Source organism: Syngnathus leptorhynchus, chromosome 1, assembly GCF_054491065.1.
Source record: "Syngnathus leptorhynchus isolate UIUO chromosome 1, UIUO_Slep, whole genome shotgun sequence".
In the NCBI taxonomy this organism is placed as follows: Eukaryota; Metazoa; Chordata; class Actinopteri; order Syngnathiformes; family Syngnathidae; genus Syngnathus; species Syngnathus leptorhynchus.
Window position 1 is genome coordinate 16,498,534 of NC_141195.1, and position 60,948 is coordinate 16,559,481.

The 60,948-nt window shown below is 41.1% G+C and overlaps 1 protein-coding gene across 1 annotated transcript; it reads left to right on the top strand.

The window, feature by feature from the left end:
* The first annotated feature begins 968 nt into the window (after positions 1 to 968).
* On the top strand, positions 969 to 51,901 carry cpne5a (copine Va). Its single transcript, XM_085908023.1, has 21 exons — positions 969 to 1,081; positions 10,671 to 10,711; positions 10,996 to 11,042; positions 14,556 to 14,659; positions 16,485 to 16,524; positions 17,433 to 17,447; positions 17,602 to 17,678; positions 26,739 to 26,802; positions 31,805 to 31,908; positions 32,021 to 32,125; positions 34,330 to 34,371; positions 34,487 to 34,559; positions 35,947 to 36,000; positions 36,317 to 36,378; positions 40,412 to 40,458; positions 41,480 to 41,661; positions 43,132 to 43,259; positions 44,853 to 44,955; positions 48,154 to 48,211; positions 48,393 to 48,466; positions 48,554 to 51,901. Exons 1-21 carry the CDS (start codon positions 969 to 971, stop codon positions 48,743 to 48,745), a joined length of 1,725 nt encoding a protein of 574 aa, XP_085764149.1. The 3' UTR covers positions 48,746 to 51,901.
* The last annotated feature ends 9,047 nt before the right edge of the window (positions 51,902 to 60,948 follow it).

Below are 60,948 nucleotides of genomic sequence, written 5' to 3' on the forward strand. Positions count from 1 at the left end.
CTCCAACTTGTGTCAACAAGTGTTGACTAACAAAGATAAAGTTTTGTGCCCAGAGTTGTCAAAGTTGCAGTGTGGCTTATGTCTTGCTGTCTCTTGGACTTTTATGGGTAATATGGTTCCAAGTGGCAGCTATTTTTGTTAGATTTCAAGAAAGAACTCAACTCGGTGAAGTTTGAAAATGGCTGGTCCCTTACGCCTCCCTGTTGGGTTCAATATAGCATAAAGAGTCCTCATAAAGTTAAAAGTGACATTCATTTAAAAAAATAAATAATAATAATAGTTTTGTCAACACTGGGTGTCTGGAACGAATTGACTGAATTTGAATGATTTCCTCTGCCAATACTGCTTTGATTTCTCGATCATTTAGTTTTTTTAGACAGACTTTCTAGACCCTAATGAGCCTGTTTTATTGCTCAAAATCCATCTCATGCATAATATGGAGTGTACATAAAATATTATTGAAAAACTTCCCCTTATACTTTCCATATTTAGTGAGATAAATTCACATATGCAAAATCACCTTAGAATTTACTTACTGTCTGTAGAATATTTCCTATTTAATCCATGGACAGACAAACATGATCAAGATTGCCCAATTAATTCCCTTGGCACATTTCATTCCATCCTTTCATATTTATGTTATGTTGATCTGAAGCGTGGATCGATTGCGTGCATGAACGTTTGCATGCGTGAAAGGGAATGCACGTAGAAGATTGGGAGGAGGAGGAGGAGGAGACGACGGTGGCAGAGAAGAAGGAGGGAGGGTGGAGTTCGCAGCTTGCGCTCCTCCACCGGCGCACCTCAGCGCGCATTCATCGCCTCCTGAGCGTTCCCATGCAGAGCTTGATGTGAGCCCGCCACAGCAGTCAACTTTCCAAGCGCTTTTTCTTCACTTCCACAAAGCTTAGCCGCCCCGGATTCCAACGCTCGATCCCGGGCAGCCTGGGCTGGCACTCCCTGCCAGCAGCATGGAGGGTGACGTGATGGATAAAGTGGAGACCACGGCAACGACAGTGTGCGACTTGGACCCGAGCAGCGGGAGCATCCCGGCTACCAAAGTGGAGATCACAGTCTCCTGCAGGTGAGGGAATGCATGCGACCAATCAAATGCAATTTAAAAGCAACGCTGACATAACTCTGCATTTGGTGACGCTCTGATTATCATTTGATTGTTAAATATGATACATGACTGTAATATGTCATTTAATTCAATTATTTTTCTTGCACATCATTTGCAAAATGTGCCTGTAGTATTCATATTTTCAGTTATGGATGGTTGCGGTTTATACATCTAATTGCAATATTGAATCATTTTTTTCAATTGCAAGATTTTGTTGCGACTTAGAAATATGGAGACAAAAAAATGGGATTGAATGTCTGGAGTCTTGACAACAAAACAAAATGTCTCTGGTAGATAATGAGTATTTTTCCACATTTGTTGCACATTGCAATATTTTTCCTTGTCCAACATTTTTATCATTTGATTTGCAATATGTAACCATTTTTTTCAATGAAACATTTTCATCTCTCCAAAATATGGTTTATCTAATTCATCAATTGTGTGTAAAATCTGAGCAGTTCCAAATTTTCATTGCAATTAATATTCAGTTATTTCTTGGTCATATATTTTATCATTCCCAAGATGTGATGGCAGTATTTCATCATTTTTTTTGGTCAAGAACATTAACATGAGGAAGAATTGAGGTCAATATTAATTAAATTTTTTTCTGTCATCAAATTCAGCACAACGCGCGTGCACGTGTGTTTGGGTGATATCGACTGTCTCGTTGAGTCTAGTTGCTTCTCGCCAGGTCAACTCCCAGCATCCCCCAGGGGAGGGGGTCATAAGTGCTTCACAAATGCTGGGAAGCATTTGTCACACAAGCTCAAGCGCTTAAATTGCCCATCTCTCATGCTCAAATCTGTCTCCGCAAAGGCCCCTCTTCTGAATACAAGCTTGCATGCTGGTTGCCCAGGGTGGGGCAGGCAGGGTTGCTTGCGACCGCTTCTCTGCATCTTTGCATGGCTTGCCGTTTAAGACATTTTTTGCTTGGTGTACTCGCCGGGCTACGACGACGTGTTCATTATTCATTCATAGATCCATTATGGATGAGTTTCATTTCACGTATGAGGGAGACATGCAAGAGAGGTGCAGAGAATGAGTGTAACACCTTCCTCCATCTCCATTGGCCTCTTGTTGTTCATCTCACCGCTTACCCGTGCGGCTTCCTGACTTTGATTGAATTGAGACGGTGGAAACCTGCGGGGAGTGGTGAATGTGTGTATGTTCGAGTTTGTGATCAACTGTGTGCCTGTGTGTGTGTGTGTGTGTGTGTGTGTGTGTGTCTGTCTGTCTGTCTGTGTGTGTGTCTGTGTGCCTGTGTGTGTGTCTGTGTGCCTGTGTGTGTTTGCGCGCTTGTGTGTCTCTGCGTGTGTGTCTGTGTGTGGACTTTGTCAAACTTCTGGGGAAATGTCACAAATGAGCTCCAACCAGAAGCAGTTAAACTCGGCAGATGGGCGAATCATAATTGTGAATTGTTTTCATTCGCTTATTAATATGGGCGGATGATGGTGCTAACGTTTGATGATCAAAAGAAGGCACTTCATGGCTGGTGGAAGACAAAAATGGAAAGAATAAACCGCACGCAAGAAATAACCGTATGTATGATAACGTGAACAGGAAGTCAGTCTCTTTGGTTTTGATGGCCACTCTGGCCAAGTTCCAAGGCTTGTAATTTGGCAACTCCTACAAGGGAATCCACCCAACTGAATTGGAAGCAGCTATCCAACACAGATAGGCAATGCCTTTTAATGTAGCTGCCACATGGTCTTTGATTTTCATTATCAAAAGAAGGTTGGAGCGCCCTTTCTTCGCTGCGTGACTCATGCAAAAGTAGTGTTGAAAGAAATTCATGTTGTCATTTACAGTAACACTAGCTCAAAGAAAATGTCAGTTGCCTTAGATTTTGCACAAACCTGGTGGTGAGTAGCAGCTGGACCCTTCTGATGCACATTTATGTGTCATCAATCCCCCCCTTGCCCCCCTTCATACATAAACTTGTGATGTGTGTTGATGGCTCCAGGCGCTGTAGGTCTGCAGCTCCCTTGTTTGTCATTAACGACTCTCCAAACAAAGACTTGCTTCTGGCCACACTTTTCCAGGATAGAAAAATAATTTCTGCTTTCTGTGAGCTGTGTGAGATTGTCTGATTCAGACTCCAGCGCAGCAGCTCATTTCCACACAGGTCAGATCTCTGGGGAGCAATGCAAGACACTGCAAAACTCGCACACACTACCGTGGTGCCATGAGATCTTTTCAAGATACGAGCCATTATTCGGATGCTTTTATTGGTTGGATTTGCGAGCAAACCTCAATTCAATTTACACCGAGCAGCAGTTTGGTAGGAAAGAGGCTTTAAGATCTTTAAGACCACGTTCAGTTAAAGTTAACTGTAAAACAAAACATAAAACAAAGACAATTACACACTGTGTATTTAAATCTACTAACTTTTAAATCAATACTGTCAGTTTAGCTTAGTGCAAAAAAAAAAAAAAAAAAGGAAACATCATGATGGGCTCACAAATCACATCAGTGTCCCAATGTTATAATGGCTATTTGAGCACAAAAGGTGCAGTAACACATATAGACAGAGAATACAACAATATCAGTGAGGAAATAAGAAAGAAAAATATTAAAAAGATATTGAGAGAAAAATTAATAAATTCACGAATCTATGGGTGGTATATGCGAAGGTCCACAGTATGTTCCTTGGCTTCTGCTAAGAATGATGAATATGATTATGGCTTACTGAGTCAAGTGGGAAATTCATTGTTTCTCTCTCTTTCTGTATTTTACTGCCACCTGGTGGCCAAATCACTCACAAGAACGAGTAGCACCATGTTCAGAGAGATGAATAAAATGATGTGGCGAAACTATAATCGTCAAAGTAGGAAAATTGTTGAATGTTTGGCATGGGTTCTTGAGGTTTTTTTTGTGTGTCCTATCATTGACATGACAACCCAGTTTGTGTTGATCAGTAAAACTAGAGTTGAGGGCTTCTTTTTTTTGTTCAAGGGGGCTCTGCTTGGTTATTTATGAAAAATTAACCTTCGCTAAAAGATACTCATTTGGTTCTCAGGCATATTGAGACCCACTAAAAGGTAAATAATTGATTGAAATAACAATTCATTTTTCAGTAAATAAGGGTTCAAGGGTTTTCTTATTCAGCTCTTCAGAAACAGAAAAGGAGAAGAGTTTTCTGGGTTACATGTTTAAACATTTGCTTGATAAAAGCAGTGAATGAAATAATTAGGTCGTGAGGGGAAGAGATGCTTTCAGATTCAAATAATAAAAGACACCATAGTCTGAACGCAGACTGTCAACAAGTATTTCGAGAGAAAAGAAGCAAAGGGGTGTTGGGTGGTTTAGACGCCTTACAATTCTGCCTAATTTATTTAGTCAGCCTGAAACTCCCAGATTATCGAGCACTCGGAATTGAATTGTGGCGTGCAGCCCTGCAGGCGCTCTTATATTATCCACCAATATTACTGCAAGACACTTTGAAGAAGAAAAAAAGTGTGGCGGGAGGGTGGGCGTCAGACAAGGGTCTTATCAAAGCAAGTATGTATTCACGTTACGGCATATGGCTCTGCGTCAAAAGTTCTGATTGGTTTTGCTTCAGGGTCAGCGTGGATCATCTCCCTGCTTGGTTTTGCGCCAAGTTGATACAATGACTTCACAGTCTGCTCTCCAAAGATGGGGGAACGGGTCACACGATGTTTGTCGAGCCAGGCTGGACTGCCAAGTTTGCAATCTGCGTTGATGCTGAATTGCAGAAGGCACCTCAAAGTGAAAGTTGTGATGATCCTGGTGGCTTACATCTGTAGAATATATTGACGTTCTATTGAAGTCTAGTAGTTGTTATCTATATATTAACTAGTATGTGTTATCCATGATCTGCTTTCCTTTTTTATTGCTGCAACTTGTTTTGAAGCTTTATGGTGAATGGCCTTTCACTTCTATAGCGTTTTTCTAGATGCACCATTCGAAGCAATTCAGGGTTCAGTATTTTGCTCGAGGACACTTAGAAGGTTGGGCGTAACGTGAGATGAACCAATTGTGGAGGCAACCCTTCATTTGCATTAAAATCAGGGCGGTGTGCTTGACATTGCGGATATAGAAATATATTTGCTTGGATTCATGGATGAAAATATTAATAAATACGATGTTTAATAAATACGAATGTTTTTAAGATGATTATGATTTTAATTTGTTCAATGACTGATTTCCTTGTTTGGGGCGCGCCAAATTTGTCTGCCTGTGCCACAATGAAATGCCCCCAAATCACATTACACCGGTTGCGCTACACAGTAGACCTCCTTTTAGCTAATCTAAAATGTCTTTTTGTAATCAAATTTGCAGATACGCCGGTCGGCACAGCGGGTACACTCAGTGAGGCATTGCGCAGCGACCAAATTCACAAAAACGCTAAACTAGGCCATTGCCCCGGCTCAAAAACGACAAGACGCTCATTTTTATGCTCTGCCCAGACGACGTACTTTCTGCTGCGAAATTGTTGGATGAACTGAAGTGAGGCAAGTCCTTGTGCCGTAACACCCAAGGAGTTGTAACATGCCCCCAAACATGCTAGACTATACATTCTAATATGGATACTTTGTGTAACATTTTTGTTTGGTTGTGTGCCGTGTGATTTCAGATGATAGTTCAGTACAGGCCTGGAAACATTGCGCTTTAAAACCATTCAGTCACCGTGACTGATTGATTGGAGCACTGCAGCATCCAATCAATACATTCCATTGCTGGGAGGAGGGAGGGTGGGGGGTAACTAACACAATCAATCTGCTCCCGAGGGGGTCATTACCTTGGACGTGACCGCCGTCAGGAGCACAATCCAGGCCTTCTGATTGACGCTCCCTAAGGGCGGAGCAACCATTTTTTGCACCGCTCTGTATTTCCTGTTCCCAGCTGTGACAAATGCCTTACACGTCTTAAACATGCTACGTAGCTCGGATAATTTGACACAGAAATTGGGTAAGACTTACTAATTGACTTCAGTCAGGTGAAATACTTAAAAGTGAATGGCATTTAAGTTTAAAAGGTTGATGGTCTGTCAGCACAGTGGAGTAGTGGTTAGCATGTCTGTCTCACTGAAGAGAGTATCCAGGTTTGAATCTTGGCACAGGCACTTCTGTGTGGATTTTGTGTCCATAGGTGCGTATGTTTGCCTATTCTTAATAATAATAATAATAATAAAATGTTTAGAATGGTAAGCATAATACATCTAAATTTATATTGCACCTTACACTCTGCTTTACATATCCTTGCAGATCCGAGAAAAAAAATGTTGTGAATAAGAGAATATTGACATGAACAGGAGAGTTATAAATGACAATAGGTAATATTGATTCCTTGATATCATCCTAATGCGGACTCAACAACACGCCTTGTTGAGTGTTCACTGAGCTCAGCGCTTCATCTTGAATCATTTGTAACACAGTGCAGTCACAACGTGTTGACAGGAAGGGCGGGAAAAAGCCAAGAGTGAAGACAATGCCATCCCTCCTGGCTCAAGCTGCTTTTGTCACTATTCTCAGAGGGCTCCTACGGCTCCAAAGAGTGTGTTTTATGAACACCCCACTGGTTTAGGAAATGTGGAATGACTGACAGGTTTACAAGTGTTACGTCATTGGAAGATTCTTTCTTCTGTGGCTCTTTGAACTTCTTACAGTCAGTGGATCTGTCAACAACAAAATGAGCTTTCTTTTCCACATTTTAGTCCATTAAAATTTTGCAATAGCCCGCAGGATTTTTCTTGTCGTGGGTGAGACTATACAATTTTATACTGTAAGTGTGCACTCGCAAATGGGGTACAAACTTGGCTATGCATGCAAACAAACAAAAATGTTGAAAGCTGATCAACTGCCAAGGAACTATGTTGAGGTTAAGCGAAGCGCTTCATCTAGACGGGGCTCTAACCAAGGGCGGAGCTTGGGGTTTGCACCAAAGTGATGGCTTCTCAGTGCCAACTTCTTAAATTCACCACTGTATTTAGCAACTTTCCTGAGACCTGTTAATGTGCATTTTCCTAAAAAGCGACACATATGGCCACTTTTTGTGATGTTTTTGAAGACTCTGAGACGCCCTCCAGAGAAGATATTCACCCATCCGTGTCCACACTGCAAATGAATCCACCACCGGCTCATTCAACCATATCATCCCATAAAGCAAGCGACCTTAAAGGTTCAATTGTATTTTTCGTCATGGAGGCATTACTTCATAACCATGCCTCCAAGTTACACTTTTTGTTTAACTTGCAGTGTATACAGTCAGATTTTTTACGGCTAAAGAAATACTTAGCTGCAGTAGTGGAGAAGGCGTAAGTGTTCATCGAAATCAAGAAGTTTTATTTCAAAAGGTTTTCATATTTTTGTGAGCGACTGTAACATTAATTACAGTTTAAACTTAACTCTGTGCTTAATATGGGAGGGATGTGTACTTAAATAAGATTGGAATAAATTTACTGCCCATAAAATATAAATAAAATATAACGAAGGGGAAGTAACAATTGAATCAAATAAAATTCTACTTGGATGGACAAACAGGCAGACAGATAGATGGACAGACTGACAGGAAGAGCTCAAACTATAAATTGAATAAAACAGAAGCAGATGAAGACGTATCTTTAATCTGACAACAGCTCTTTTTTCTTTCTTTCTTAAACTTCAGCATGTGAAGTAAATCAGCCAGACTCCCTTTGTATGCTACTGTGATGGCCAGCAGTGACATACCAAAGACAAATGCACTGCCAAGCGAAACGTTGACTGACTGCGTAACAGTTTAATTTAATCCTACTGAGTAGCCCAGAAACCCGAGATGTCATTAATGTATCGTCTGCAAATTGTTCTTGGAGAGCAATGGCTTCCAAATGTCAATAGCCTTGACCACGGCGATACTTCCTGTGTGATCCGCTGCTTCATTGGCTCACAGAAGGACAAAAGAGGGCTGGAGGGTCAAGTCTGGAGCAGCAGCAGCGCTGGAGAGAGTTAAAAAGTTCCCGTATGACATTCGAGACAACGATGGAAGGTGTACATTATCAACTTTTCTTCACTTAGCTTTCTCCCGCACCTTGAGGCGCTCTTTATTTCTTTTCAAGTGAGCGCAGAGACTGCATCTCCACTCACTTAGCGCTCTTTGAGCGGCACTCCTTTGTCTGACAGTGCCTCGAGCAGCTTGGGAGCAATCAAAGCAAACAGGAGGGACGGACAAACGGATGTAGAGTAGAGCCCTGGTCGGTAAAGTTGGTTGAGACCTTTCAAATGCATATTATTTTACCAAGGTTCCAGTTTGACTGAAGGCTGTCGTTTAATTCAGCAAACATCTGAATAATGGGAGTGAGCTTGAATGATCCAGAATGTTATAGAACTCACAATATGGCCGTAAATTGCTTTTCATATAACCCAAGTGTGGTATCAACCTTGTGTTTAGCAGATGAACCTTACCTATAAGTAAATAATTTTAAAATGTACAAATGTTTGGGAGAACAAACAGATGAACTACCTTTTTTTTTTTTTTTTGCGGTGTCTGGAGGGTTGGATATTTTTTTTTTCCACCCCCAGTAGTCTTGGTCATAGAGTCTAATTTCCCAAGGGTAGGCTAAACATTCATTTGATGGTATGGGATACAAAAATAAATTGGCCCATAATTTGGTTTCTACTTGACATTTCTCTTTCATATTGTTTAAAATCGATCCATTTTGCGCAATGTTATGTCGTCACATGGGTAACGAAGCCGATCGGATTCTTTAACTCAGTATTTAACATTTAATCATGTGTTGGCAATCCAACAAGTTTCATTGAGCGCTGCTGATGTCATTGAGCATCATTTGTTGACAGCTGCTTGACAAAAAATATACCTACTCTCCAAAATGTCAAATGCAAATATGATGTGAAAAACTCTGAAGGAATTTAATTGCATTGAAGTTAATGTTATCATAATCTCTGTCTGTGGAATATTGTCACACTCTTCCCCATCTGGCCTCATTAATTCATGTGAGTATTGACTTGCAATAAAACACTCTTGGGTTTGGCCACGTAAGCCTACAGGAAAGTAACTTGAGATTGTGATGTAAATTGTATTGTATGGATATTCTTCTGTTTTGCTGCAAGATGCCCAAAGGATTTTGCAAAACCACTCAACATCTGATCAGCAGCTGCAAAAAGCTCATTCATAACAAAAGTTTGGATTTCCAAACTAAAAATTTCTTCAAACTCACTAATAAAATATTCAATTAACATTTTCCATGGGAAAAAAAAGGGAAATAAAGAGTAAAACCCTGAAAACTCTCCTCCAGAAATGATTAAAACTATTATAGCTAACATTCTTACTACTCTGGCAACATTACAGTGAAATCATAATTTTTCAATTCTTGCCATCAAATGTTTCATGAATAGATGGGATTGCCTGCAGCATTTCCATTTACTGAATCCTCGTAATGCAGTGCCAAACAAATGGCCAGGGCGGCATCTGCTGACCTTCACTTTGGTGGCACCAGGTGTCTCTTCCTCATTCGTCTCCTCCTACACCTCCTTCATTATTCATTCTTATCTCTGCAGGTCCACAGTCGCAGTTAGCATCTCTTGAGCAAGTGAAGGAATTTCCATTTAAAATGCCTCTTTAAAGGGCAATTTGATGTAAAATTGAATTCTATATGTTGGTGTACAAATTCCTGGGTGTCAGATGATGAATGTAACAACCAAGTCACTCTTACTTATTTGACTGAAATAGCGGCAGCCATAATCTGCACCGTCATAATGTTTTTTGTTTTTTTAAATCAATATCTGTCTGTGCATCTGTCCACAGCACTTTGTTACACCTTCGGTTGTTGTTCAAGTATAAAATTGATTTCTGGATCAGTCCATGTTTGAAATGTTTTTGTGAAGTTCTGACATTTTAAATAGTGTGGTAAAAGTGACTATTTTGTTCCTCTAGTTGTGTTTGATGCTAACGTGATTAAAGTGCTAATGACCGTGGACGGCAATTGATGCTAAGCTGATACACAGAGAGTGAGTTAGTCACGGATTTTCCTTTTCTTATCTCTCATGATAATGAAGCTGACAATATTCCAACAGGAGTCAGGTCATCCCGAATGTAATACCTCACAAAGCCGCTTTTGTTAGCCCCACACACGTCTTTGTGGCAGAGGAATTTGGAATGACAAGCATGCCTATGGTGCACTGTTGCTTGGTTAAATCCTGTCCAAAAATCTCATCTCTATTCATTGAATTCTCACCAGTTCTGAGAGGGATGAAGATTGTTCCGACCTGCATGCAATTTATTTATTGCTGCAGCTCATCTGAAAAGACTATCGAGATCTGGATATCCTTTTGTGGAGTTGCTAACGAGATCCCTAAGAGGGAATGACATAAATATCCTGTTATAACTGTACCTAATATTTAGTCCTTTTTAGTTAAAATATCATTTTAAAGCAATCCGCTTGCTTTTTTTGCAAAGATTCTGGACCAAACACCTGACACCAAAAACATGAGGGGGGGAAACAAAATTGGTGTCATAGAAAATGCTAATGACATTAGCATTAGGGTGTCACCCTGTGGACTAAAAACGATTCTGACTTGTTTCTTCTCTCTTGCAGAAATCTCTTGGACAGAGACACGTTCTCCAAATCTGATCCCTGTAAGTTTTTTCTCTGTGTTTGTTTGTTTGTTGTTTGTTTTAACAGTGCAAAATGCATTTTAGCATTCAACCTTTGACAAGAGAGTTCATGGTCATCGATGCACATGTCTCAGTTTTGCTGAGCTTCACTTAGATTTACAAAGTGCTGGATTAATTAAACAGTGAGTCTTAAGCGTTAACTGATGCGTTGACGCGGTCAGCAATTTTCTGCCAGCATCCTTCTTCTATTTCATTTGAGATGAAACTGTTCTGTACATCTACTCTGGTTTCTCTTGTTTCCACAGTGGTGGTGTTGTACACGCAAGGTGTGGAATGCAAACAGTGGCGAGAGGTAAGATCTCCATTGCCCGATCACCCACGCCTCCCTCAGCTCACACGGGTCACCTCTATAAAATGCACATGACCGCCCACGCTGTGTTTGCATGTGTTTGCGTTTACATTGCTAATCACTGTGCGTAACGATCTCCCATGCAAGCCCCAGGCCATTGACCGCTGAGCCCCAATTAGACCCAGTGGTCAAATAGAAGCCTGTTTACTAACAAGACATTATGAAACGAGGCTGGATGATCGCTTTTGAGTAGTGACTGTCCTACTCCAGTCCTCTGGGTGGCCCTAATGCTTTCTACAAAGTCAGAACCAACTTACCCATCTACTATAGGCAAGCCCTTTTATTTTCTCACTGCATCATTCTGATGAATCACAGCCCCATTGCAAGTGGACTCTAACAGCTCAAAATAAAATCAATCCTTCCATTTGTAACTCTAATGTGTTCTTTCTCAGAACAAAAATCTTGAAAAACAAATGGCTATCAAAACCTGAAAAACGGTCCGATTGGTTTTCCCATATTTTTCTCTTCTCTGTCAATTTGAAAGAATTCACTGCTGAGACCTCCCTTGCAATCAAAACAAAAACACCCACCAAGCAACAGATTCTCAAATGAAGGGTTATTGATATTGCACATTGCTTCCCTGGGCTACATTGCGTGTGTGTGTAATAAACCTAGAGGATCACGCAAGAAGGCCAGAATCTGTACTCGAACCTCGAACCTCAGCTCTGTGAGGCAATGTGTGTACCACTCTTCCGCCGCCACCTCCCACTGATCTTATTCCACCTGTAGCACAGCACCATTGTGTGCAAGCCATGAGCCAGATCTCAGAACCTTTGGGCCATCTCTTGCTGCTGACGGAACAGTCAAGCTGTGAGCTATTGACAAGTGTTTTTTGTTTTTCTGGAGGCCGAGTGGGCTGCTTGGAGTACTTTTTGCTTCCCACCAAGCCGTGATCCAATTATTCTTCCCGAGAACAAACCCTCCAACTGGTTGACATGCTTGTGGGTAAACTGAATTTTAAGAGCCTCTGGAGAGCCGAGTTTAGACAAACACTGTGACCTAATCTCAGTACTCGTCATGCCTAGAAAACACAACATAAGCGTTTGCAGCCACAACTGCTCTATGTATAGATTTGAGGACTTTCGGGTTTTGGGGTGGAAATAGATGTAAAAGATTTCGTTTTATGCCCGTTCTTTGTCTGGTTTGGTTTGCTTCGCGGGTCATGTATCATAATCTTATTTCAATCTACTCACATATTTCAATTTGCTCACATATTTATACTCAGTGTAATATACACACACCAAGCCGTGATTTATCTGTTGCGTGAATATTTTACAATATGCAAATATAGTTTTATTGTACCTTCTGCCATCTAATGAATGAGCATTGACGTGCTCTGCCTGTCACGATTCATTATCGGAAGAGATAATGATCACAGATTACCACAGTATCGGTGGAGTAAACCACTGAGCCATGCTGTGAATAAACTTTAGCATTACCCTTCAAAATAAATGAAGAACTGATACATGATTTGAAACCGGCATGTTTGCAATCAGTAAAGCAATTTCCAAACCATTTATTAGCTTTTTATAGCTATCTACTCAGATGCAAGACTCTCTGCTACTTCCATTACAACCCAGGCTAAATTTAGCTCCTCAGCGATCTCAGACCAATTGAGATGTTGACACTTAAACACACTTCCTTGACACCACTTACTATTTTCTCATTAGACAGGGCTTTGGCATCATCCTCTTGTGTCTTAGGGTGTTACAGAAAGATTTGACAGAAGAAGAAAAGTGTGACTAGCAAATTGCAAATATGCAGGGGGTTTACTGCACATATGTGATCATTTCCAGAGAAATAAAATGATACTGGATAATTTCCCACGGCACACCTGATGATGTCTCATGGCAGTGCTTGGGAATCACTGTTCCAGCGGAGCTGGAAAATGAATCAACATGCCAGTTCTGAAAAAAGGAAGAAGACAGGATAAAGAGTGAGCAGCGCCACATGTCTGCTTAGTCTGCTGCTGCTGATTTCTCCTGATTTCTCATTCGTTGCTGATGATGGCTGCTGGTTGGAGTGTAGTGTCACTTGGAGTGAAACCTCTCATTTATTTCTCTCACTCCGAGAATAGGATGTAGCAGTTACGATGCGTAACATGCCAGATACTGTCGTAACAGGAGAACGGATATCCGATCCACTGAGTCTTGTATCAAAGTTGGTTGAGGGCGCAAATAATTGAATCAAGGTCATTCGAGTAACACTTTGAGGTGTTTTCCATTTACTTTTTTTTTTCCTGCTTGTGTAATTATTCAGTGTCGCTAGTCCAATCTCAGTTGATGAATTCCTAAAGAGCCATACAGTGAGGCCTTGCTATCGACTACATTTTTGATTAAGTTTTGATTACGGGTGATGGATTGACAGACGGACGGATGGATGGACATTTTCATATGAGTTGAACTCTGACGAGTCACGAGCCTATGTTGATCTACGAGCTGTCTCCCAAGACACATGGCAAGGAGATTTATTCTCTTGGTGTGGAATTGCTCGCTAATGACACCCGGTCCATGTGATCACTTTGTCTTCCTGGACTGTCCGTTTTGTTGCAGTCAAATCCCACACACTGCCAGGGTCACCGCTCCACTCCTGTTCTGTTTGCTACACACTGCATACCTTCCACACAGTGTGTAAGAATGCTTTGCTTCTCATTTCTTTCTTGTCATGTGCTGTCCTGTCCTATTAACCTCTGGTTATGTCTCCGTCTCACAATTTGTAGCACTGCCTTCCCACTGCATAAATTGATTAAATTTAATACCGATGTAATGTTATTCTTAATAAATATTCATCCAAGCACAAAGAAAATGGGAGTATAATAATCTCATCATATAATAGAGTAGATAACAGATCCACCATACTGTTAAACACGACAGGTAAACATTTTTGAATATAATGTGAATGTCATTGTTCTGCTGACACTGTGTACTTAAACCACCATTTTATAAATTAGGTCTTCTCACACAAGACAAACTATAATAGAGACAAGTGGCTGTCGATACTTTGTTTTGACAAACCAGGTACTGGGAACTTTGGTCATCTGTTGTTCAAATTTGGTGCATAAATTGATGAAACTTAGTTCTGCAGAATTGTATGTACATAAAATGTAGTAAATACAATGCTTGAAATAAGATGTACTTTTACGATACTGAAGATTGTTAAAGTTGGAAAAACACATTTGATGTGCTTATTAGACATGAAAAGGTACAAATACGACATACAATAATGACTGAGAAAATATTCATGTGCTTTTGATGTGCTTGCAATAATCATTTATTTATCATTATGGAGATATTTTAAGGGAAATGGGTATTTTATAGATTATTTTATTATTATTATTATTATTATTATTATATTTGTATGAATAATAATGTCTTCCACTTCATTTTTATAGACGTGATGTTGTGATAGAATCATTGCAATAATCTCATCTTGCCATCTCTCCATGTTTTGACACAGTTTGGGAGAACGGAGGTGATAGACAACACACTGAACCCAGACTTTGTCAGGAAATACATCCTGGACTATTTCTTCGAAGAGAAGCAGAACCTGCGCTTTGACGTGTAAGTTATCCGCTTTGATGAGCTGCTCGGAGGACACAGTGAGGCCGACTTGTGCGTGATCCACATGTGAGAGCTGCTTCAAATCTTTCCTACCACATACTCCATATAGCTTACTCGCTCATGTTCACAACTAACAACTCAAAAGGGAGTCACTATCCATCCATTTTTTATAAATGAGTCACGTAAGAGACATTTCAATATTCAAGATGTGTTTCAATAATGACAGTGTTTATAACGCTGGTTGGGTTAGAGGCATGAACAAAAAAAGATGAATTAGAATATACACATTATGCACCTCTGTTTAACCTCAAATAAATTTCACATGACGTTTGATGCCCCCGACATTTTTGCTTGACTTTACAGAGGGCTTTTATTAAGACGCATGCGAGGAAAAAAAAAAAGTCCGCAACCTAATCTGTCTCAGGTGGTAGACTTGATTAAGATGAGCATTGTCAGTGCTAATGAGTGTCTGTGCTGCCAACATTAGACTGGGGAAAGGCAATGTGGCAGCACACAAGAAATCTTCCTGTTCATTCGGGGACTTGTCTTTGCAGTGCGTACATCATTTGCTATACTAACACATCAGGTTAATTTCATATAATTTGAAGTCAAAATTGTGCATCGCAATTTTTTTTTTCATGTTGAGGAGACATTTAATATATCCTCATGTCCTTATTCGCTCGTCCTTTAACCTGACTCTCATTTTCTCCTCCTCTCGCTCCTCTCCTGAGGAATTATTCATTGGCACTGAGTCTCAATGGACCGCTATGAGAGTGATACATCTTTCATATCAACTTTTATCCTTAATATTCCCCCCACTGTCAAAGTAAAGCAAGTCTTATAAAACTTGGCAAGATCCCATGTGCGTGGCCCTTTTGCAAGCACACACACACACACACACACACACACACAAGGGCTGGCTGCAAAGGTCCATTTGCCAAGGTACTCAGTCCGCTTGCGACAATGCTGTAACAGTAAAAAAAAAAAAAAAAAAAAAGAAATTGATGATTGTATTGTCAATATGATAAATCTGTGTCTGAAACAGAATCCAAAGCCACTTAGTCATTGAGGTGCACAGCATCATCTAGAGATCTTTTATACCAATGAGCAGGTCAGCGAGGTGCACTTTCATTTTGAGAGACGCAAAAATCAATTGCCGGCCGTTGGACTGAGCACCACACATTTCTTCTGAAACTCAGAGATGTTAAAAAGACTGCTTTGTTTTGATTTGTCATAAGCGCCATTTCCCTTGTGGACATCTCCTGAGAGTTTGGTTCTCTTCATTTGCATGCTATCGTGATGGAAGTGTGGACAGCAGGGAGTCTCTCCCTTTGCAATTAGAGGGACTCATTTACATCTCTCTTTTATCACGGGAGGAGGATGGGGAGGAGGGAACCAAGGCCTTCTGGAGTTTAATTACTTTTAAGTTGACTGGCAGACGCATCCGACTTAGTCTCGTTTACACAGGATTTAGAATTTTTTTTTTTTTCAAAGGAGACAAATTCCACATTTTATTTAAGCATGATTTGAAAAAGGTCCCAGGTGCCTTATTTACTGTATGGGTCAAATTTGGGTCATTAGACAGCAATAAATAAAATATTTTTTTTTTCTTTCCTATAGCTTGATGACTGATGACAACTGAAGTTGCCTATAAAAAAAAAAAAAAGATGCATTTCTGATTGGTGTGCGGCTACACGGTTGTCTGGCTTACGCAGCTTTTAAACTAAAAACGTTGCTCATTTTCTTTTTTCTACGCAGCTCATCTGTGCTATTGTTGGGAAGTGGAGCACTTTAACATGCTGAAGTGCTTTCTTTGTGTTTTCAGGTTTGATATTGATTCTAGAAGTCCCGATCTGGCCAAGCATGTAAGTAAAGCTCCGTGTCTATGGAGTAGGATCTTAAGTGCACGTCGTAGACCCTCAGTGCGATCCATCATGCTTTTTTTGTGTTTTTTTTCTCCCCCATATGCGCTTGTCTTGAACCTTTTAGTTGTCTGCAAATCAAAGTATATGCCATCTAAAAACTTCCATTTGAGAAAATGATGCATCATGTTTTAAAATTATTTTGCTTTTAATTCCAGCTCTGACAAAGTGGAAAACATGTTTTTAATTCCCCTGGAGATATACTAATCAATGTTATGGTTGCAGCACACACTGAAGCATGCAGAAGTTTCACACTTTTATTCGAAATTGGAAACAAAGCTCTGTGCATAATTGCTGTGAGGTTTCGGCACATCAGCGTTCCAATTTCATTCTGGAAAAACAACAACAAAAAAAGACTGTGATTTGTTCTCGAATTAATGATATATATATATATATTTGAATGTAGTAATCCTAGTTACCAACCTGCCCATCTACTTCAAAAACTAACATGAACAACTTGTCTCTCTCCACCTACTCAGCTACCAAATGTGTATTCTGAGCAAAAGACTTATGCTTTGCATACGACCAAACATTCCTGCATCTGTGTTTCTTTCTCATTTTCTATTGTGAAGTTTTGCCGTGTGCTGCTAAAACCCTTTCCAGTACGACTCTTGTCATTTCATCCTCCTTCTCATTCCGCCCTTACCATCATGCCCACCCAATCTTAGCCAAATTGACCCCTTTTTGTTCTCCATCTTGCTTGATGATGATTTAAGTAGCGTGTGCTTTCTGCTCTCTTGTGTCACTGCTACTGCTGCCCGGTCTCTCTCTCTTTCTCTCTTTTGCTTTCTTGATTTCCTTCTTTCTCTTCCTCCTCCTCTTCCTCCTCCTTCTCCGCAATTGGGAAAAAGCCGGCCGACTTTAACGTACGTGTCTGCCTCAGATGTCCTCTTAATTCCGATTGTGCAATGCTTTTAATGATGCTCAATTACTTTGTTATTCCCGCCTGAACATGCCGCCCGTCCCTTTGCCTGAACCTGCGCCGTGTCTCCGTGGCTCTTACTGTCCCCCTCGTGGCAGGACTTCCTGGGACAGGTCTACTGCACACTGGGGGAGATTGTGGGCTCTCCCGCGAGTCGCCTGGAGAAGTCTCTCAGGTACGTCTTGTCCCATTTAACCTCATTTCCAACAAACAGTACCGTTGAAGCACTCAAGGTCACACCCAGCTTTCCAATTTTTTTTTTTGAATGGGAGAAGCTCAAAGCTCATTCATATGTGCCGTGTTATTTCCTCTCGATGTCACCCGTCAGAACATAATCAAGGCGATGATCCATATGTCAACTGGCTAGAGCCATCTGTGACTACATCAGCCTGAACCATAAGAGCATGTGCTCACTAAAGGGGGCGGCTAATTGAACACAACCGAGGGCTTCCTCAAAGAAATGACTGTCATTAGCAACGCAATCTAGCGGCAAAATTAGATTTCAAATCCTGTCAGACTCAAGCTGTTGTTTTTTTTGTGGTTTGGAAATGCTTACTTTCATTGGGTTGTTATGAAAATATGAGATTTTTTTTTACCAATTTAAAGGGGGGGGGAACAATTTGTTCTGTATTGTTCTAATCTGATGCGATTCACAAATCAGATTGTGTTTACATTTCAGGCCTGATTGTCAGGTGCAATCGTGTTTCCACATCACGTGTGATGGTCTTTACGTCACGTGAGAGTGTGTGTTTACATGTCAGGTGCGAACTTTTCACTTCAGGTGTAATTTTCTTTACATGACAAGTGTGATTGTTGTCACCTCAGGTGTAATTGTCTTGCCGTCGGGTATGATGGTCTTCACAGGTCAGATGTGATTCTTCTCAGGGTCCATGTGTGATTGTGTTCACACAAGTGTAACTACCTTCACAGTTCAGTTGCCATTGTATTTAGATGTCAGTTGTGAAATGTTGTAACATGTGATTGTGTTTACATGTCAGGGGTGATTGTCTTCAGAGGCCAGACAGACGGACAGGCAGACAGAGACAGACAGACAGGCAGGCTTAATATTTGGATTTAACACTTCTCCACACATATTTTTTCCTCCTTCACACAAGAAAATATGGCGATGGTATTCCGTAAGTGCCCTTTGGTGCTGATAACAAGATGAGAAGCAGCAAAGCTCGGGCTGCGAATACGTTAACGGTATTGATTCTGCTACTCAACCGATGCAACATCTCACTTGGCAGCAGCAGCTGGTGATGGTATTTCAGATAGAGTTGTTGATAGGTTTCCATTCAGCCCTTTCCGTTGGGAAGATATCTAAGACCCAATATTTGTTAATAAGCAATGGCTCGGCTCCATTTCCTTGTCATGCAGCCAACGGTTCTGAAACTGGGACTCGAGAAATGCAAGTAGAAAGGAAATGTGTTAGCGATGCTTTTAAAGGAGCCCTGCTCAAGGCACGTTGCATCAACGACCTGCTTTCTAGGGTTTCTTTTCCTCCAATTTTACACACTTCACCTCTCATCTAGCCTCCCTCCTTATAGCCACTTTCCTGGACCACTCAATGTGCTCTCCAAATCCACATCCTCTAACCTGTATTTTAGTTTTCTCGCCGACCCACCATGCGCCTTTGGTCTCTCCTACCATTGGTATTTTATGAGTGATTATTTGTATTTGACGAATTACCGTGTGAGATCCGATCTGTTCTAAATTCCACCCTGGTGCTTCCCACGCTTGTTTTAGAATTGGTGAGATTGCGCCAGTCTAACTAATGCTGACATCTGTATGAAATATAATGGCAATGAACCGGGACTTGGCGGCACAGTGGAAGAGGGTTTGGCACATCCGTCTTGCAGTTCTGAAGTTGTAGGTTTGATTCCAAACTTCCTGTGTGGAGCAGGGTTACAATTGTGCTGGAAATGGGAATGAAAATGGGACCGACCTGATAAGTTGGGTCAATTTGACCCTTTTTTTTCCGTTTCTGTCCAAAATATGGTTTGTTTTAAAACAATTCAGAAAATTGGGGGTCAAATTAGCAGGTCAGTTCAATTTTGAACCAAATTGGGCTGTTTTAGAACCAACAGTTTTATGAGTGTAGAGTTAGTTTTTAATTCATTTTGACTTGTGTTTTTTAAAATTATGTTGATTTTATTTAGTTTTGAGAGCAAAATTGTTGGTTAATTTTATTTTTTTCAAAAATGCTTCATTTAAATATTGGTTAGTTTTTGTATTAGTTTTAGATTTTTATAATAGATTAAAGTGCAATTCCCAAACAACTGTTCAAACTTCTTTCTTTTTTACGACTGTATAGTGATACCAGATTAAATATGTTTAAAATTAATCCTGAAAACTTGTATAAAATTAATTGAGAAGGACAAGAATGAAACTAATGACATTTCTAAAATATATAGTTAGCTTTATAAAGAGAAAATGCAATTTCAGTTAGATTAGACCTTGGTATGAAGTTTATATTCTGTTTATGGTTGAGTGGGTTTTTGCTGCATACGCAAACAAATTTGAAAAATGTATGTTCCAGTCAAGCCCGAAATTATTCATACTCCTGGGGTTCGAACATTATATTGACTGAATTGTGTGCAATTTAGCAGGCAACCAATTGATAGGCTACAGCTCACCTATGAACTGTTAAGTGCTACAGAAAATGAAAGTGGAGCTGTGTGGGTTTTTTTTTTTTTTTTTAGATCAATGTTCTTTATACATTATAATCAAAACAACAGTTCCCATGAATATTTATTAGGACAATCGAAGCGATGGCGGTCCTAAGCCTGTGTTTATAATCGGCTTTTAATGAGAGACATGCATTATTGTTGTTGATGGTTGAACAAATGGAAGGCTAAATAAGTGACCGATGCAGGTGAAAGGCTTGGGATGTTGCGCGTAGCCCGTGGGAAGCGGTTGCATATGTTAAAGGATAATGGAGTTCATTATACAGGCGGCATTAACCTTTTACCGCTGGCCCGGCAACTTGTATAGGCACGTTGTAACATTGAAGCGCCTCTGAGAATAGCATGTGCACAAAGCCATTTCACTGCATCCATTGAGACGCCGCAAGGACGGATTATATTACGTTAGATCGAAATTCCATTTCCTTTTCCTTGACTTTCATTATATATTTTGCCACTGAGATCAATTCTATTAGTAATTAATTCCAAACTGTCACTATACCATCATTGAAAGTTTTCCTCTTTTTTGAAGATGACGCCATTTATAGAAGAGCTGTTTTTTTTTTTTTTTTTTTTTTTTTTTAATTTCTTTTATAGTTTGTGCGTCTGCACCAGTACGATGGATGAATGCTCCCTCGAGCGGCAACGACGGCGCGCAGGGGAGGTAAAGTGAACTCTTGCCGCTCGTCAATCTATTCATCGAAATAAAATGAAGTGCAGATTGTACCTACGGTCTACTTTAAGTACCGATGGGAGGTCAAGGCAACTGTGTGATATGAATGCCATTATTCAGCAGTGGCCTGAAACTAAAGTGGAGATAAAGGCCAGAAGACATCTGTAAATACAGAAGTTGTGTAATAACAAAAAGAAGGGAGCATAGCTTTTGAAAGTGGGATGTTCTGTTCTGCTCTTGCTGCCGGCAAATCAAATGATATAATGTCAAGAAAATTACCCTGGCTCAACAAAATGGAAAGAACAGCTAGTCAATGGACACATACACAATGACACCAAAAAGTATTTTTCACATTTTCTTATGTAAAGTTCTACACGCAACACCCCTTCATGACCACATGAATTATTCTAAAGAAAATCACTTTGAACCTTTAGTGGACATCAGCACAGTAATTTCTTCATTGCCTCTGTTACACATGTACAAAAGACTTTACTCACTGTTCAGTGATGCAAGGAAGCATCTTTGTGCAGTTTGCCCCTTCCTCTTTTGTGGTACATCTTAAGCTTTATCAGATCTCTCTCTATTGAAATTGGATGAACTACTCAATGGACCTCCACACCGCTTTTGAAGTGAAAACAAATATTTTTATTCAACCATACATTGAATACATTTGGGTTTGTTGTTCTCTGCTGCACTGTGATTGGCCAGGCTACGTTTTGGAGGCATGGCATTGTGTTGTTGGCCAATCAACAATATGTAGTGCTTAACTAGAGTTGAATAGAGGCAACTTTTCTGACTGAAGAACATTTTGTGTTTTGGTGTCATTTGAATTAGCACTTTTTAAAAACCCTGCTGAGGTGACGGATTATGGATGCTTATCGATGCGTGACGATTAAAGGGATTAGTTGTATAATCCCCCTTTCATGCCTTTTGGAAACCTTGTGGTCTTCTTTTGGGGTGAGATGTGGGTCTTAGTATTCACGGTGGCATTGGGCCAGATTACTGCTGCTCCCTGACTCACCTCTGTCACTGGGCACATATGCTCATTCAGGCCAATGTTGATTCAATGCGATTTCCTTAGTAATGAAATTATTCTGTTAAATGGCAGTTTTCCAGGTTTTTTGACTGGATTTATGCTGCATGCTTCAAGCGACGCAATTATTTTTTGTTTAGCGTTTTGAGTTTTTAATGTTTGTATACAAATAAAAAAAAAGTTGTCAGTCTTGAGTCCATGCCCGCCTATCAAGTGTGAAATTAAAGAGGAAATCAACCCCAAAGTTTTTTTTGTAATAATATGTTTTGTGCAGCCCAATTTGTTGAAACACAGTGTTCTGATTAATGCATTGTTTGTGGAATATGAAAAATGAAACAGGCAAAAATCCACTGATGGAGATTTAAATTGTCAACCCTATCATCCACCTGTTTTGATCCATCTCAGTGGGCGGACGTTTTGCCCCTTGCTGTCTACTGAAAATGACATTGGAGTTGCCAGGTCTCAGGTCACAACCAATCACGGCTCACCATTTTTCTCAAGCTGATCTTTAAGTGTCAGAAATGCTGCTCTAGTTCAATGGTTCCTTCCCTGCAGTTGGAGATGAACAGCGTGTTTATGGCACTGGCTTGGGCACTCTTTTGTTTGCCACACACTCTGGGCTCTGCTTCCGCTACTGGAAGAAAGCAAGGACAAGCAAGTGATCATGTAAATAACGTCAAACGGGTTATAATTTGACCTGCAACAAAACAGCAGGTTTAAACCAGACCAATGAAGCTCTATGTAATCTTTATTATTAGTGTAATTTATACATGATTGAATTATTTATGTGTCTTAATGTTTCTTCCGAGCATATAGCTGCAAACATGAAGACCGCACCCTGCACCAGCCGCTGTATGGAAAAAAAAAAAAGAAGAATCATCTTCTTGCGTGCTCACACTCGGACTGTTGAGCAGACAGCACCTCCCCTTTCCACTGGTGTGACACGTTGCAGCGTTGTTAAATATCAAGAGCATCCCTCATATTAATGACCTCGTGTGAGCAGCATCAACAATTATTTCCTTCCTCCTCTCTCTTTTCGAATATAATCCCACCCCCGACAAACAATTTGGAGAGAGAGACAGAGACAGAGAGACAATAAAGTAAATCACACAATTATAAAGAAGACCTGAATTTTATAACTCATCTAAAAGCTGCGAGGGCTGCATATAAATTAGTGTCTGGAACATTGGTGTCAAACTCAAGGCCCAGGGGCCAGAAACGGCCCGCCACATCATTTTATGTGGCCCGCGAAGACAAATTGTGCATCAACTTCATGTGTCAATACTAAAATTCAAAATTGTTTTCACTTTTGAAAATTACAGGTATTTCTAGCAATTTCTGTTACCATTCATCTCTTTAAATATTTGAATATCTGATTTCAGAAGTAGTTATTTGTAATTTTGTTCATTTTTGTAGCCTATACTGTATATAATGAAAGGCATTGACGGTCATAATGAAGAAAACTATGACTACGATGCGGCCCGCGACAAAAAAAGAGTTTGACACCCTTGGCTCTGGAAGAACATCTCTACAATCTTCTGTCTCAACAAAACGCAGAAAAGCTGGTTCACATCACACCTGCTTCTGCTCGAGTTATTACCAGTACCAGGAAACTGGACTACTTCATACCAGTCCTAAAATCTTTACACAGTCTTCCTGAATAGATTTTCAGGCCCTATTTTCATGCCCAGCACAGGAGTAGTGGAAAAGCAGTCACGTTTTCTTTTTGGGAGGTGGGATTGGGTGTGTTCGTAGAGGTGAGCAGGTGGAAATGGGCATTACCGCCGTCGTGGTAGTGAACACAGACGACTTGTTTGTCGAAGCGACTCCCCTCGGTTCCTTTAAATTCAGTGCACGAGAGGCTGCTTCTACGTGGCAGAAGCAAAAACAAATTTGCTCGAGTCAGCGTAGAGTTCAAAAAGCGCTTTTATAAAATACAGCATCTCCACTTGAAGAATGCTGTCCGCCTCAATTATACGTTTGTGTTATCTTATTTCCTCTTGTTTTTCTTCATTATTCTTCTGCTCCAGCACCATTTATGGTACACTGTTCACAGAGTCGTCTTATCTGCCAGTGGCACACAAAGGGTTGGGGCAAAGGCCCTGAGTACCCCCCATGTCAAAAAAATGGTTTGTGTCAACGGGGAACGGAAATATTTCCCAGCACCTCGACCAAATATTTCCAAGGTGCTTCATTCTCAGGGCGCAAGAGCTGATGCTGGAGTGGAAACAGCAAAGCACAGGACTGTATCATGCCACATGTGATGATTGCAGGCGAGGAAGCTTTGACTGCATGTCATAAAGCACCACTCAGCTTATTTGCAGGTTGAGCCGCTGCAGATTCGCAAGCTGTTGGCTCGCATTACCTACAGCAGACTGTGTCCGTAAAGCAGGTTAGCGTGGGAAGCTGCACGTTTCACACCGTTTCATCATCAAAGCGATGCAAGGAGCTTTCCAATCACCAGTCGATATAAATAAATAAAAAAACGTTGGGGGATAAATTTACAGTGACTGTATTTACTATATTGTTTGCCTCATTTATTACAATTTCAAAGCTTTCTCAACATTTGTAGGTGTTTCGAATGATCATCAGTGGGTTCTAGGCTAGGTGTCCTACCTCAGGATCTTGTGATGATCCAGTAGATTCTCGTTGTCCACTGCCTAGTGGTGAACACGAAAGTTCTAGTGATCTACAGGGCAATATTCTACTCCATGTTTTAGTGGAGATCCAGGTTCCACTATGAGGTTGTGAACATCAGAGATTTCAGATCATGGGTCACCAACATGTTTCCCAACAGGAACCAGGTGGCACCCACATGCCGCTGGCCTGTTCTAAAAATCACTCACTATGGATGAGACATTATGGTTTCATTGGAATATTGTGATTTGTCATGATTAGTCTTAAATTGTCAGAGATTAATATAATATAAATTAACATAATTAGATGTATTTTCGGCAAATTTGTCATTAGGAAGCGTACCGGTCGCACTTCACATTCAGGAGTACATTTTCTCACACGCTTTCATCAAGGATAAACAATTAGAAACATATTTTGCTGGGCAATAAATAGCAAGCCAGGTTTTTATTAGATTGACAAAGATGGTACCGTGGGTGTTTGGCCATCCCCCTCGGAGCAGAGCCCAGAATGTGCAAATGGGCACACACCCCGATATAACCCCGCCATGTCAGCACAAAGTATGTGCTGCATTATGGAAGATAACGTTGTTACCTAACACTAAACTGCAAACCCCACAGAAATGCTTCACACACACACCTGTGAACAGAATTGTGATGGCACTGAAACTCTGCTGAAGTTTTGGCTTTGACATATGTCTGTTCTGCCATTCTGGAACTTCAACCAGCCTAACTGCAAAGTCAGCGCCTGAGTAAGTCAATGTTTGGTTGCATAAATTGTTAATTGTTTGGCCAACCTTCAGAAATATGCAGATAAGTGGAGATGGACTGAGTCATTTCATTTCAAATTTGGATGGGCAATTTTTATACAAGATATTAAAAAGTCACTCATCTCCCCGTTTAGCACTCAATAACATGTAGCTGATTAAAAAGATTCTTTTGAGGCCAACGCATTTTTAAATGACTGCAGTGATGACTCGAGCAATATGGCTTGGCCTCAGCTGTGAAACGTTTACTGGCTCCTCGGAGGTTTCCATCAAACGGCGACTCGTCCAGAAACATCAATAATTCAAGGACGCTTAATTCACCTTGAAAAGGGTCTCCGCGGAATTTGAAGAAGCAACGAGAGAGCGTCAGCCCTCGACGCTTCATTCATATTCTCACCTCGTGAAAAGATCAGGCGTCGCAGGGGCGCGTGTAGGATTTGTAATAAGAGCTGTTTAGCCCTTCCTTACAATGTACAATGACACAGGATCATGACATATTCTAGGTCAAATGACGACTGCAATGTTACTTTTTGCCATTTGCCAAAATGTAATGTTCACTCTTTTTTGAACTTTTTGACTTTTTTTGTGTGTGGTGAGTTGGAAACCAACTCAATCTCGCAGATATAATTTGAGCATGTTAAAGATCCCAAATTAATTTGTCAGAAGAATAACGATAAGTTCACCTCAACGTTTGGCCAGTGAATATTAATTATAGCAATGAATATAGTAGATATTTTCCACAATAACGTCTTCTGAATTTGTTCCATTCTAATTAGATTTCTTGTACGTCTTTTGAGGTCAGTGGTGATGCAATTTGATTGACTAAAGTTATTTAGATTTAAAATGTCAAAAATATACAGATTAAGGACCCCCCCCCCGGCTCTATGTTAGTCCAATTGCTGGTCTGGCATCCAGTCCTAGTTCTACTTGTAACCTTATGTCAACGAAGACAAGCAGTGAGAATATGTTGATTTTTTTTTCTGTCAATGATGTGAGAACTGAACGAAAACCTCATCAACATCCCGCTTGGAGAAAGAGCAAAATACGAATAATCAACGGAGCAATTGATCTTCTAATATGATGCTCACATAATAGGATTGCTAAACCACCGTAGCCGCTCTTGCTGTTCTAATAAGTGTTCATGCTCTGATGGGATTTTTTTCAGGCGAATCACATGGGTTTCACCAGTTTTCCACCACATTGCGTCAAGATGAAAAAAAAAAAAAGATGCAAGTCGAAGTAGATGCAGCCGCAGCGGAGAAACCGAATCATGCTCTCATTAGTGTTGTCACACAATTTCTCCGGTGTATCGTCGGTGCAGTTTTACATGACAAATGTGTCACGCTGCTAGCCCCTGTTCTTTTCTTCAGTCCACAGCATTCATCAGTTGTGACGTGCCTTGGTGATTCGAATCATTTGTGTTTTTCCTGTCTTTCTCTCTGCAGTGGCATACCCGGGAAGAAATGCGGAACCATTATATTGTCTGCCGAGGAGTTGGGCAACTGCAGAGTAAGTTTCCCGCTTACAACATCACAAGGGGGATATATTATGCATCGGCCAGCTCGCACGCCTGGCTCACAGTTGTGAACTGCAAGAGAAAAATTACAAAGTTATCGTACTGCATAAAAACACAGATTTTCTTCCCACATGACCTGAAAACAAGGAAAAGCCAGCACAAAACATAACATTCTACCGCTCAATAAACATGAACGTGCAGCAGTTTAAATAGATATGCCGTCGCGAGCCATTGGCAAAAATCGACACATGGCCTTAAAGAGGAATGGCTTGTTTCTGCATAACGCCAGATGAACCGATTGGGTCTTTGATTTTATGGAGCATTGTGTGCCTGTGGTCTGTTTCTTAGAGTGGATAATAAATTCTTGCATATTGCAGTGAGAGTCGTAAATGTTAGGCCGGATTTAATGTTAGGCACTCGGCTCGTTTACCCACTTGGCATCCGATGCGTGTATGCCACTGTGCTTTGACAAGATTGGCTGTGACTATATGCAAATGGTCACACCGTTTTGCACACACACACACACACACACACACACACACACACACACACACACACACACGCATGCATACATACATTCACTCCCGCTATGTTGTGCCTTGATTCCAGGCTATGTGTTAATGATCACTATTGGCTCAAGAAGGATGGTAAACAATCCCATTAAGTTCTGCCAGTGAAGCCGAGGGATGTCTTTACATTCATAACTCGTTTCCCTCTTGCTATAAAGTTGTCGGTGCAGCCTCGTGCATATTTAATGATGTGTAAGCAAGGAAGCATCAAATGATTCGATACTTGCTTACTTTCTGTTCGACACAAAGAGAGAGAAGCAGGTGTTGTTGTTTAATAAGCTTTTCCTCCTAGTCACTGATGTGTTTTTCTTTTTAATTTGAGCTTCACAAGCACTCGACCACATTATTTATTTTGTCAACAAAGCACAATGACCATAAAATAGTTCTCTGTTTACTGACTTTAGTTACTGACATTTACTTTGGACTACAGTTTGGATGGAACTTTGTAGATTTATAGTGGTCCTGCCCGTTTGTGCTTTATCATTTAGGAATTCATCTATTTCCTTGTTTTTTTCCTCCCTGTGGAACCTATCCTACTGGTGTTTATTTTTTTGGGCTACAGTGAAACCTTGAGTTACATATTCTTCTAAATACAAGCCGCCGTTTAGGCAATTTATTTTTTTTTGCTGTGACTTGCGGGTGCAAACTTGAGATATGAATGTTGTATGGGCTTCCAGATGAAATTTACTGTCAAATTAAATATAAAAAAAATCACAATTATAAATTGTGTGTATCAAACAACCAAACCGTTTTGCTTAGCAATGCCTGCAGTAGCTTAAAGATAAATCATAATAAAAATACTATGGTCGGGCTAATAATTAACATGGATAGTTACTGTGTTATAATAAATATTTGAACACAAATGGTGGAGCAATACATGTAGACAGACGATATTGCAGGCGGATACACCAGAAGGATTAGATCATGATGCACAAACAGTTTAATTCTTTACATTCAATGTATTTGTTATTACTCTATATTTTTATGGAAGTGCAATTTAATAGATGACTATTTATAATACAATACAAATTTTAAATGAAATCATCTTCAAGTCATTTATTTTCAAGTATATCATAAAATGAGCTTGAAGTAATGGATGAATGGTTGTACTAAAACACTCACTGGAAAACATTTTGGGGGACGAAACGTTTTTTTAAATTGATTTTTTTATGTCATTTTAAAGTGTGTGTGAGTGACCAAGGGTGTGCTAACTCTTTCTGGTTATTGAAGTGAGTGTGCTTGGCTTCCGGGAGCGTTTAGGAAAGGCCGTGTTGGATGATTCAACCAAGTGACAAAGTGATTTAATCACTGACGAAATCACTGGTAAATTCATTTTCACTCTCTTGGGTGAGTTAATTCAGCCACTTAGCCACATTTTCCAGAATGTCTACCTGAGGCAGCGACTCGATGGGTAATTAACTTGGCTCTATGCTAATATTTCCAATTTTAGTGCTCACTATTAACACACTCCATCTAACATCCGCCCCAACACTGTGGCGGATGCAAATGAGAAAAAGCACAATGACACAGCAGCAGTAAAGGCACAAAGGGATCTTTTTATTCCGACTCGTTCAGAGCGTGCTGTGCTGTATATGAGCTTTTTGATTTTTATCTTAAATTGGTTTCACTTTAAAACTCCGCCCTCGTACTGGCTGATATCCAATTTCCTTACACATTAAAATTAATGTGTATCCAATATATTTTTTGGTACTTTCATTGAGATGATTTCTAAATCTTTCTTTGATGAAAACTTACTCCGCCCTGCACATTTATTTTTTGTCTAGTTGGAAAGTCACTGCCAATGTTTTTCTTTACTTTAAATCAATATGTTGTTTTTTTACTTTCATTTATTTTATTTTACTGAAGTGTGCAACATTCATTTTAAAACAGAGTACATGTTCACGCAAAAGTTAGCATTTCAAAGTATATTTATTTTATGTCTAGCTGGAAAGTCAATGCCAAAAACCCCAAACTTTTGATCACATTAAGCAAATATTAGCTAATGACATTAATGCACTGTGTTTGAGAACAGCCCAAGGAATTTACAGGCATTTAATGGGTCTTCAAATGATGACTAAAGTTGTAGTGTTGTAGTCTGGCCAGCCAGTGGGAGGGTCTTTAAATGATTGACAGTCCAACCCTCACACATACATTCTTTGAATGTGACGAAAGGATACTTCTGGGAAGATTTCAGGTTAGATTGAATGAAGTTTTTTTTTTTTTACCTAAAACAAATTGGATAAGCACACACCACAGTCTAACCGGAACCACAAAGTGATATTTGTGGTACTTTGTTTTTTATAAATGTCTAATTGTACCCAAACTTGAAGTCACTAACATCATTACGTCACCTTTAAATGATATTTGTCAACAAAATAAATGTGAAAGTGAGGAGGCTCCTGAAGAGAACAATTACAGAATGTGAGGCATTCTGTTGAAAAAAAAGCCACAGTGGAGGATATAAATTTGTGAGAATGGCTCTGTGACTTCACCATAACACCAAGTGCGGAAGGAAAAGACCATTGTGGACTTGCCAATTTTACAAAAGAGTTGGAAAACAACAAAAACGACATGCGAGAGGCTGTTTTGTTTTGCCGCCACTGAATATTTTAATCAGCACTTCACTGTTTTCAACATCCCTGCCGTGATGATTGGAAACATAAAATGTTTGATTGGGAAAAACATCGACAATGGGGGGGTGCTTTAATAGATGCTATGAAATCGGCACTCTCTAATATGGTCATCGTATTTTCTTTTTTTTTTTTTCAACTCATCCTTTTCATCTTGGTCAGGCAGAATGGTGGATCTGTCTGCCTTTTTAACACTTTTTCTGTGCATTGGAGGGTTGTAAAGACTCGGTCTTTCCGAGCCCAAAATCTTCAGGCCTCTGCTCGAAGAAATATTAGGAAATACCTTCCGGAACAGTTAAATTCATTTTCAGTTAACATGAGTTGCGTGTGTTATTGGTAAATTATTTTAAAACAAGAGGGTGTGCACACTTGTGCAACCACAATTATTTTTTAACTTCCTGCTCTCTTTTGCTTTTTCTAAATTAGAGTGTACAAGTTACAAGTCATGTTTTGTCAATGTTTTCTCTCGCCGTATTTGGTCTTCCTGTCAAAACCCATCAAAAACGGTCCGCAAGGAAGTGGTGTAGAACTACTGATGTCTTTTACTTTCTCACTGCACAGTCTCATTAGTATACCATAGCTAAGAGCTTGAGCACCATCTGATAGCAAGAGAGGTTTTAAGGCCATGTTTATTGTCTTTCTAATGGCGGCCTACAATGAAATGGTGCACAAATGAGTGTAATTATGGTAATGCTAGCCTTTCTAGTGTATTCTTAGCTGCACTCACATGGACCCTGTGCAACCAATGTGTACAGAGGTACCTCCTCCATGCACAAAAGTTCAGATCTAGTCTCCTGCTCCTTTGATCAACAAAGTCGTTTTCCTTCAATAGCAGGATAGACGACAAAAACGGTCCCCTGCTGTACGTAAGTTTAATATTTAGAAATTGTGTTGACCCCACCTAAAATAGAATTCCCATCACTATTCCAAAATAGTGAGTGTTGACCAGTTGTGTTTTGCCTTGTACCTTTTGCACATTACTTGTACTGTTTGAATCCACAATAGCTGTGAATTTTAAAAGATTTGATTTTAAGAATCACTATTTGCCAAACTGCTGCTTGCTGTGAAATGATTGGATTTTCTTTACCGTCATACAGTGCTCGCAAGAACTCGGGCTCAAAACGACAAAAACTGGCAAGTCGAGTCACACCACTGCGCTGTCTAACATCTTCCCTGTCCAGATAGACAGGCTTTTGAGATTAGGAATTGGTTTTGAAATCAGATCTGGAATCCACACACAGGAAGGGAAACTCTTCGTTGTCATTATTATCCATGAATCACTGAGAGCAGCATTGGGACACATGTACTTCATTGTCGTGTCAGAAGAATCAGACCCAAGGACAAGCAAACGTAGTTGGGGCAGGGGGCTGAGGAGATTCCCGGTAGAAAAAGGAGACGGGAAATGTGGAGGCTGCCTGGGTGGGCAATTCAATTTCAACTCTCAGACATTCGTTGAAGATTTTTGCTCGGACGAGTACCGAAACCGTTTTGGAAATAAGTCAGTCCTCTGGCAATACCAGGCTGCGACACATTTGGGCCACAAATTAGCATTTATATTGTGGCCACAATATAAAGCCCAGCATCCTGAATAACAGGCCAATAATGAAAAAGCAACACATGGGCCCATTTTCTACACAAACAATAAAACTGGCCGCTAATCAATGACCGAGTACTTATAAACAAACAAGCACTCACATTCAAACTCACACTTCTGAATAATGAATTAAGCTACCTAGGTAACATACTAGCATTATTTTGGACTCGTAAATTCCACGACTTTTTTTCACCCTCTAAAGGACTACACCACAATGCAGTTTTGCGCCAACAAACTGGACAAAAAGGACTTCTTCGGCAAGTCGGACCCTTTCATGGTCTTCTACAGGAGTAACGAGGATGGCACGTAAGTCTGTCTCTTGCATTGTCAATGGTCTTGTAAAGCTAAATCAGAGGTGGCGTAGACTTGAAAAAGCTTTGGTGTGCGCTTCAAATCTGTTTGGATCTTTCATTTTCAGGTTCACCATCTGCCACAAGACCGAGGTGGTGAAGAATACGCTGAACCCTGTGTGGCAACCCTTCTCCATCCCCGTGCGGGCGCTCTGCAACGGAGATTACGACAGGTAGGCCCACATCATCATTTATATGCTACGGTTGCTCTTCACCGGCAGTGCATTGCAGTCAAATTGGTAGGCATCAAATTCTTATCATCTTTCGTCACATTTGAAAGAGTCCTGATGTCAATCTGAAGATATCTAATTCCATGCACCCCACCCCCTCACCACTCCCTTGGCAAATATTGCAATGGAACCAGCAAAAGAATTGAAAATGTTTCTTAGAGCATTGAGTGTAAAATCCAGAATAAGTGAATGACCCACAAGGGATGTCACGAGTTGTAAACAGATCGCAATTGCTGCTTTTTTGTAGTTTAGTTTATTACTATTTTGAGGGGGTGGGGGGGGGCACGCAAATCAGCGCAACCAGAAGATAATGAAGAAAAGTGAAGTTGCTGTACTTCTTGCAGCTTCAGAAAGGTTTATGTGTGTGTGTGTGTGTGTGTGTGTGTGTGTGTGTGTGTGTGTGTGTGTGTGTGTGTGTGTGTGTGTGTGTGTGTGTGTGTGTGTGTGTGTGTGTGTGTGTGTGTGTGTGTGTGTGTGTGTGTGTTGTCGGATGATGTGTTGATATGGTCAAAGTTTGTCCCCTTTGGCATGGTGGGTGTCACTGAAGATGTGTTTTTGCTCTATTGCCGTCCATCTCTGGTCACCTGCAAGGTAATTGGGTCAGACAGATGGAGGAGAGCCCCCCACGACACCTTTGAGGATTTAGGCGAGCCAAAGTAGCCGCTGTCATTTAGAACCTTGCCTCCTTTTCTCACATTAATATGTATGAGGTTTTTTTTTTTTTTTCTTGTTCTCTATATTATATAAAAGAAATTTTAAAAGATTTTTTTTTGTTAAAAGCTGTATTTTTAGATTGCAAAGTCTTGGATATTAACATGTTTGAATGGGCTAGTTAATGCTTGTAAATTTTGGGTGGGCCAGAGTAGAGAGCAAGGCAAAGGGTGCTTTGCCCACCCCGACGGGCAAAAAAGGGCAGCTTCTGTGACGTTGCCTCTGTTTGGACCCGCTGAGACGGGATTGACAGCAGCAGCAGCAGCAGCAGCAACTTTTCATGAAAGCCGTTCAAAGAGAGGCAAAGTCTTTGCTCATTTCGAGTGAATCCCCCCTGGCTTGCTCAGTCGCTTTCGAGCCCCCCGGCCCAATTAATTTGGAAAACTTGTAAAATATATGCTCCCTCCCATGAGGAGGTTTTCTATCTTTGGATTTTCCCTCAACCACCTTAGCTTACAGCGAGTTTCAGGTTGCAAAGGGATGGAAAATCCCCTGAAAGGTTTATGGAAATTTCCATGGGAAGTTAAGCAAGGGAATTTGGGTAATACATTTTTTTTTTTTTTTTTATCCACTCAAGTGGTGGCTATCTGAAGCGTTGTTGACCACAAAAACAAAACTAAGCAACAGGTCGTAACTTCAACAACTCAAAGTACATTCATAAAATCTGCTCGCTTTAGTCAGGATTGTGATAAATTCAAACCTACTTGCATTAGGCAACTGTTTTTATCTTCTTCAACTGAAGAGTTGAAACTCAAAAGCTATCAAGCAGCATTTAGACCAAACTAGAGCCACGCCGAACACACTGCATCATTCAATAGCGTATTTTAAAACCCAGTAAAACTAAACAACTACGATAAACGTGTCTCCTTTTGAAGAAAAGCTTTTTCCTGGAATTGTCTGGTTATACGCTTAAATCCGTTTCATAATTGCTTCATTTATATTCGCTTAGAATACCCTGAATACAAATTATAAGCTTTAACCTGAAACCAAAGAAAAAAAAATCATTTTTCCTCAAATCACACAAAAAAGATTTTGCGTTTGAACTCTTCGGCTGGCATCAGGCTCAAAATGATGCTATTGAAATGCTGACAGATGAATATTGTACGAGCAGCACTCTTTAGATCTTCTGCTGAATCATCATGCCAAGTACAGAAAATTCCCGTGACTTCTATTACTGGTAGAAACTTGGGCATCGGGTCAAACACAAAATTGTATGTGGAGTATTGGAATCATCACACAAATACTGCATTATATCCTTTGAAGACTGTTTCAGATGTTTTTTTATACTTAATATAGTAGCAGATAGAAGGGAGCTGTGTTTTTATTTTTCCTGCCATGAATCACTTTTTGGCAGCTTATTTTGTTTGGTGTTACACGCGCTCACCTTGACAATAACAAATGTCTTCATCCTGTTGTTTTTCATTTGTTCTTTACAGGACAATCAAAGTGGAAGTATATGACTGGGACAGAGATGGAAGGTCAGACAAACCGTACACACACACACACACACACACACACACACACACATTCCTGTATCAGCATGAACTGTAATGAATGCCCAATTTTTTATTTTTTTTGTCATTCTCTCCCAAGCCACGACTTCATTGGCGAGTTCACCAGTAGCTACAAAGAGTTATGTCGGGGTCCCAACGTGAACGTGTATGAGGTGAGTGCAGATTAGCAATGTCAGCACACGCACAACTTTGGTCCCCCACAAGCCACATTTGAATTTTGAAACAGACAGACAGGTCTGCTTATTCGCAGATGAGGTTTTAAAAAACAACGGGGAAACGAGTTTTTTATTGAAATTAATGTTTTGATTCTAATTGATTGTGTCACTATGAGCCACTGTGGAACAAGAGGGTTAAATGAAGCACAGTCCAAAGATAAGTTGCTTTCATTATCCAACATTTTATTCTGAGGAAGGACATCCAGTTTGTGCCTGGAGAAATCCGACTCCTCAATTTCTGTGGATTTGACCTTTTAGAGAAAAATATTGCCTACTTTGCCCAGTTAAGATGACGTTGTTATTATCCCACGTTTAGACTTTCCGGATTATGCCTACTTGAACTACGCTATTGGAAATGCTTATCGGGTAGCTTCTGTCCCAATTGCCTTGAAAAAGGTTAAGTGGATGGCGCAGACTGGACCAGCAATGCGGGAATATAAATGAGCACCAGAGCTGATTGCTTTCAACAACGATAATGACATGGATTATTATGCCTCACATAGCTGCTAGAGTGATTGTTGTAACAACAAGTGTGTGACCGTTGTGTCACAAATACCTTTAAGAGTAATTGTTTTGCTCCACTTCACGATAAACTCGGAAGATGAATGAATGGAATCTCGGAGTGATTGTTTTTATGACACAAGAGTGTGATTATTATGCCACACGGCACGAAATGAATGTTTGGATGACAAGTGTGTGTGTGGTTTTTATAGCATACAGATTTTGAGTGTGATTGTTTTGCTGACTGGAGAATGCGATTGTAAAAGTTGAGAGTGATTGCTTTGACAACAAGATTGGTTGACTTAGAGCACACTTGGCTTGAGCGTAACACACACGAGCTGAATATGACACACATGTACTGTATGGGAGTGTCATTGTTGTGACCCAATTTGGGATTGTAGAAATAGTTGCCAACGACTTGTCTGGCTGTATTTTATTTTGGCTGGAAGCCTTGTGGAAGCTGGCTGCCTTTTCAAAATATTTTACTCTGCTCCAAGAACAGACAAACTCCTTTGTCATGGAATGATTTCTCCACGGCAGAAACAGCTTGCCTTGCTTATCACTGCGATGGCACAGCCTTTGCGTACGCCTCGATTGTGCATTCACAGGAGCAACGTGGCCCTGCAACCCTCTGAATAATGTCGGTGTTGTTGTGCAGCATGATCTATGCTATCTAATTCTCACGCCGCTATTGGATTCCGTGTACACTCTATTACCCTTTCAGGCATGCTACACGGGGCAAAGATGTTTTTATTGTTTATCACCCGGGGCGGAATAAAAAGAATCTTTCACGTGATCACCATCCCTCTTTTCTCCACACTAGGTGGTGAACGCAAAGAAGAAGCTCAAGAAAAAGCGATACATCAACTCCGGGACGGTGAGTTCATTTCACGGGAAGATCAGCTCTGTTTTTTTATTCCACTCACTCGCGATGTCACAGTTTACAATGCAGACAGTTGGCAGCTTGTTGATAATGAGTCTCGTGTCCGGGGCCAAGTGGCTGCTGATGTAGTCATTGATACGTTCATCAGTGATTATGAAATTAAAATATTCTGGTCAGGCGTCACACTCATTGGGCATGGATGAGGCAGTTTGTGCTCAGAGGTGACTGACTAATTTGTTTGTTTCGATGAGTGGCTTTCGCTCCCATTAATGAGCAAAAATTGAAGATCTTTTTGTTTTTCCATCCTCAGGTGTCCTTGATGTCATTCAATGTGGAGTCGGAGCACACGTTCCTGGATTATATTAAAGGAGGGTGAGTTCTCTGGATTGTCTTCTAACTGCCATGCTAGGGCTGGGCGATCTGTCATTTGGAGTGATTCATTTCAGTTTACTGCTCAGGCAGATTTGACTAGTTGAAAATGGATGGATGGCACATATTGACTTACATACTAATTCAGGTCGATGCTGTTGGAAAAGAACCCCCCCCCTCGCTTATGTTAATAAAATTATTTTGTTAACATTCCAACTTGTTCTCAGATGAATTTATTCATTTTTAACACAAATTATGCTGCAAAAACCCCTGCCTGAAAGTGTTTAAAGAGTGTTTTATTGCTTTAACTAATTAATACTAGAATGTTAGGTTTGAGTCTGTTTGTGATATTAGACACGAACAAGCGCTGATGCTGCATGACCTTTCCCCGCAAGCTGCTGACTGTCTAAGTAAAAAAAAATATGCTTGCGATGTGGAGTGTTTGATAAATAGCACTGGGTGATTTCAAGTTCATGCTAGCTTTACCTCTCGCATTTGGTCTCAGTTGATTTGGTCCTAGAATAGCGACTAATCAAAGTTAGCTCAACAATTTGCTAACAGTTTCTACATTCTTAAAATATTTTTATGCACTGTACTGTCCAATATTAGGCCATAAAAACAAAGTATTTGGATTTGATGGATGACCCCTCCCCGCCAGTGAAATTGGGGTTCCCTTTAGATTCAGTGCAGCTCAGCTCCGATGTCACTGACAATGATAAAAGATGGAGAAAGCCGTAATTAAGGCCGGGCAACCAGTTGCACATGGACGTGTTTCTTCGTGCCCTGCTTTTACTTGTCAGCTGTCTGGTTGTTCAGAGTATTATGTCCCAGATCTGTCTCATTGCTTTGCCCCGCTTGCTCTCTCTCTCCCTTGCACACACACATACACACATACTCATTCATTATTTCAAGTTTGAAGACATGTGTGATGCTAATTCGACGACAAACATTGGTGAAATTATTTTCAAGCTTTTTTCGGAATGCCGTCAATTATATCTTTTTTTTTTAGGACTTTTTTGTTCGTCTGTTTTTAAAATAATTCTGTTGAACCACAATTAAAAAAAAAGGTCTGGATTTCATTTTGGGTTATTAATTTTCTCAGATTCAAGTTATCACTGTGGTATTTCCTTTTATTAAGCTCAGGAGTGAGACCAGGTTGTCCAGTAGCTGTTTGGATCCCGCTCTGTCCGAGTCGTGTATCATTGTGTCCTTGGGTAAAGACACTTCACCCGCCTTTCCGCCAGTGTCACTCACATGAGTTGGTGGTTAGACGGGCCACGCTGTCAGCCATGTTTTCTTTTTTTTTTTTCCATCACCCTGCAGCTTTGGCTAGATACGTAGTTTACTGCCACTGGAGAGTAAATGTGCAAGTGCGTGAATAATGTATCTATTATGAAGCGCCATGTAAATCTGATGCATTATTATTATTATTAACAGAGAAGTATCAACACTTTTGTCAGAAAAAGAAGACGTGAAGTGGTTCCTTATGATGAAAAAGATGTAGTGTCTACTTGGGGAAGCAAACAACAGATCTTCATGTTTGTCCATGACCAGATGAAGCTGAGGTCTCATTCATTCAACCCTCAGCACTTTGCGTAATTACGCCTCTTATTTTCTGCCAAACACAAACCAATTAGGGAAAGTGTGCAACCTTTAATAACTCCTGCCGTCTCCAAGGACTGCACGATACCCTCGTTGTGAAATTAAACCTTAACCCTGCGATCCAGAAGTCTCTTCAACTCTCATTAAAAACAAAAGGCTTTGCCCCTGTGGGACTGCCAAACATGCATCGGGTGCCAAAAGTGGGCCAGTCGAGATTGCATCGATGCCTACAGTTGCAAGAAAAATTATTTGAGTTTTTTGGAATGCCCTACATGAATTGTGTTTTGAATTAGCCTTCGTTGTTTTGTTTTGGGTTTATTTTTTTGGGAGGGGGAGGGTCTGGCCAGGCAATCTTTAATTACCGATGTCACATGTATAGCCAACTACATCATTGGCAAGGGAAGAGCTTGCATTTTATGTGCCAATGTCATGCAGAACCCACTACATCTAGTTCCAACTGCCCTGAATGTGATGCAAATAGAGGGATACCGCAGGATTGGCCTGAAAAAGACAACTTCGATCTCCAAACCCCCGATTATGTCCAGAATACCAAAAGAAAGAGAACTACACCCATGTGTGCACAGTTAAACTGCGCTGACAACAGAAAATAGGGCCCATGGTGTTGTGTTGTCAGTTTTTATTGGGTCTGGATCACTCTTCTACCATTCCATCAACATGTTAGCATGCTAGCTTCACCGACATCTTAGAATCTACAAGTGTGAATAATTATTTGTCTCTATGTAGACATACAATAAGTACAATCTCTGTTCAGTCATTTATATTTCAGCTTTATAATGACCACATTATAGAAATGCTCTCATAAAAGCCTCTTTTGTAGTATGATCTCCTCTGTTGCATCGTTCCAACCATATTTGTTTTTCCCAACAAAACTAAAGCACATAGTTGTTGTACCTTACCCCACCTGGAATACATTTCCAAGCCTGCAGGGCAGTTCTTACTTCCGAGCCTCTCACCATATTGTCATTGTCTCAGCGGAACGCGGAAAATCAGCATGGCATTGGTGCTGTTACCTCAAAGATGGGATTTCAAATTGTAAGAAATATACCTACTCCTGCAGCTGGTCAATGGCTTCCAAGAAAGCACAGACAGTCAAGGAATTTTTGTGTAGGGGATGCAAACCTGGCAACACACTAATGCAGAGCCCACTAAATAAAAAATGAGCTCGACAATTAAAAGTGATTCGCAAACCTTAATTGTTCTATTCAAAGCATGCGTAGGTGCCAGATTCTCTTTGGCTACTTGTGTAAAACCATTAAAAGGGCGATAGGAAGCCACACAGTGTTATTTGCAGGGAGAAGCAATTGGATACATGGACTTATGATCAGGTGGCAGAAAATGACGATGGCGCCTTTGTCTGCAGTGCACAACATCAGTCAAGGAAGATTCTCCATGACTTTTATAGACGACTAGCTTGGGAGGCAGGGATAAAAATAGTAATCCCAGCCTGCCCATTAGGGTTTGCAATAAGAGCCAAAAGCCAGACAATCCTGCAGCATCAGTCAACATCGTTCCGCATTGATTTTCCCATCGTGAAATCATTTGCGGGCTCAGCTCCTCAACTAATCCCCAACGCACCTCGGAAGGGAAATTAGAGGAGCCGGTAGCAAAAGCCAAAACAGACAGCGCACGTGTGTTTGTTTGTGCATGTGCACGTGCGGACACGCTGATCCCCTGAAGGCCTGATCGTTCTTTCGCCATCCTTTGTCCTTCACACTATTTTAAAAGGAAGTGACACCAATCACAATGAGCCACATGTTTCTGTTCAACCAGTGCTCCCTTGTAGAAAGTCCTTCAACTTTGAGTCATGAGCAGTGATGACACTCACGTAGAGAAATTTGACAAATATACTGACTCCATTTAAAAAAAAAAAAATTCCCAGTCACACATTCAGCATTTTGCCCATTTGAATTAATTCCCCAGCATTTCAATCCAATTTCTAATCTATGTCTAAAAAATCAATTTGAAGGCTATTCCAATGAGTCTCTTTTAATGCAGACTGCTCAATCACGACTCATTCGCTCAAGTGTCAACAGGTTGAAGGTTTGGATAATCAGAGAAGCCGGTGGCCTCAAGTCTAATTGGCCATTCTTGAAAAAAAAATCAAGGCAGATGTTCAAGGGAGGTCAGGTTAATGGTCTCCTTTGGCCTAGAAATGTCACGAAGTTGGTACTGGTCAGGTACAGAGGAGCAAAAAGAAATTGCTGGAAGGTGGAGGCTCATTTCAGAGTGCAGCCATCCACAGGCACTGATTGGCTTTTTATCCCCTTGGGGGCTGAGATGGCTCATGCCTTCCTGACATCTCCCTGAAGCTTGTCTGGGCACTGACGACAGATGGTTGGATGGAAGATGTCCTACCTGGAAGCATGGAATCTTTATCATAGAAGTAACAACTCTTTCTGCTTCTGTCTTTCAGGACGCAAATTCATTTCACAGTGGCCATCGATTTCACGGCCTCCAATGGTAAGTGTTTCACTGTATCAGTTTTTGTCGTGAATAGTTTTGAACATGAATTTCCATTTGTGTTTTCTTCTTTGAAGACAGAATTGATTTAAAATAAACCCATACTGCAGTTGTAATCACTCGCTTTTGAGTTTCATTATCTTCCGCATGAAGCCTTTGAACAACATGAAGTCGGTACAGTAAAGTTTTATCGCTCTGGGAAGCATCCGCTGATCCCAGATTTTTATTGAGGATGAATTCTATTGCAGCACTTCAGATAGACTTTCACTGCATTGTTTGTCTTGAACATATCCTAATTTGAGAAACTTGCCATGTACACATCTTATGTGACCACCGTAAAGCTTCTCAAACAAAATTTCTGGCCAGGTGACAATCTTACAATTGGCGAGCCGTGGGCAATCATTGTGTGCTGACAAAAATCGCAACGTCTACGTCAGGGGTGCCCAAACCTTTTTCAAGTGAGGGTCACTATCAACATATAGGAGGGGGCGGGCCACTTACATCAGGCCAGGCCCCAACTTTTAAAGCCACACAGTTTTTTCCAGAACTGTAATATTTGAGTATCGATATTTTGAACAACAAACATTTACTGCTGACCTGGGGTGAAATGTTTACAAACAAATAAACTGAAGGCCAAAATGCAATCTTACAATAGGATTTGATGATATTTCATTGCGACTGTAAAATATTGCAGATTATCTGTTTTTTTTTCTGTGTTGTATAGTACTTAAAACTTGATTATTGTTCTAATGCTCCGCTTACAAAATGTGGGGGAAGAGAAATGCTTTGTGTATATGTATTCACTACACGTATAAAACGACTCTCAACATCAAAAGAGGGAAACAGGCATTTTGTCATCTTTCTGGTGCTTCAGCTGTCATATTAGAACTGTAATAAGTCAAGACTTTTCTGCTAATCACATCATGCACACTCGGTTCCGCTCCACGCATGCCGAAGCTGTCGTCAGTCGGATCCCGCTTTTTGAGGGTTCGCATCAACGACTATTCTCTGGACTTGACAGGCAATCCGTCTCAGTCGACTTCTCTTCACTACATGAACCCGTACCAGATGAACGCCTACGCCATGGCCTTGAAGGCAGTGGGCGAGATCATCCAGGACTATGACAGTGATAAGATGTTCCCTGCTTTGGGATTTGGTGCTAAACTGCCCCCTGATGGTAGGGTCTCCCATGAGTTCCCCCTGGTGAGTCATCAAAGTTGTTAAAAGTGTGACTACAATTCATTCTTCAGTCATACCGCTTCATATTTCATTTGATGAAGTTTTAAAAGTTTCCTTTGAGCTCGAGTAAAACGTTGACATCTTTTGTGCATGTTACTCGACGTGGTGCTTTGTGCGTGTCGCATCACTGACAAGTTCTGTTCACATTAAAAATTGCTGCCACGATGAAGACAACACGTAAATGTAATATTCTGCACCACAAACTGCTTTGATTTCTGCGGTGGGCTTTGAAAATAGCGGTAAATTCTGCGATCACAGCTTCCTGAACACTCCCAGATCACATGAAGACAAGTTCCTGGTGTTGTTTGACATTCCCAACGGAAATTATGAGCCATTAGTCCAATCTATATATTGGAAGGAAAAAAAATTAACATAAAATATAGATTTTCTTCAGAAAAAAACTTGCTAAAACTTCATCCAAAAACAACAATCCAAATAAATTTAAAAAATTGTTGACAACATTCGAGCTAAAGGACTGACTTTGACAATCAAGCAAAACCAATATGAAACCAGTAACACTATCACACACAAACACTACAAGCAAGGCAGAGAAAATATTCCACCAGGAACTTTTCTAGAGGAACTGGAAAAAGTGTTTATTCTTCGTTGCAAGCTGAAATGAAGCCTAATGAGTGTTTTAGCTTTTCTACCTTCTCAAACACTCATCAGCATACATGCACAAGTGAGCACAATCCCAAATAAATGTATCGTGTATCTTTTCTAGTGTAAATGAGTTTCTGCCAAGATGAGCGGTTTGCGAAATCAATTTGTCTCGTCCCTCAGCCGGCTGCTGATTGTAGACGCTAATGAGAGGCTGTCGACGTCGCCACCGCTCCGTGTTTTCATTCAAATCAACAAATCAAGATTCATGGCAGCGTATCGTTGAAGCCTCATGCATTGCCACTTCCTGCGAGTGGCTTTTAAAAATCAACTTTCACTGCTGAATTGAAAGAGACATTTCATTCGGAATTATGTATGCTTGTTGCATTTTTACGTATTGAACAGAAAACAAATGAAGTCACGTGTGATTAGAGTCAGGGAAGAGAGGTTTGGGGTTTGAATCTGACCTCCAGCCTTCTTGTGTGAACTTTGTATCAAATACACCAAAATTGCATTTGATAACCTGCACCTTGAATTAGACCTACTTTTTGCAAGTCCAAAATCTAATCCGTTTTTTTTAACCAAATTAGCAGATGCGCACGGTGGTGAAGCAAAGTGTAATACAGAAGCGCCGCAGCCAAGATTAAAATATTTTAGACCTTGATTGCAAGGCATAAGTGCTCGGCTAGCTACTCCTTCATATTAAACTCCAACCAAATTGTTCAAGAATCTTTCTCAACCAGCTCCAAACCTTCTTTGCAGCTTTTGCCATTTTTAATCATTTCTGGTCACCTTTGATTCTATTCTGCTAATTTCCTATTTTTGTTTTTCAAGAATGGCAACATAGAAAACCCTTACTGCAACGGCATGGAGGGGATTCTCGACGCATACCATCAAAGCCTTAAGACGGTGCAGCTGTACGGACCCACCAACTTTTCTCCTGTTGTCAATCATGTGGCAAGGTAACAGCACAGCAATCGCTCATTTGTAGTATTTCCTTTCAGAATCATTTTCAACGGTCTGACACAAGGACGTATTTATTGATACGTTAACACTGACACTTGAACGATAAATGAGCTTTTAATGCGATGGAACACACCACGCGTTTGATTCTCCTCTAACAAGCTTTGCAAATGAGAAAATTATTATCCAGTGAATTTACTGGCAATACTACAAATTGGGATAGAAGATCAACTGTGCAATAAGCATGCCTAATTGAGGTAAAACGTGGCACTATTAGGCAGTGTCATAAAGCGGTTTAATTTTAAAAAAAGCAATTTAGCTATATATACAAGTGATAAGTGTCGAATGTGCGATTGAAAGTATTACGAGTGCCTTTCTATTATTGCCTTCTGTGGGCGACATAAGTAATGATGCAGGGGAGGGGAGGGGAGGGGAGAATGTTTTTTTAAAGCATCTGATCTCCGGTCTCCATGGCAACAGATCACATAGTTATCATGCTACAAAGAAGCTTGATTGTACGTAATGTAAAAGCTTCTCACGAGCCAAGGCGGAGAGCAGAATTACATCTGAAATGCAGTCATAATTTATGAACAGACAATGAATAATAAATACCTAAAGGATTCAAATGTGCAAAATGAAGGATATTACAATTCAAGAAATGTGTGGCAAAACATTTAAAATGACATTTTCTTGCGGTTCATCATACTATATGTGATGACTGCATTTATTTATTGTTTTTTGGGGGAAATATTATGTATCAAAAGTATTGGTGGTATTGGTGTTGTAATGTGATGTTATCAACATCGCGGTGTTGTAACCATTTTAAACAATGGGTACTTCAACATAAAGCAATACTTGTAGATTGTCAATATCTCAATGCAAGCAGGTATGTATTCTTTATCCTCTCCAAAATTAACAATATTATTGCATATTACTGAATCACTGAGACTAGTGAGAAACCTGACAGATTAGATTTTGTTTTGCTTCCGGAAAAATGGTGGTTTCGGAGATAGTCCGATACCATTCGACATCAGCAAGATGTACTTGTGGCTAAAAAAAAATAAAGCAATGAGAGTTTGCTGACCCAGAACTAACAATGTCACTTGATGGTTATGGCACTTGTTGCTGAGTATGTGCATCCGTTTAAATGCTCCGACTCACCCTGAGATCTCGCCATTGTTTGTTTTGTCCTGCTGTCCATCTTCAAATGTTTTCAGGAAATGAGAGTGTAATACTGCAGCGTTTGGATAAACACTTGTGTCAATTATTCATAAGGCAGCCAGCGCAAGGCCATGAAAGTAGGCCACACTTACTGTGCGTCGTCGTCTCCACTGGCTTTAAGAAAAGAGCTTGGAAAGAATATTTCATTTATTTACATCCTATATTAAGCATGTATGGCATGAGTTGATGGGTGCCAAGGAATGTTTTATTCATATTTTTTTCTCTTACATTTCTGCATGTCAATGGACATACACTCAAAATAAAACTTCCCAATCCTATTTGGAATAATTCATTCGTGTCAACAATCTGTCACATGGATGGATGGCAAGTTTTCAGTGTTCCTCTGGTCTGATGGTGGTTCTCTCCCTCAGGTACGCAGCGGCGGTGCAGGATGGCTCGCAATATTTTGTGCTGCTCATAATCACGGACGGCGTGATTTCCGACATGGCTCAAACCAAGGAGGCCATCGTCAACGTAAGTGCGGCCGCGGGTTCTCCGTGAGGGTTTCACCATCCAGTCGCATCAGATTGAAGACTGTATGGTCATTTTGCCACTTCACCGTCCTGCGATAAATTTAAAGCGAATAGGAGAGGCTGCTTTGATTGGCCTGGAATCAAGTCAACTGTGTTCACTCCAACAAGGGCATAAAGGGCCATTTCTAACTGTGCCTGGCTACGAAAATACCAAAAGAAAGAAAAGGCCATACGGTTAGACTGCACTTTGCGCCAGACATCAAAACAATGCCGATTATGTAAAAGTGACCTTTTACACATAGTGTAGGTTTAAACGGCCAAATCAACAACCCCTATGTTGGGGGGTGAAGGGTGGTGCATCAAGGAGCATGGCCCCCCCCATAGACCCCCAGCAGACTGGGTTTAAAGGGAATTTGCGACTGTTAATCAAAACATTGGAACAGCCACACCTTCCTTTTAAGATCTTGTCTGCTGCTCTGCTCAACGTCTCCAAACGGCATGCTGCTTCACCTGGAACTCAACTTTCCTAGCTGCTTCCTCATTGTGTTTACGTTACCTGTGACATATCTGATGCTAATTGAGCCCTGAAATATTGATTCGGCTCTGACTAATATATTCACATCTCTACAAAGGTGGCCTGCAGGGTTTCACACTATCTTTGATGTTTTTCCCCAAATATAAAATCACTTTCTGACCCTAAGGGCCTGTTTGCATGGATTACAAATCATACTGTTAAAACTTCATGGCCATGAGAGAAATACTGTAACGCAGATTTCAATACCAATTTCTTCATTGATTTGTGCATTTTTGCAACACGTTTTGTGTGTGAAGAGAACAACTTTTTAGTCTCTACATAATTTATTTCAACTGTTGCACTTGTATCATTACTGAAACATGCGCAGCATATCATGGGGTCAAGCGTTTTAATTAATCAACCAAAACTACATATCTTCAACCGCAAAACTTTTTTTTTTTTTTAGCTGACCCAGTTAAGTGTTCTGAAAATCAATTGTGGCCCTCAAGCACATTTTCCCAGCTTGATGTGCCAGCATACAGTACACACTGCTGAAACGGATAAGTAACGCCATAGGCTGAATATTTCATATGCTTTCTAAGGAGCCTATCTATTTATGTAAATGCCCCATAGACGACATTTGTGTCCAGGGCCAAGCGCTACGAATGTGAATGCAAGAGGTTATGGATAAATAAGGATGGAAGAGATGGAGGATAATACCTTGGACTTTAACCACCCATTGTTAACAGCCCCCCCCCCACACACACACACACACCCTCCCTCTCCCGCCCGCCTCAGGCCCCTTAGGAAGGAAGACTGACCCACTTTTATCACAATGTAAATGTCTTTCTACTACAAGCATACATCACTCACTTGCGGGATACAACAGGTCAGACAGAATTCATGAAGAGTGTGTGCACTGGGACGCAAAGAAAAAATGAAGGGGAGTATTACAATGAATCATTTACGTCACCAAACCTTTTTAGTTAACTCTTAGTTGTGATAATCTTGCACTAAATTATACATCAGGAGGATTCATGGAGTGCATATAGAAAAAAAATGGATTGGTCGCTAGTCTTGGGGGGGATCATTTTTTTTAAATAGTTTACATTTGCTAATTATGTTCCAAATTAGTAGACGTATTGCTCCTTCTTGAATGTAATCGGCTGAAACTCTGTACAGTATGTTCAATTATGTTCAATTGAGTGTGTTCCACAGATCAATAATATTGGTCTGTCCTCACGTATTCTGTTATTTTTGCGCATTATTAACCAATTTAAAGTGTTGAAAATAGCTTGAGAACAAATCCATAAACTCTGGGAACTGTCAGAGAAGTCTCAGAACACTCCGCTTTGTCCTCACTACGAGAGGTGGGCAGCATTATGTCACCAAGATTGAACATCTGGATGATTTTAATGAGAGAAAATAGTTAGATTAAATACACATGAAGCGGGTTGTTTAATTAAAAACGGACAGCTGTAATTTGTTTCAGAAAAAAAATGTGTCAGCCTTGAAGGTAAGTAATTAATAAAATCCATTACAAATCATTAAAATAATTTTAAATAAGTCATTATTTTAATTACACCTTTTTCTTTACCTCATCTACAAATATATATATATATTTTTTTTTAAAGCAAATGTGGCCCTTGAGCGTAAATGTCTACCAAGCCCTGTCCTTAAAGGGAAAATCAATCTCAGGTTTTTTTTTTGTAATAATGTTTTGTGCAGCCCAACTTGTCGAAACACAGTGTTCTTATTAATATTGCATTTGTGGAATAGGAATTAAACGGGAAAAATCCACCTGTTTTTATTCATCTCAAAGGGCGCCCATTTTGCCCGCTGCTGTCGACTGAAAATGACATTGCAGTCGCCAGGTTCACAGAAAACCGATGAGCCGTGATCGGATAAAAAAGGGTGTATTTTGCTGCTCAACTAATATTCCACAAAGGCAATATTAGTCAGAATGTCGTGTTCAGACTAATTGGGGCACATGCAACAAATTATTGTAAAGAACATTTTTGAGTTGACTTCCCCTTTAAGGGAGAATTGTCTCTCTGACAATAATTCTAGATTTACTATGTTTGAATTTAAATGAATCTCTTATTTTATGTTTTGAAAACCACATAATGGAAATATTCACAGCTAACGAGGGTTGTAAAACCCCCACTTTAGAGCCCCTATCACTCAATAATGTATTTTTTCAATCATATATTTTTCAAGCCCTTGGACACTTCAGACTAACTGCGCTATAATGCGCTCTGAAACAAACCCATGAAACCTTTATGACCTCATTTATCATTCATGTTTCTCTCCTTTCTATTATTGTTTCTAACTCTTCCTTCTTCGGAGATCTGTCAACTCTTAAGGGTTTGATTCACATTGATCCCAAATAGTGTAGACAGGCCATATAACACTACTCACAGTCGTGTACTAGATACTCTGAAAAATATCCAAGGTTGCTTTCTACTACAACTAAAATTTATTGTATCACATCAAAGATGATATTGGTGAAAACAACCAGAGCTATCTCATTGAAATATAGCAGTCTGCACCTTTTTTGTGTCAATTTCACTCTTCATTTCAGCTGGGTTTTGTGGTAAAAAGTCTTAGAACCATTGTGACACACATCAGCCACAAATTGGAAGCTTTACCCCGCGACTGACTTGCTCTTGTCACTCACCGCAGGCGGCCAAACTACCCATGTCCATCATCATTGTTGGAGTCGGACAAGCCGAGTTTGACGGTGAGTCAGGCAATCACCAATCGGTGACCCTCACCATCATGGCTGCCATTCACCAAGTAATAACAACAATAACATTGTCAGATGAGATTATGTCACAATGTCTCAATAATCGGAGAAGAAATACGTTACGGATAGAAATATTCACCAGCATCAGTTGATGCTGATGCTATTGTCTTTGCAGCTATGGTGGAGTTGGATGGAGACGACATCCGGATTTCCTCACGTGGAAAATTGGCTGAGAGGGACATTGTACAGGTGAAAAATGATCATGTATTGAAAATTTTGTTATGTTTATTGATGAGCAATCATTTTTTTATTTGTTGTTCTTCTCCGCCGTATCAGTTTGTCCCCTTCAGGGACTACATGGACCGGGCAGGCAACCACGTCCTGAGCATGGCCCGGCTGGCCAAAGACGTTCTGGCCGAGATCCCCGACCAGCTCATCTCCTACATGAAGAGCAGAGCCATCAAGCCCAACACCGCCCCACCTCCGCCGTATTCACCCAGCGACCGCTCTCAAAACAACGCCGTGTGAAGCCACTCACTCTGCTTCCTTGGAAGGGGAATGGCCCTGCTAATTTGGAGAGATGAGACTCCTTTCTGGAACAGCTTGAGATTTTCAGGAGCTCACGGCAGAGCTTTTATTGCTTGCTGTCCAAGTGGACAATGAAAAAACAGGACGAGGGTGGGCGTAAGTATATAATTAGAATGTGCCATCTTGTAGTATCATGTTTGTGATACCTTTTGCAATTAATGGATCTAGAGAAATCATGTATTCTGGTTTACTGCATTTGCGGTGGGCTTTTAGACAGTGGGGGTCAAAAGTCTTGTAGGTTTCCATCCTATATTTTATGGCTTGTCTCATTGTAATATTGATCACATCCCCCCCAAAATAGCAATTTCTATTTTGATAAGGACTGTATTATACTATATCTTTAGGGGGTAAAAAGCATGTGATGAAAATAATATATTCAGCAATGTATGGATTGTTTTGGAGCATTTTTGAGTGCAAGTTGCTGTGTTGCCATATTAATATTGTTTCACCTGTTTCTAATATTTCTATCGAAACATTGCACTAATTACTACCCAAGGCAAAAGCACAAACATTACAATGTGAATGATAAGCTAAAATATTCCAGTTCACCTAAAGGATGATCTCACCTTTCACATCATAAAAAAAAAAAAAAAAAAATGCTAATGTTACTTCACTGACCTTTCGCTAAGCCTGTAGCAGCGGTTGGCTATTCACAGTGCAGCCGCGGACAGACTTTTAAAAGGCTTCTGTCCATTTTTTTTTTTTTTTAAACTCACACTGACAGAGTGATGCCAGTCCCACGATGAAAACGGATCTCACGCAATAACCTAATTTCCCGTTGCATAGTTTTTGAAGTGATTGAGTGTCTACAAGGAAATTCTCTCTGGTTCTTAATCATCACATTGAGCAGTATAACGCAAATGCTACAGCCCATTGTATGTTATTTCTCAAAGGGTTAAGAGTTCAGTGGTACCTCGGCTAGAGCGAGAGCCTAAATTTGTGGGTGCAACCTCAATGCACTGAGGAGTCCAGGAACCTCGATATTAGGAGAAAGGAAGTAACCCATACACAGAATACAAGAGCAACCCCAACCCATCAACAAATTGGTTGATTAATCAATAATTATAAATTAACTTATTTACTAATAATTATTAAAAAACACTAATAATTGATCAACCTATTAATCCATTAAACCACCTAACAAACCAAAACCCAATCAATCCAATAACTAACCAACCAGTCCATTGACTAATCAATTAACCAACCATCAAATTGATTTGATAACCAGTAAATTAAATAATCGATTAACCCGCAACCATTCAATTGATCAATCCACTGATCAATCATTTGCCTAAACAAAGAACAAGTGATTTACTGACTTAATCAGCGAACCAACCAACCAATCACGGCTCAATAAATTGATCCTCCTTAAGAGCAATTGACCAATCTGGCAAACCAGTGAAGTCTTCTCGTAAAATCTATTGACCGCCAATGAACTCCAAAAGGTGCAAGTGAGGCGTGCGAGGTACCGCTGTATTTCACTAATTTGCTTTAACCACATGATTTTATTCAATCTCTCTCAGTCACTTGATCCAAATGTGCCTACAAATATGGAAACATATCCAAATTTATTCAGCCAGGTGTTATCATGCTACATGGTAACTGTGGCTGAGGATCAAACTGTTGAAGGCGTCTCACACACATTTGTAGACTTTTTATACTTCCTGCTCATCACTTATACAGTAAATATTAGCTGAGCCTTGTACAATACTCCAAGTCAAGACCTGTTTACAACTCAACTGTGGCTGTTGAAAAAGTTAGCACTTGTTGGTTTTAGTCGCTCAAAAACAGAAATGTGTCATTTTGTCCACTTTGTTTTCATTTGTTTCGGAGATTATTTTATTGTGATACGTCCATACTCTTACGGCCCGGGGAACCTTTCACTTCTATTCATTGGATATGATGTAATTCGTCATATGTAGGAATCCAGGTGTGAAATGAGACTACGCGCTATTATAAATACCAGAATACCTCGACCAAAAGCTATTCAAGCAGGTCAACTCAATTAAAAAAAATATGAATAAGAATGCATACACTTCTACCCTCCTGTAATGGGACAATTTGAAAGAAACTTTTCTTTTCAGTGTGCTTTTAAAAAGGGTGAATGGCTTATATTTCTGTATTAATTGGTGATAAAGTCACAACAATAGTCTTTTTAGACTAATACCACACAAATATACGAGCCGCAAGGGGATGGGAACTGATAAAAATTGATTCAGTCTGATTCAATTATCAATCAAATCCCTAAATGATTCTCATTGCATAATTGGATGAAAATTGATATATGACGGACAGCCCTCGACTCTCGGTCATTCTACACAGAGGATAAACAATAAACTGTGTGTACAGGTAACAATTGGGAATTTTGTGATTCTGATTCATTCATCGATGTGATTCCTAATCGATTCTTATCGAGTAGTTGTTGCGTTACTTACTGTCTGAGTCGCTAAGAAGAATCGCTAAGCGGAATCCTCACGCTAGCAAACAAATGATTCCAAGGAATCGAACGACTGGCAGCTATAAAGAAACAGGTTTTTGATTCCCGTTCCTAGTGCAGTGTGGGGAAAAGTACAAGAACCCTGAGGCGAATTACTTTTACAAGAGCTAATCGGAGTTAGGGATCAACCAACTTGGGATTCAGGCAATGTGATGAGATTGGAGGTGTTGGTCAAAGCCGCACTAGCATGGAAAAGACACACAGCAGTTTTTAGTTTTCTATTCTCGGGAGGCATCGCTCGATGTGAACCGTGCCTCGCACAAAATACCATTAAGAACTGTCAACTTGCATTAAGATGGAAAGGGTTTCAAAAGCATCTCTAAAAGCCTTGATGTTCATCAGGCCATGGTTAGACCCAAGAAAGAGCCCTGAGGGTTTACATTTTTTTCCCCACTCTGCATTGTGAAGGTTTACATTGTGTACCTTAAAAATATGGATTCATAATTGTTTGTGTGCTATGAGTTCTAGTTTAAGACTGTGTGTGACTTAGATGAAGATCAAATCACAGGTGTGGCAAAATCCGGGTCATTCCAAATGATTTTCTTGCAACAAAATAATTTCTGCCGCTCTGTTCACTGCATCTGCTTTATTTAGTAGGCTCAAACATGCAACTGTTGTTTCTTTTTTGATATATATATATATATATATAGATATTTATTGCCTGATAGAGATGTAACAAGTGACACTTATGCAACTACAAAGCATTAAATGCTGAAGGATTATTATTTTCATCGTAAATCTGAAGATGGCAGTCCTTCATCGGGATTATTCTTCTGTCATTCTGTACATAAGGCCAACTTGTGGAATGTTCCATGCCCAAAAAAATTGAAGATGGCAAATTTAGACCTTGTGCATGCGTGTGTGTCAGCCTTCATTTGAGCTGATGAGCGCGTCGGCCATATTGCTTGATTCGTTCTTTTGGAGATAACAAGTAGCCAGATGGAGCGTGTCGCATCTGCTCTGCTCACCTTTGACGCCCATACCGTACGGCAGCGGTTCTGACAAAATATTTGAAAATGCGCAGTTCTAAAAAAAAATAATACGAATGGATTGAAATTTAAAGTTAAATACAACTGAACATTACTTATCAATTGTGCTGGAGATAAAACGGGGAGGGGGGGAGTTTAAATTAATGTAACATTTGAACATTTTATTCAGTGATTCTTTTGGGTACCACTAGAGGGAGTCAACTGAACCACTGCTATACAGTACTGTGCGGCCTCTCAACACCTCACGGAATGTTTTTTTTTTTTTATTATTATCTCGGCTGGTTGCCGTCCCTTTCCAGGTCTCTGACTTGCATGCTGATTAATTTCCAAACCAGGTGTTGGACACGATTGTCGTCATGCTGTGGTTTGTGAAATGCTTTGTAATGGATTGCCTTAACCTCAGATTAAAGACAAATGTCAACCACTTTGCTCTGTCATCATTAAAGCTAACGATAGGAGGGACAATTTATCCATACTACTAATCTCACTCAATCTCTATGTTGTCCTCTCTTCTAATTCACTGACTATAAAATCTAAAGCAGGGGTCGGCAATTACTTTTGGACGTGGGCCAAAAAAAATTCAGACAAAGGGATTGCGGGCCATTGCCTTTTTTTTTAGGGGGGGGGTCATACTATTTAAATTATTAATTATTATATTATATTATATTAAAATAAACATCATTTTACTTGTAAAAGGCATTTAATCTAATTTAATTCCATTTGAACAGACCTTTTTTGTTGTTAATTTAATGAAATATAGACAATTTTTTACTTTGCCCACTGGAGGTGGGAGACAGGACACTTTGGGGGTTTTTTTTGCAGAAGACTACTCGCACTCACGTGTCAATACCGTTCCGACCTGTGCGTCATGGAGAACTCAAAAAGGATGTTCCACCTGTTGTTGTCACTAAGGACTATTATACCTCAATAAATGTTTCAAATTTGATGAGATTGTTGTATGGCATACAACAACCCCATGAAATGTATGCCCTTTAAAAAAAAAAATATATATATATATATATATATTATATAAAATAAATTTATTTATTTATTTATTTTAAAAGGGCATACATATATATATATATATATATATATATATATATATATATATATATATATATATATATATATATATATATATGGGGTTGAAAAAAAAAACTTATTTGCCGACCACTGGCTTGGTTGGAAACCAATATCTTAGAAACCGTCAAACTGGTTGGGAACCCTAGTCGGAAACCCTAGGCTGACAGCCCAGTCAGAAACCCTAATCTTAGGGTTCCCAAAAGTGGTTGGGAACCCTGACCCCCAGGCTGACAGCCCAGTCAGAAACCCTAATCTTAGAAACCCTAAAAGTAGTGTCCAGCCAGGGCTGGAAACCCTAACCCTAGTTTTAAAACCTAGCCGGGAACCCTAACCAGGTTTTAAAACCCTAATCGGAAACCCTAACCCTAGTTTGAAACCCTAATTAGGGTTCCCAAAAGTGGTTGGGAACCCTGACCCCCAGGCTGACAGCCCAGTCAGAAACCCTAATCTTAGAAACCCTAAAAGTAGTCTCCAGCCAGGGCTGGAAACCCTAACCCTAGTTTTAAAACCTAGCCGGGAACCCTAACCAGGTTTTAAAACCCTAATCGGAAACCCTAACCCTAGTTTGAAACCCTAATTAGGGTTCCCAAAAGTGGTTGGGAACCCTGACCCCCAGGCTGACAGCCCAGTCAGAAACCCTAATCTTAGAAACCCTAAAAGTAGTGTCCAGCCAGGGCTGGAAACCCTAACCCTAGTTTTAAAACCTAGCCGGGAACCCTAACCAGGTTTTAAAACCCTAATCGGAAACCCTAACCCTAGTTTGAAACCCTAATTAGGGTTCCCAAAAGTGGTTGGGAACCCTGACCCCCAGGCTGACAGCCCAGTCAGAAACCCTAATCTTAGAAACCCTAAAAGTAGTGTCCAGCCAGGGCTGGAAACCCTAACCCTAGTTTTAAAACCTAGCCGGGAACCCTAACCAGGTTTTAAAACCCTAATCGGAAACCCTAACCCTAGTTTGAAACCCTAATTAGGGTTCCCAAAAGTGGTTGGGAACCCTGACCCCCAGGCTGACAGCCCAGTCAGAAACCCTAATCTTAGAAACCCTAAAAGTAGTGTCCAGCCAGGGCTGGAAACCCTAACCCTAGTTTTAAAACCTAGCCGGGAACCCTAACCAGGTTTTAAAACCCTAATCGGAAACCCTAACCCTAGTTTGAAACCCTAATTAGGGTTCCCAAAACTGGTTGGGAACCCTGACCCCCAGGCTGACAGCCCAGTCAGAAACCCTAATCTTAGAAACCCTAAAAGTAGTCTCCAGCCAGGGCTGGAAACCCTAACCCTAGTTTTAAAACCTAGCCGGGAACCCTAACCAGGTTTTAAAACCCTAATCGGAAACCCTAACCCTAGTTTGAAACCCTAATTAGGGTTCCCAAAAGTGGTTGGGAACCCTGACCCCCAGGCTGACAGCCCAGTCAGAAACCCTAATCTTAGAAACCCTAAAAGTAGTGTCCAGCCAGGGCTGGAAACCCTAACCCTAGTTTTAAAACCTAGCCGGGAACCCTAACCAGGTTTTAAAACCCTAATCGGAAACCCTAACCCTAGTTTGAAACCCTAATTAGGGTTCCCAAAAGTGGTTGGGAACCCTGACCCCCAGGCTGACAGCCCAGTCAGAAACCCTAATCTTAGAAACCCTAAAAGTAGTGTCCAGCCAGGGCTGGAAACCCTAACCCTAGTTTTAAAACCTAGCCGGGAACCCTAACCAGGTTTTAAAACCCTAATCGGAAACCCTAACCCTAGTTTGAAACCCTAATTAGGGTTCCCAAAACTGGTTGGGAACCCTGACCCCCAGGCTGACAGCCCAGTCAGAAACCCTAATCTTAGAAACCCTAAAAGTAGTCTCCAGCCAGGGCTGGAAACCCTAACCCTAGTTTTAAAACCTAGCCGGGAACCCTAACCAGGTTTTAAAACCCTAATCGGAAACCCTAACCCTAGTTTGAAACCCTAATTAGGGTTCCCAAAAGTGGTTGGGAACCCTGACCCCCAGGCTGACAGCCCAGTCAGAAACCCTAATCTTAGAAACCCTAAAAGTAGTGTCCAGCCAGGGCTGGAAACCCTAACCCTAGTTTTAAAACCTAGCCGGGAACCCTAACCAGGTTTTAAAACCCTAATCGGAAACCCTAACCCTAGTTTGAAACCCTAATTAGGGTTCCCAAAAGTGGTTGGGAACCCTGACCCCCAGGCTGACAGCCCAGTCAGAAACCCTAATCTTAGAAACCCTAAAAGTAGTGTCCAGCCAGGGCTGGAAACCCTAACCCTAGTTTTAAAACCTAGCCGGGAACCCTAACCAGGTTTTAAAACCCTAATCGGAAACCCTAACCCTAGTTTGAAACCCTAATTAGGGTTCCCAAAAGTGGTTGGGAACCCTGACCCCCAGGCTGACAGCCCAGTCAGAAACCCTAATCTTAGAAACCCTAAAAGTAGTGTCCAGCCAGGGCTGGAAACCCTAACCCTAGTTTTAAAACCTAGCCGGGAACCCTAACCAGGTTTTAAAACCCTAATCGGAAACCCTAACCCTAGTTTGAAACCCTAATTAGGGTTCCCAAAAGTGGTTGGGAACCCTGACCCCCAGGCTGACAGCCCAGTCAGAAACCCTAATCTTAGAAACCCTAAAAGTAGTGTCCAGCCAGGGCTGGAAACCCTAACCCTAGTTTTAAAACCTAGCCGGGAACCCTAACCAGGTTTTAAAACCCTAATCGGAAACCCTAACCCTAGTTTGAAACCCTAATTAGGGTTCCCAAAAGTGGTTGGGAACCCTGACCCCCAGGCTGACAGCCCAGTCAGAAACCCTAATCTTAGAAACCCTAAAAGTAGTGTCCAGCCAGGGCTGGAAACCCTAACCCTAGTTTTAAAACCTAGCCGGGAACCCTAACCAGGTTTTAAAACCCTAATCGGAAACCCTAACCCTAGTTTGAAACCCTAATTAGGGTTCCCAAAAGTGGTTGGGAACCCTGACCCCCAGGCTGACAGCCCAGTCAGAAACCCTAATCTTAGAAACCCTAAAAGTAGTGTCCAGCCAGGGCTGGAAACCCTAACCCTAGTTTTAAAACCTAGCCGGGAACCCTAACCAGGTTTTAAAACCCTAATCGGAAACCCTAACCCTAGTTTGAAACCCTAATTAGGGTTCCCAAAAGTGGTTGGGAACCCTGACCCCCAGGCTGACAGCCCAGTCAGAAACCCTAATCTTAGAAACCCTAAAAGTAGTGTCCAGCCAGGGCTGGAAACCCTAACCCTAGTTTTAAAACCTAGCCGGGAACCCTAACCAGGTTTTAAAACCCTAATCGGAAACCCTAACCCTAGTTTGAAACCCTAATTAGGGTTCCCAAAAGTGGTTGGGAACCCTGACCCCCAGGCTGACAGCCCAGTCAGAAACCCTAATCTTAGAAACCCTAAAAGTAGTGTCCAGCCAGGGCTGGAAACCCTAACCCTAGTTTTAAAACCTAGCCGGGAACCCTAACCAGGTTTTAAAACCCTAATCGGAAACCCTAACCCTAGTTTGAAACCCTAATTAGGGTTCCCAAAAGTGGTTGGGAACCCTGACCCCCAGGCTGACAGCCCAGTCAGAAACCCTAATCTTAGAAACCCTAAAAGTAGTGTCCAGCCAGGGCTGGAAACCCTAACCCTAGTTTTAAAACCTAGCCGGGAACCCTAACCAGGTTTTAAAACCCTAATCGGAAACCCTAACCCTAGTTTGAAACCCTAATTAGGGTTCCCAAAACTGGTTGGGAACCCTGACCCCCAGGCTGACAGCCCAGTCAGAAACCCTAATCTTAGAAACCCTAAAAGTAGTGTCCAGCCAGGGCTGGAAACCCTAACCCTAGTTTTAAAACCTAGCCGGGAACCCTAACCAGGTTTTAAAACCCTAATCGGAAACCCTAACCCTAGTTTGAAACCCTAATTAGGGTTCCCAAAACTGGTTGGGAACCCTGACCCCCAGGCTGACAGCCCAGTCAGAAACCCTAATCTTAGAAACCCTAAAAGTAGTGTCCAGCCAGGGCTGGAAACCCTAACCCTAGTTTTAAAACCTAGCCGGGAACCCTAACCAGGTTTTAAAACCCTAATCGGAAACCCTAACCCTAGTTTGAAACCCTAATTAGGGTTCCCAAAAGTGGTTGGGAACCCTGACCCCCAGGCTGACAGCCCAGTCAGAAACCCTAATCTTAGAAACCCTAAAAGTAGTGTCCAGCCAGGGCTGGAAACCCTAACCCTAGTTTTAAAACCTAGCCGGGAACCCTAACCAGGTTTTAAAACCCTAATCGGAAACCCTAACCCTAGTTTGAAACCCTAATTAGGGTTCCCAAAAGTGGTTGGGAACCCTGACCCCCAGGCTGACAGCCCAGTCAGAAACCCTAATCTTAGAAACCCTAAAAGTAGTGTCCAGCCAGGGCTGGAAACCCTAACCCTAGTTTTAAAACCTAGCCGGGAACCCTAACCAGGTTTTAAAACCCTAATCGGAAACCCTAACCCTAGTTTGAAACCCTAATTAGGGTTCCCAAAAGTGGTTGGGAACCCTGACCCCCAGGCTGACAGCCCAGTCAGAAACCCTAATCTTAGAAACCCTAAAAGTAGTCTCCAGCCAGGGCTGGAAACCCTAACCCTAGTTTTAAAACCTAGCCGGGAACCCTAACCAGGTTTTAAAACCCTAATCGGAAACCCTAACCCTAGTTTGAAACCCTAATTAGGGTTCCCAAAAGTGGTTGGGAACCCTGACCCCCAGGCTGACAGCCCAGTCAGAAACCCTAATCTTAGAAACCCTAAAAGTAGTGTCCAGCCAGGGCTGGAAACCCTAACCCTAGTTTTAAAACCTAGCCGGGAACCCTAACCAGGTTTTAAAACCCTAATCGGAAACCCTAACCCTAGTTTGAAACCCTAATTAGGGTTCCCAAAAGTGGTTGGGAACCCTGACCCCCAGGCTGACAGCCCAGTCAGAAACCCTAATCTTAGAAACCCTAAAAGTAGTGTCCAGCCAGGGCTGGAAACCCTAACCCTAGTTTTAAAACCTAGCCGGGAACCCTAACCAGGTTTTAAAACCCTAATCGGAAACCCTAACCCTAGTTTGAAACCCTAATTAGGGTTCCCAAAAGTGGTTGGGAACCCTGACCCCCAGGCTGACAGCCCAGTCAGAAACCCTAATCTTAGAAACCCTAAAAGTAGTGTCCAGCCAGGGCTGGAAACCCTAACCCTAGTTTTAAAACCTAGCCGGGAACCCTAACCAGGTTTTAAAACCCTAATCGGAAACCCTAACCCTAGTTTGAAACCCTAATTAGGGTTCCCAAAAGTGGTTGGGAACCCTGACCCCCAGGCTGACAGCCCAGTCAGAAACCCTAATCTTAGAAACCCTAAAAGTAGTGTCCAGCCAGGGCTGGAAACCCTAACCCTAGTTTTAAAACCTAGCCGGGAACCCTAACCAGGTTTTAAAACCCTAATCGGAAACCCTAACCCTAGTTTGAAACCCTAATTAGGGTTCCCAAAAGTGGTTGGGAACCCTGACCCCCAGGCTGACAGCCCAGTCAGAAACCCTAATCTTAGAAACCCTAAAAGTAGTGTCCAGCCAGGGCTGGAAACCCTAACCCTAGTTTTAAAACCTAGCCGGGAACCCTAACCAGGTTTTAAAACCCTAATCGGAAACCCTAACCCTAGTTTGAAACCCTAATTAGGGTTCCCAAAAGTGGTTGGGAACCCTGACCCCCAGGCTGACAGCCCAGTCAGAAACCCTAATCTTAGAAACCCTAAAAGTAGTGTCCAGCCAGGGCTGGAAACCCTAACCCTAGTTTTAAAACCTAGCCGGGAACCCTAACCAGGTTTTAAAACCCTAATCGGAAACCCTAACCCTAGTTTGAAACCCTAATTAGGGTTCCCAAAAGTGGTTGGGAACCCTGACCCCCAGGCTGACAGCCCAGTCAGAAACCCTAATCTTAGAAACCCTAAAAGTAGTGTCCAGCCAGGGCTGGAAACCCTAACCCTAGTTTTAAAACCTAGCCGGGAACCCTAACCAGGTTTTAAAACCCTAATCGGAAACCCTAACCCTAGTTTGAAACCCTAATTAGGGTTCCCAAAAGTGGTTGGGAACCCTGACCCCCAGGCTGACAGCCCAGTCAGAAACCCTAATCTTAGAAACCCTAAAAGTAGTGTCCAGCCAGGGCTGGAAACCCTAACCCTAGTTTTAAAACCTAGCCGGGAACCCTAACCAGGTTTTAAAACCCTAATCGGAAACCCTAACCCTAGTTTGAAACCCTAATTAGGGTTCCCAAAAGTGGTTGGGAACCCTGACCCCCAGGCTGACAGCCCAGTCAGAAACCCTAATCTTAGAAACCCTAAAAGTAGTGTCCAGCCAGGGCTGGAAACCCTAACCCTAGTTTTAAAACCTAGCCGGGAACCCTAACCAGGTTTTAAAACCCTAATCGGAAACCCTAACCCTAGTTTGAAACCCTAATTAGGGTTCCCAAAAGTGGTTGGGAACCCTGACCCCCAGGCTGACAGCCCAGTCAGAAACCCTAATCTTAGAAACCCTAAAAGTAGTGTCCAGCCAGGGCTGGAAACCCTAACCCTAGTTTTAAAACCTAGCCGGGAACCCTAACCAGGTTTTAAAACCCTAATCGGAAACCCTAACCCTAGTTTGAAACCCTAATTAGGGTTCCCAAAAGTGGTTGGGAACCCTGACCCCCAGGCTGACAGCCCAGTCAGAAACCCTAATCTTAGAAACCCTAAAAGTAGTGTCCAGCCAGGGCTGGAAACCCTAACCCTAGTTTTAAAACCTAGCCGGGAACCCTAACCAGGTTTTAAAACCCTAATCGGAAACCCTAACCCTAGTTTGAAACCCTAATTAGGGTTCCCAAAAGTGGTTGGGAACCCTGACCCCCAGGCTGACAGCCCAGTCAGAAACCCTAATCTTAGAAACCCTAAAAGTAGTCTCCAGCCAGGGCTGGAAACCCTAACCCTAGTTTTAAAACCTAGCCGGGAACCCTAACCAGGTTTTAAAACCCTAATCGGAAACCCTAACCCTAGTTTGAAACCCTAATTAGGGTTCCCAAAAGTGGTTGGGAACCCTGACCCCCAGGCTGACAGCCCAGTCAGAAACCCTAATCTTAGAAACCCTAAAAGTAGTGTCCAGCCAGGGCTGGAAACCCTAACCCTAGTTTTAAAACCTAGCCGGGAACCCTAACCAGGTTTTAAAACCCTAATCGGAAACCCTAACCCTAGTTTGAAACCCTAATTAGGGTTCCCAAAAGTGGTTGGGAACCCTGACCCCCAGGCTGACAGCCCAGTCAGAAACCCTAATCTTAGAAACCCTAAAAGTAGTGTCCAGCCAGGGCTGGAAACCCTAACCCTAGTTTTAAAACCTAGCCGGGAACCCTAACCAGGTTTTAAAACCCTAATCGGAAACCCTAACCCTAGTTTGAAACCCTAATTAGGGTTCCCAAAAGTGGTTGGGAACCCTGACCCCCAGGCTGACAGCCCAGTCAGAAACCCTAATCTTAGAAACCCTAAAAGTAGTGTCCAGCCAGGGCTGGAAACCCTAACCCTAGTTTTAAAACCTAGCCGGGAACCCTAACCAGGTTTTAAAACCCTAATCGGAAACC

What these genes read in the sequence shown, in the direction of transcription:
- cpne5a (XM_085908023.1), top strand. Translation starts at nt 969, where the DNA reads ATGGAGGGTGACGTGATGGATAAAGTGGAGACCACGGCAACGACAGTG. An exon ending in GACTGGGACAGAGATGGAAG is followed by an intron (nt 34,372 to 34,486) that starts GTCAGACAAACC and finishes TTCTCTCCCAAG; the next exon opens with CCACGACTTCATTGGCGAGT. An exon ending in GATACATCAACTCCGGGACG is followed by an intron (nt 36,001 to 36,316) that starts GTGAGTTCATTT and finishes TTCCATCCTCAG; the next exon opens with GTGTCCTTGATGTCATTCAA.